Source organism: Papaver somniferum, chromosome 8 (assembly GCF_003573695.1).
Source record: "Papaver somniferum cultivar HN1 chromosome 8, ASM357369v1, whole genome shotgun sequence".
Classification (NCBI taxonomy): Eukaryota; Viridiplantae; Streptophyta; class Magnoliopsida; order Ranunculales; family Papaveraceae; genus Papaver; species Papaver somniferum.
In genome coordinates, this window is record NC_039365.1 from 151,969,794 (window position 1) to 152,041,882 (window position 72,089).

A 72,089-nucleotide genomic window follows, 5' to 3' on the forward strand; every position below is an offset into this window, starting at 1 on the left:
GCGACCTTACTTTTACAAGAAAAGAAGGATTTTTTTGGACATTAACAAATCTCACGAATTTGTTTCCATAAAACTCGAGTAAATTAACCACAAAGAGACCTTATTGATTAATTTAAACGGAAATGCTCAACATAAGAAAAATTACAGAGCCATACAGTACTTTCACGTAAAAGTGGATCAGGGAAAGATCAATACTGCGGAATTTTTCAAAAGTTCATTCTATCTTTTATCAATATTTGCATAAAAACATAATAGACTTAACTTTTGAGCGTATATGAGATAATCATAGTTCACGGACGTAAATACACATATCCCATAACATATTTTTGCAATATATATAATACTGCAAAATCATCTTCCAAATAAATTAGAATTTAAATAAAGAAATCCAAAAACATTGCAAGATGAAAATCGTTCGCAAAAGCTATGTATAATCACAATATTTTCTATTCCGAACCTAGTTATCCTTCTTAAAACATAAGAATAAATTCTCATAAGAATTTTCTTAGAAAAAATAAAATAAAATCCTAAGAACCAAAGAACAACCACAAATTAAAATCCAAGAACACTTTCGGAACCTTCACGAGTTTTAATACCTTTGAGCTTGTGATTGACAACATTTACTGCTTCTTCGGAGAAGATATCCTCATTGAAAATATCTTTAACACGTGTCTTCATGAGAACAAGGTCAGATTTAACCTTTTTCAACCCAGTTCGTAATACATCGAGACCTTTCATAGTATCAACCAGCTGTATTTTTGCTTACTCAAAGTATTTAAGAAAATCATGAACCACTTCAGCAGAAACCATATCATCATGCTCTACATCTTGATGAGTATATGCATAATAGAATTAGACATCAGAATAATCATCAGTATTTTGAGCTTCGATATTGTCAACTTCTACTAAGGTTTTTTTCTTCTTCCCTTTGGAACCGTAATCCATACCTTTATCAAGAAACCCTTTCGTAAAATCACAAGTGCGAGAAGGAGATGACATTCTTGATATGAGAAAAATAACCTATAGTGAGATAATTCAACTCAATAGGATAGGTATATAAACGGTTTCACAGGGAGTATATTTTTAGAGTTTTTCAGAGTTGGTTCGTGACATGTAACCTCGGGTACCCGTACGAACACAAACTTAACCCACAAAAAGGAAACAAAACAAAAAAAAATAAAGTTCACAAAGTAAATGGGAACATAGCAAAAATTTTCTAAGTGAAAACTTTCTTCCGCAAATCTTAGCTCAATAATTTTTTTATATTCTTCACAAGAAGAAAATTTAGAGCACAAGAGAAGCATACTAAGTATTTGTACCAACTTAAATTTGCAAACCAAAGAAAAACTTTAGAAAGATTCTCAACTGAATAAAATACTCACTCCAGAAATGTATGTACATGATAGTCGAGCTATGAAAGAGAAGAAAATAGCTCAACTAAACAGAGAACATTGTATACCTGTTTCTTAGCAGATCTTACTCAACAGGATTTTTTATGAGTAAGATTTCAAACACAAGTATGAGCTTTATGCTCATCAAATGAAAGTTGTTCATATTTAATCCTCTTTTCCTTCTAATTTTTGGAGGAAAACCTTTTTGATGTGAAAAAGGATCATAAAGCTTACTATTATCAAAGTATGAAACCAAGTTTGAATCCTTACCTGAAGAAGTTTGTCTGGAGGAATTTGACACCCTGATGATAAGATCTTTGTTCCCTTCAATTATCAGATTTAGGTTGTTCTTCACATCTCCATTGTTGTTTACACCCTCTGACACCTTTTTAACACAATGAACAACATCCCCCTTTTTGATCTGAGGAGGATCTTTTTGAAATCTGCTTGACCTATTCGTGTTAATGCTATTATTACGAGTTCGAATGTTAGAAGAGTAGGTTGAACTGACTTTTCTGGAAGGTTTCACAGGGTGAAAACTAAACTTGATTGGTTTAGAAATACGAATGTCAGTTACACCTTTGAGTATTAAATCTAAGGTGTGTTGAAGTCGACCAATATAGTTATCATCTAACCTTAATTTTCATTTCCGTCGAACATGTCCTTTCGAGTCACAAAAGAGACACACTTTCTGATTACCTGGGTGATTAGAGTGAATAGGATTAACAACATCGTTAGAAGATTTCTTCCTTCCGTGAGATGTGGTGATTCCTTGATTGGAGGAGATTACAAGTAGTCAGACTTTCTAACATCTTAGTTATGTCAGAGGCAATAGGTATAGTAGACTCTTCAGAACAACCTTTGCATTGAGTAGAGGATTCATTCAATAGTTATTTAATCTCTAAAGCATTATCTTTCAGTTTAGCCTCGAGCAAATTTATTAACAAGCTTACTTTGGATTTTTCTTCACGGAGAATCTCTAATTGAGAGTCACGGTCATTAACCATAACAATAAGCATAATGACCTTGTGTTTAAACCTAATAATTTTGGTGGATTGAATTCTAGTTATTCTCAGAATTACTGCACTTTCTTTGGTTGCTTCACTCTACTTCAGAGTCAGACTCATTAGTAAGAAAATGAGGGTAATACTTATCAATATATATATGTTTCATGGGAACAGAATGTTCATCTATATGTGAGATAGAAAACTCTTTCTCTTTAATAGATTCCAAAGAAACATACTTTTTACTCCTGGTGATGCGATTTTCAGAGATGGCATTTCTGTCCATAAATTCATATTGCTACAAACACAGACTTATGAGGTCTTAGCGTATTTGCCTGCTCTGATACCAATTGAAAAAGCGGGGGTATAACAACCACACCCAATAATTCGTTCGACAATATGTATGGACTAACTCAAATATTATAACGAGAGCACTAGCTTATAAAATTAGCTCTATCAAGAAAGATATCAAAGAGTTGTATCTCTTTTTCTCAATTCAATCAGCAAATCAAACATATAGAAAACTATGAGCCTGATGGATATGAGAAATACTTGGACGGTACCAAAGACCAATGTCCAAGTATCAATCAATAATATTCAATAAGCAAAGGTCAAATATACCAATTGATTGAACTACGCACAACCTATGATATTTTAATTATATAAAAATATAATGCGGAAAAGAAATAACACAGATACCAGAAATTTTGTTAACGAGGAAACCACAAATACAGAAAAATCCTGGGACCTAGTCCAGATTTGAACACCATATTGTATTAATCTGCTACAGACACTAGAGTACTATAAGTAACAGTGGACTGGAATGTACTTGAGACCTAACCAAGTCTCACACCGATTAAGGTACAGTCGTGTTCCTTACACCTCTAGAACCACGCCGGATTCTGTGCACTTGATTCCCTTAGATGATCTCACCCAAAACTAAGAGTTTCTACGACCCAAAGTTGAAGACTTATAAACAAATCTGTCTCCCACAGATAAGTCTATTCTGATAGATAAATTTGTCTCCCATAGAAATACCTACGAAGTTATGTTCCATCTTACGATAAATCAAGGTGAACAAGAACCAACTAATAATCTGGTCTTATACTCCTGAAGAGCAGCCTCGAAATATTAGTCACCTCACAATAACTTAACTATATGGTGGTAGAAGAAGTTACCTCAGAACCACAAATTCTGAGACGAAGAACTTTGTGATTCATTTTTATATCTTACTTATCGGAGATAAATCTCGATCAAATATTAGATAACTCAATACGATAGAACAAGTAAGATCAGGATATGCAACTACAGAGAAAATAGTTGGATCTGGATTCACGAATCCCAAATGAAGTCTTCAAGTCGTTAACCTAATATGGTTTTGGAAAATTCTAGGTTAAAGAAGAATCGACTCTAGTCGCAACTAGGACACAAGAAAGTGTCGTGATTAGGTTTTCTAGTAGGCCCGGTCCCTTTCTTTTCCTTATTTTATATTATTATTTTTCATCATTTGAGGAAATATGAAGAAACTAAGAGTTTTGGTCGGATGAGGAAGTTTGCTCAAACAAGGATTTTTCATGAGACAAGGAAAAATAATAAAATAAGTTAAAAATAAAAGAAAGAGACGTGGGATCGGCCACGGAGGCATGGCCGGCCGGACGGTGGGACCGGTCCTGCGTGCGCCTCTTTATTATTTTGTAAATATTTTCCTTTCTGATTTTGCATAGGTTTCCTCGTTCGTCCATATTTTTGGATGCTCGGGTACTCGTTCGTGCATTATTTTTAAGTACACTCGCACAATTTTCTCGGGGTTTACTCGGTGGTGGCTCAGATGCCCAAATAGTAAATGTTTATTACTTATTCGTGGAATTCAGCTGAGAATAAGCCACGAAACGGAGTAATTGATAAAATAGATTGATTATCTATTACTAATTCATGGAATTCAGCCGGAATAAGCCATGGAACGGACTAATGAGATAGATTGATTATCTATTACTAATTTATGGAATTCAGTCGGGAATATGCCATGAAGCGGAGTAATGACATAGATTTATTATGTATTACTAATTCATGGAATTCAGTCAGGAATAAGCCATGAAAAGAAGTAATGAGATATAATAGATTATTTTTCTAGGAATTCGATTGATGAATGTTGTGTTAAAATTTAATATGTGAATTGCTCTATCCTAGCATGCAATACGTCTAGGAGCATTATGTTTATTCGAGAATCGAGGTATGAGATGATAGAGGCATCATACTCGTTATGAATATTGATTCTGCATAGTCAGGGAAAAATATGGCATCCTGAAGACGTTAACGCTCTATACTAGCATGCAATATGTCTAGGAGCCGTCCATTCATTAAGAGATTCTATACATATGCATTCTACATAGTCATAGAAAAGTGTGGCATCCTGAAGACGTTAACGCTCCATAATAGCATGCAATATGTTCAGGAGCCGACCATTCATTTCGATTCTATGTAGAAGTGTCGATGAAATATGTGAAGTGTCGAAAAGCTCAGTCGGGAAGGCTTTACGAATAAAATGTTCATACAGAGCTCTGATAGGGTGTATGCTCAGTCAAAGGTTGTGAAATAAGCTTTCACCAATCATAAAATATGAGTTTCACATATATTTCTGAAGTCGTGTCAGAAACATGCGAGATCATGATTTTACGATTTTAGCCTTTGTTGAAAATCCACCATCAACAGTTGTAATCCTTTGTTCCAGAAAATACTTAAGGTTGTGATGGTCATTTTGAATGACAAATTTGCCCCATTGTAAATAATGTTTGTATTTTTGAATAGCCTTCACAATAGCTAAGAATTCCTTCTCATAAGTGGACAATGCCCTTTCCCTTGGTCCTAATGTTGAATTGAAGAAAGAAATTGGTTTGCCCTCCTGTGTTAAGACTGCACCAAAGAAGTTATCACTGGCATCACTTTCCACAATGAATTTCTTGGAAAAGTATGGTAATGCTAGTACTAGAGTGGTTTACATAACATATTTAAGCTGCTCAAATGCAATAGTGGCAGCAGAAGTCCAATGGAAGGAATTTTTTCTCAAAAGATCAGCGAGAGGCTTGCTTATTGCACCGTAATTCTTTAGAAAACTTATATAATAACCTTTTAGACATCTTAATTGAAGTGGGAAGTGGCTATCTGTGCGTAGCTGCTATCTTTATTGGGTCAACACAAACTGTTAGAGCATATCCCGGTTGAACCCACCAAGCGTTGGTATGTCAAGTTTGGTTGTCATATTTTAGTGAATCAAAACTCATGTTAAGAGTCGCTTGATTATGTACTAGAGTCAACTTAGTATAGGTTAGCTTGAAATTATTAGGATAATGAGACTTTACAAGTATTGCAAAGACTTGAAGATGTGAAGAAGCAAAGAGCTACAACGACAACATCATCCTTCCACTTGAGGTTAGTGATATTTGACTTGAACTGTTTCATTCCCTAATGTATCTTTCAAGTCGTGCATATTGAAAACAAAACTGCGAAGCATGTTTGAACTCTAGATAGACATAGTATTAAGGAATACAATACGAGGTTTATTGCTTAACCATTAAACTTTGTAGATAAGACATCGCCATAATCATTTGAATGCTATTGTGATTATGTATGGGTATGAGGTGAGGATTTCATCCTAGGGAACAATGTTTACATGTGTTCTAAGGAAGTAAATTCATGAACTTGGTTTGTGAATCGAAAAGGAAATCGCCAGGTGTTATTGATATTGTTATTCATTGCATATATTTTGGACAACCAATATGTGTGATTAGTAGAACTTCCCATGACTTGCTTGTGTTCTTGGTAAACCTATTCACAAAGGCTTGACTTATGTATTGGTATGACTTTTATTAGTGAAATCAATCTTAAGTAATCACCTGAGATGGTATGGTCGAGTTTGTGATTTTATGTCTGACCGAATCTGGGAAAAGGGGAACCGATCCTAGTAAGAGGTGCAGTACATCACAAATGGGAATTGATACTTGTATGAGGTGCAGCAGGTTTATAGCAGAAAGGGGAACCGATCCTATGGACATGTGCAAATCGTTTTTAGGCAAAGGGGAACCGATCCTATGGATATGTGAAACACATATAAGTTAGATACCATATATATGTGGGGAACTGATCCTAGTACCTGGTCAACCGAATTTTGGAAAGCTAGTGTGACTATGCACAATACTCACATGGAGGTAGAACCGAAACTTATTTTGGTAGAACCGTTACACCCATGATTTGTGATTGAATGTTATTTTATCAATCACATAGTTCTTGAAAGTAGGATGAACTATTTCTAAACTTGTTTGGAAGTGTGGAAAATTGGTTTCAAGGTTGTAAGTATGAAAGATGACTTACAAAGTAAGGATGTCGACATACTTTGAACATGTGATGTGAATATTTATTATTTAATTGTTCAAAGTTATTCCTTAATAGATAAGGAAGAGAATCCCAGGACCGAAACATAAATAAATTAAGAATCTTTTAATTAAGGTTATTAATTTCATTTTTAGGAAAATAAGAATTAGTAATGTGCATTTACTAATTAAAGATTTTCTGAGAGATTTCGATCATTATTTTTGGACAGAGCATTTCCAAGAATTATGGAAACTGAATTTGTGTTTTAATAAATATCTTGAGAATATTTTCGGTTTTGAAAATTACTTGGTGTCCAAACTTCATAGTCTATAAATACTGAAGTTTGCATTTCTAGAAAACAAACTTTCGTAACAGCAAACTACCTCTTGTTGTGATGCTACTGGTGAAGCCGCCTATTCGGAGAAAAGAGTAACCTAATTAGGCGAAATATCTTACGGCCGCTCGTTTTAAAGTCTTCTTTGGGATTGAGAAGCTCTATTAGTACCGTTGGTGGGAAACTAGACAATTGCGGTTTATCTTTTGTTTTCATTGATTTGATAGACTAATGGTGGTTGAACTTTGATTGCACCTAGTTTGTTTATGCTTGGGGATCTTCTCTTCTGATATAAGATTCACTCAAACTAGTTCAGATTTTCGACATGGATCTTTAGACTGTTTGTAGTTCTAAAGACGATCTTGTGATAATCCATTGTTAACAAACTCCGTTCTGTGCATGATTGATCATAAGAGATTCAAGTGATTGTGTGCATGTGTTTATTGAAGATCTAAGAAGATTTGAAGACGAAGAAGATATTGAGGATTTCTGATTTGTGGGTTCATAATATTTGGTGTGCACAATACTTGTTTCGATAAAAAGAGGATCCAATTAATAATCGGTTTTATCCTTGTGATAGAATTGGATTGATTAATTGAGTAGACCGGGATCAACACAATTCTTTGGGTTAAGAGTGTTGATCGCAAAATCTTAACGATTACTTTGGTAATTGAACATAAGATAGATCTAAGGACATGACGAAGGAGTTTATATTAAGATAAACAGAAGAGCCTTTGTCCGACTCATATCACTTGGTTGAATAGAGTTGATACCAAGCAGATTTTCTGTTCCTTTAATGTTTGGAATACGAACCAAAGGAATTGTTCCAAGTACGTGACTTATTTATAAGTTGGAGGCGTGGGAATACAGACTGAACTAGGTGAACTATAGGTTTAGTTGCTTGGTCTCAACTATACGAAGTTAGGTGTAATTTTGTGTAGAGGCTTAATTCTGAGAGTATGCAATTCTGGACATGGTCCCGGGGTTTTTCAGCATTTTCGGTTTCCTCGTTAACAAAATCTTGCTGTGTCATTTACTTATATTTTTCGCATTATAATTGTTTTATTATAATTAAAGTAAATCACACAAACGTTAATTCTTATTTACTTGATAAGTGAATCCTATTGTGTTTGGTTAAGTCTGAACCTTTTTATCAAGTAAACATACTTTGTTGTTGTATTGTCTCGATCTCGTATCCATAGACGATCACACGAACTGTGAACCGATTAGTTGTATTGTCTCGACTCAGTCCATAGACAATCACTTTTGGAGAAAGGACTTATAGGTAGGAAAAGTTTTATATTGAGGTATATTTGGGTACCCTCGTCTTTTAAATTGGTATCAGAGCAGGAAAACACGAAAATATCTAACAATCTGTGTTTGGTGCGATCCAACCTATAAGAATGAACTCGAGTTCTCATGAATTGACTTCAATTAACGTATCGCCAAGATTTGACGGAAGAAACTATCTATGGTGGAAATCTGCTATGAGATCTTTTCTTCAATCATGAGACTTTAATAATGGCTATTAATCGTCGATGGTTATATTCGTCCAAAGATAGAAAATTCGGAAACTGAGTTTAAACGCTTAATAGATTTTTCGAATGAAGAAAAGGCACTTGCAAAGCAGAATTCAGATGGTTTGAATGCTATAATACATGTTGTAAGCCGTGATCTACAACATCATGTATCAACATGTCAAACTTCGAAAGAAGCTTGGGATAATCTTCAGATCGTATTCGAAGGAAATTCTTCAAAGAAAGAAGCTAGCCTTCAAACTCTTACTTCCGATTGGGAAAACCTTCGAATGGATGACAACGACACTTTTGAAGAGTTTCATATTGAACTCTCTGAGATAATTAATGCTTCTTTCTCGTTAGGAAAGACTATTTCTGAAAAGGATATAGTATGCAAAATTCTCAGATCGTTGCCATCTAGATACGATTCTAAGAAGCATGCAATCATAGAAGCAAATGATCTTTGAACTCTCTCACGAAGCACACTCGTTGGTAAGTTAAAGATCTTTGATCATGAATCACAGTCTATTCAAGGTAAATGAATCGCTTTTAAAGTTGTAAGAATTCCGAAAGCTCCAATGGAAAGGAATAGATAGATGGATGATTCAGATGAACAGATTGCTGAAAATTCTGATGATGAAATTGAACATTCATTATCATTGATTACTAGACTGTTTCGAGATCTCTTAAAGAAAATAAATAAGATATTCGTTAAGGATACTCATCGATCTTCTCGTCCACATGATCGAGTTCTTGTCAAAAAGGATCATGAAGAAGATGATGATTATCAGCCGTAATGATTCAAGTGTAAAGGGTTTGGTCATATTGCTAAAGTATGTCCCAGTCTTAAGAAATACACTAGAAGCAAGGCTCTAGCTTAACTCTAGATGAGACCTATGATTCATATGATTCTGAAGAAGAGGAAACAACTAATATTGTATTAGTTGTTAATCTTATTCGTTCCTCCTTAATTAGTGATTTAACCATTTTAAGAATGGACATGTCTTCCGATGTTATTAAATCACCTAATGGTAAAGGGAAAAATAAGACAAGATGCAAAAACTGTCTCAAAAACAGAATTGCTAAAGGTTGCATATGCAATTCCAGTCAATCTCAAGATACTTCGTTAGTTCGGGGTAACAGAAGGAGATCCTTTCATACTATACTAGATCAATAACACTTTGGTTGTTCAAAATTCGATAATGAGAGAAAATCTCATACTAATGCCACCTGATCGGTATTGGAATTCTTTCCTCACCACGTGTGCCAAATCTTTGAGTGAGGAAGAAGAAAAATCAAGGCACTTTTGTGTAGATTAAGGAAATAATATCTAGTATTTGATATATTTGTATTTTTAGGAATATTATATTTTCGGTAGTATGAAAATTATAAAAAGATCGTTCTCCTAATTTGGTCATTCCTTGTCCGAACTATGGGTCTGGATCAAATGGCTTCTATTGAAAAGATGCTAGATCAGAAAGATCACTTGAAGAATAAGCCTAGATCGCCTCTTGATATTAAGAGTAAGATCAAAAAGGGAGATTGTCTTAGCAAGAAGGAAAGAGAGAACACACTAAACAAAGATCAGTATATTGAAGCATTGACACACTTTTGTGTTCAATCAAAGACACAATTACATGTTCTTGCAGAATCCTTCACGAAAATTTCTCATATGCAAGAAATTTTGGTAAAGCAACAAGGTTTTCTACTTGAAGAAATTCAAAAGCTGAAGAGTAGTAATCCACCTTCATTTAGCACTGACATGAAGGACTGAGTTGCAAAAAAATAGACATCAATTTTTGATTTCTTTCAATGATTGTATTGGTCTATTATGAATAAAACTATTATGAATAAAATTATTTGATTTATAATTTTCTTGTGATAGTTTTCGGTTTACATAGACTGTGCTTAAATGCTTTTATCTTATTGCTATGTATATTTATGGGATATTTGATTTCGGTTTTCTAACCTTGATATTCGATCTCATATGTTGTGAACCCTTGTGGTTTGGGTGAATTTTTGATTTAGCAGGATTAAGTTCTAGCCCATGTTGGTAGGCTTTATCAAAGAATCATGAAGGGTTCTGGTAGAAACAATATGTGAAAAAGTCACAATATGTTGAATCGGTTTTGGTTTAGCATAAAAGCATATGTATTTCGACGGTTTTCAACTTTTGCTTGCAATTGTTAAAACCGATTTTCAACCTTTCTCTGGTAAAGGTTAGTTGTTGTTATTCTTTTGTTTTTGCATAAGGATGAAAACATGATGATATTTCGATATCAATTATCTATGGACGAAGATGAAAACTTATTGGAGAAGTGGATGCGAAATTTGAGGTAACGAGTTTGTTAGTTAATCGTTTTCCTGTTTAAGAAAAGCCTGAGTTTATTTCATATATATTTGTTGCTTTTGCTTAACAAAATTTTGTTACAATTGATGTTTATTCCATTATGTGTGTATGGATGTATGTGTGATTCAATTGGTTCGGGTTAAGAAAAACTATTATTATCTTGCTTTATTGTGTGGTATCAATTGTTTAAGCTTACAAAATTTCGGTGCAATTGCGGTGCTTTAATGTCTATGTTGTTTCAATTGCTTCCGGTTGAGGTGAATAATTATGCAAGTTGATTTATTTGGTTTGTATGAATTATTTATGGCTTAACGAAAGAAAAGGTTTACGGGATGAGTTGTTAAGTCCAATTCGATTCTGGATAAGAGAAACTAAGTTAATTCTGATCTTAGTTAGACTTATCGAAGTGAGGTTTTGGTTATTCAAGTCTAATCGAATGCCTTAACAAGAAATGCTAGCTAACTAACCTAGTACTTGTATTGTTTAAAATTGAAAGGTCTAAGTTTATGGATAATTAGAACCTAATGAGAAAAATAGAGTCATCTTTATTTTGGTCTATCGAATAAGCGATTGTTTTTGTACAATCGGTTTAGCAAAGGAACTAAGATGCTTAGTTGATTTTTGGTTTGCTAAACTAAAATGGAAAAATTGTTTCGGACAATTGTTTCCTTGGTAACATATCAAAATAAAACTACTTGTAGTTTCGGTTTTGATATTGGTTATCAGAATATGGTGTGTGGAAGCCTCGTGCTTAACTCTACAGGTTGCAGTCTATTTTGAGATTTGTAAGATTCTTTTCGTGTTGTCCTTTATTTTTTTCGTTTCTCTATCATTTTGTGACAAAAAGGGGGAGAAATATATGGAGTAAAACAACATTGGAGCTTAAACGTTTATCTAAACGAAAGAGTGAAAGCACAGACTAAGGGGGAGTAACATATCATATTAAGTGGTATAACAAAGACGTGCGGATTGAATATCTACCTATATTCCTTAGAGGGGTATTAGCTTTGTTATTATAATGTCAACAACGACATTTTTGAGGATTGAATGTATACAGATTACTGTGTAGTTGAATTCGAAAATCAAGCGTATGTGTAATAAATTCTTGTAATTTGTTTATCCATATGATGTAAGAGTTTTGTCACTAAAATTGACAAAGGGGGGATTGTTAGAGCATAGCTCGGTTGAACCCACCAAGCGTTGGTATGTCAAGTTTGGTTGTCATATTTTAGTGAATCAAAACTCATGTTAAGAGTCGTTTGATTATGTACTAGATTCAACTTCGTGTAGGTTAGCTTGAAAGTATTAGGATAATGAGACTTTACAAGTATTGCGAAAACTTGAAGATGTGAAGAAGCAAGGAGCTAGAACGACAACATCATCCTTCCACTTGAGGTTAGTGATATTTGACTTGAACTGTTTCATTCCCTAACGTATCTTTCAAGTCTTGCATATTGAAAACAAAACTGCGAAGCATGTTTGAACTCTAGATAAACATACTATTAAGGAATACAATACGAGGTTTATTGCTTAACCATTAAACTTTGCAGATAACACATCGCCATAATCATTTGAATGCTATTGTGATTATGTATGGGTATGAGGTGAGGATTTCATTCTAGGGAACAATGTTTACATGTGTTTTAAGGGAGAAAATTCATGAACTTGGTTTGTGAATCGAAACGGAAATCACCAGGTGTTATTGGTATTTTTATTAATTGCATATCTTTTGGACAACCAATATGTGTGATTAGTAGAACCGCTCATGACTTGCTTGTGTTCTTAGTAAAACTATTCACAAAGGCCTGACTTATGTGTTGGAATGACTTTTATTAGTGAAACCGATTTTAAGTAATCACCTGAGATGGTATGATCGAGTTTGTGATTTTATGTCTGACCGAATCTGGGAAAAGGGGAACCAATCCTAGTAAGAGGTGGAGTACATCACAAAGGGGAATCGATCCTTGCATGAGGTGCAGCAGGTTTATAGCAGAAAGGGAAACCGATCCTATGGACATGTGCAACACGTTTTTAGGCAATGGGGAACCGATCCTATGGACATGTGCAACACATATAAGTTAGATACCATATATATGTGGGGAACCGATCCTAGTACCTAGTCAACCGAATTTTGTAAAGATAGTGTGACTATGCACAATACTCACATGGAGGTAGAACCGAAACTTGTTTTGGTAGAACCGTTACACCCATGATTTGTGATTGAATGTTATTTGATCAATCACATAGTTCTTGAAAGTCAGATGAACCAATTATAAACTTGTTTGGAAGTGTGGCAAATCGGTTTCAAGGTTGTAAGTATGAAAGAGGACTTACAAAGTAAGGATGTCGACATACTTTGAATACGTGTTGTGAATGTTTATTATTTAATCGTTCAAAGTTATTCCTTAATATCTAAGGGAAGAGAATCCCAGGACCGAACATAAATAAGTTAATAATCTTTTAATTAAGGTTATTAATTTCATTTTTAGGAAAATAAGAATTAGTAATGTACATTTACTAATTAAAGATTTTATGAGAGATTCGATCATTATTTTTGGACAGAGCATTTCCAGGAATTATAGAAACCGAATTTGTGCTTTAATGAATATCTTGAGAATATTTTCGGTTTTTGAAATTCCTTGGTGTCCAAACTTCCTAGTCTATAAATACCGAAGTTTGCATTTCTAGCAAACTAATCCTTCGTAACAGCAAACTACCTCTTGTTGTGCTGCTACTGGTGAAGCCGCCTATTCAGGGAGGAGAGTAACCTAATTAGGCGAAATCTCTTGCGGCCGCTCGTTTTAAAGTCTTCTTTGGGATTGAGAAGATCTATTAGTATCGTTGGTGGGAAGCTAGATAATTGCGGTTTGTCTTTTGTTTTCATTGATTTGATTGACTAACGGTGGTTGAACTTTGATTGCACCTAGTTTGTTTATCCTTGAGGATCTTCTCTTCTGATATAAAATTCATTCAAACTAGTTTAGAGTTTCGACAGGGGTTCTTTAGACTGTTTGTAGTTCTAAAGACGATCTTGTGATTATCCATTGTTAACAGACCCAGTTCTGTGCGTGATTGATCATAAGAGATTCAAGTGATTGTGTGTAGGTGCTTATTGAAGATCTAAGAAGATTTTAAGACGAAGAAGATATTGAAGATTTCTGATTTGTGGGTTCATAATCTTTGGTGTGCACAATACTTGTTTCGGTAAAAAGTGGATCCAATTAATAACCGGTTTTATCCTTGTGATAGAATTGGATTGATTAATTGAGTAGATCGACATCAACACAATTCTTTGGATTAAGAGTGTTTATCGCAAAATCTTAATGATTACTTTGGTAATTGAACATAAGATAGATCTAAGGACCTGACGAAGGAGTTTATGTTAAGATAAACAGAAGAGCCTTTGTTCGACTCATATCACTTGGTTGAAGAGAGTTGATACCAAACAGATTTGTTGTTCCTTTACTGTTTGGAATACGAACCAAAGGAATTGTTCCAAGTACGTGACTTATTTATAAGTTGGAGGCGTGGTAATGCAGACAGAACTAGGTGAATTATAGGTTTAGTTGCGTGGTCTCAACTATACGAAGTTAGGTGTAATTTTTTGTAGCAGCTTAATCCTGAGAGTATGCAATTGTGGACAAGGTACCGGGGTTTTTCTGCATTTGCGGTTTCCTCGTTAACAGAATCTTGCTGTATCATTTACTTTTATTTTCAGCATTATAATTGTTTTATTATAATTAAAGTAAATCACACAAACGTTAATTCCTATTTACTTGATAAGTGAATCCTATTGTGTTTGGTTAAGTCCGAACCTTTTTATCAAGTAAACATACTTTGTTGTTGTATTGTCTCGATCTCGTATCCATAGACGATCACACGAAGTGTTAACCGATTAGTTGTATTGTCTCGACTCAGTCCGTAGACAATCACTTTCGGAGAAAGAACTTATATGTAGGAAAAGTTTTAGATTGAGGTATATTTGGGTAGACTCGTCTTTTCACAAACCCCTTCAGCAGTGATAATGTGTCCTAAGTAATCCAGTAATGATTGTCCAAAACAACACTTCGATATCTTAGCAAAGAGACGGTGTTGCCTGAGCAGAGAAATGATGATCTTCAAGTGCTCTAGATGTTCAGACATGGAGGTATTGTAAATGAGAATGTCATCAAAGAAAACCAAAACAAACTTTCTCGAATAAAGAGAAAATATAACATTCATAAGTTCCTGAAAGGTGACAAGAGCATTATTAAGGCCAAACGGCATTACTTTGAATTCATAATGCCCATGATGGATTCCAAAAGCAGTTTTGTAAATATCCACAGGGTTTAATAATATCTGATGATATCCTTCCCTTAAATAAATCTTCGAAAGTACTGTGAACCCCTTTAACTCATCTGATAACTCAACCACAATTGGAATAAGAAACTTGTCTTTAATAATAATACTATTGAGCTTTCTGTAATCAACAAAAAATCTCCAAGTATTATCTTTATTTTTCACTAGAAGAACGGGAGATGCAAAAGGTTTGTGGTTGTGTTGAATTATACTAGATGAGAGAATTTCCTTCACAAGTTGCTCCACTACTCCTTTTTGAATGCGGGGACACCTACATGGTCTTTGATTAGGAGGTTGAGAGTCTGGTTTTAATGGAATGAAATGGTATAATGTTCTGTGAGGTGGTAAGGAATTGGGTTCAGCAAAAATATCTTGATGTTCAGCCAAAAGGGGGAGTAATGGAGGAGGTATTATATGGGGTGAAGTGGAAGAAGTACTAAAAAATAAGTGACTAATAAGGCCATGAGTAGTTTTAGTAAGAAATCTTTTGACAACTGAACAATTCATCATGAGTAAGGAAGGTGTAGTTGTAGTTCCCTGAAAGGTGATTTGTTGACCCTTGTGAAGAAAAGAAATACTGAGTTTAGAGAAGTTAAACACGATATCACCTAGCTTCTTAAGCCAATTATCTACTAATACAATATCACAACCTCCCAGTGGAAGTAATCTCAGATCTTCAGTGAATTGATAACCCTACATACTCCAAGAAAGCTATGAACAAATACCAGTACTCACTGTCTTGTCACCATTGACAATTGTAACCAACATGTGAGCAGTTTGTTCAACTTTGCATTTGAGCTTAGTAGCCAAGGCACAATCAATGAAACTAGTAGTGCTATCGTGTCAAAAAGAATGGAAATAGACCATTTCTTAAGAAGACCAGGGATTCTTATAATATCACATGTGACAGTACCAGTTAGTGCATTAAGAGAAATCTCCATGCCAGATTCAATTGATGACTCTACAGCCTTTTCAAAGATCTCCTCCTCTGGTTCCATGTCTTGATTGTCAGAATTCTCTGTTTTTATCATAAATAATTGTTGCCTACAATGAGTAAACACTTCATCACAATTATAACAAATGCATTTATCTCCGCAAATGCGCGTTTGTTCTTGTGTCAGTTTTTTTGATAATGAGATTGGTTGATAGGGGGGGATGAGTAGGAGAATAAGCCTTTCGTGTGATAGGTGCTGATTTAGAAGCATCGTATGAAGTATTGATTGGTTTTGGAGGAAAAGTGGTGTTGGAAATTGCACGAGATGAAGTGAAGGAGCCGGTAGTTGGCTTAAAAACTTTGGAAGAAGTAGAGTGACATTTATGTTCTTCCATCCTGGCTAATGAAAAGGCTTGAGTAAGTGTTCTGGGTAAAACATAACAACCAAATTTCATAACTCTTCCTTTAGGCCACTAATAAAGTTCATGATAAAATAATGTTCACTGAAAGAAGGATTTGTTAGCTAGCATGAGGGCTTTAAGAGCCTCAAAATCTTCAAAATATCTTCTACGAAATTAAGTTGTATAAGCTTATTAAAACTGCTAATAAAATTTTCCTCGACAGGGTTTTCAAATCTAGCACAGATAACTTTAGCAAAATCATACCAAGTCTTACAATATCTACCAACCTGAAAATTGAGAAACCATTTATCAGCCTTATTATCAAGGTAAATGGCTGCTATGTCCACTCGACGAGACTCATCAATGTTGCGGAGAAAAAAAATATATGTCACATTTTTGGATCCAACCACGAGGATTGTCACCCTAGAATCGTGTGAAATCAAGTTTTGGTACGCGATTGTAGTACTGATGAAACCCATTGTGTATGTAGAAGCCAAAAACTGGAGTGTTGTTGTGATGAACACCACCAGAATCATCGATGTGTAGATTGTTGGGTCGGAGAAGGTAATCTAGTGAGTAACCCGTCAAATATCTTGTTAATCGTAGCTAGATCCGGTTCGGTTTGTTGTTGTTGTTGTAGCAGCAACTTTTCTTCTATAGTAGTAAAACGTTCATCTGAGCTAAGTTGATTTCGTTGGAAGATTTCTAAAACATCCTTCACTGTTTTTGCGTCGGAAACTCCCATCAGAAAAAATAGGTTGGCTCTGATGCAAAATGTACAATACTTGGTACAATTTGGAGATCAAGAGGTTGGAATCATAACTCTGGTTCATATTGAACGCAGCCTTAAACTAAACTTATCAATAATTCTCATTAGCTGGAGGAGGAGGAAGGTTTTTACCCATTAAATAATAATGATTAAACCTAACACCAACGGTCAGATAGTGCACGCCTATCACTTACTGAGCGGTGGGAAATTACCCTATCAATCATTAGCTATCACAACACCAATTAATAAAAGACTATAGGCAAACATGGTGCCCTAAATGACTCATATGACTATGACATTTTCCGAAAATGATAGTTATCCTCCATTCATGTCCACCTAAATCTTCCACCATGATGTGTCATAAGGATAGTGGCCTACTACCACACAAAAGAGCCCCCTGGTAACTCCAATCCAGGGGATCGAGGGGTGAAGACTTGACACCTCATGGGGAAACCAACGGGGAAGGGTAGCACTTCGGGACATTTTCTGAGGATTTGACCGATATCCTGCTGACCTAGTGGGAAATGGGAATCTTAGGTTCTGGTTAGATAAATTTAGAACAACCATAAATCAGACTCAGTCACTCAAACAACGGGTAGTTCAGACAAAAAGATCAACCTTGAAACGAAGAAGCGAAAGTAAAATAACCAGTCTCAGAAAGTGAGGACGACGACGAAGACTATTGTTCTAGTTGAAGAAGATGAGAACTTAAATGAGGAGGAAGAATAAGGAGATGAAGGTGAAGAGGAATTTGTTGAAAGAGGATTTATGAGTACTGAGCTTTCTCTAATGGGTACATTAATTATATACCCTTACTTTTGACACCCTACAAATATACCCTTTCACGAAATAATTATACCCTTCCTCTTTCTAGAAGCCAAAAACCCGAAATGTTACATTATATTACTACCCCTATATATATTACCCATTATAACGTTACAGACATACTAATTTCATTTTGGCATTTTGTTCTTTCTCTCTCTTCTAGTTTCTTCTCCCCACTGCTCTGAAAGACCACGATCTGAAATCGTCGATCTAAAAAAGAGAAGCAAATTTAATAAAAATCATAATGTTAAAATCTTTTGAATCGAAGAAAATCAGAAAGCGTCACCGAAATCATCAAAATTAGGTTTCACAGAAATCAATTAAAGTTTACTGAGATTTGAATGATTTGAAGATTAAAAAGGTAAAACATGGATTTCCTCTTCCATTTACTGTTATCTTCATAATCGATTTACTAATTTTGTTTAAAAACTAGTTTGATTTTGATTTCTGATTTAGTGTAACAAATAGATCTATGATCTGAAAGTGATGCATGTTAATTATCGAACTGATTTAGTGTAACAAATACAGATGCATAATTAATTTGCTAATATCCGATAAAAGTTTTGTTTAATGACTCGATTTTGGAGGTATTTGTTTAGATTTGCTACAAGTTTTGTTTAAATGATATACGATTCTGAAAGTAGTCTCTCTGTGGTTGAATTTCAGATAATAGATGATGTTGAAAATAACATTTAGGTTGAATTTCAGATGATAGATGGTTGAACAAAAGTTAAGGCATGAGACAACTTCACATTGGTACTTACATATTTGTTGTTGTTGAATGAATCCAAATGTTATTTGATGAAAAATACATCTGACAGTGTTCTTTCCATACTTGGTATTAGTATCTAATGTATCGTATGGAACGCAATTTGTTGGTGGTTCAGTTTAACTTTTGATTTTTCTAACAATCTTAAGAATGGTTCTTTGTGAAACTCATTTGGAACAGAATGTATTTGCCTACCTTGTATGCGAGTAAACTGTTTGTTGAGGAAAACAAGCTTTACTTGTAGACATTATCCTGTGAATGCAGTTCCGAAAATGTTCAGAATCACAAATGTACAAGTTGAGTGTGTGATTTAGTCAAATCAAGTAGATAGAACTACTTCCTAGTTATGAACCTGGATATTCAGGTTAATGAATGAATGCCTTTGATTTTGATTGTAAATAAATGAATTTACGAATGAAAATTAGACATTGTATGCATGCAAATGGATGTGATCAAACAAAAATAGAAGTTGGTACCAGAAAACTGAATTCAGGGACATGTTTTCCCAGTAAATGGTGTCAACAACCAAATTTGACCCAATATATGGGGTCAACAATAGAAGTTGATCCCAAAAAACTGAGATTCAGGGACATGTTTTCCCGTAAATAATATCAGCAACCAAAGTTGACCACAATAGATGGGATCAACAATAGAAGTTGATCCAATTTATGGGATCAACAACAATAGTTGATCCCATAAAACTGAAATGTTAGACCCAAAATAAGTGGGATCAACAACCTAAGTTGATACAAAAAATTACTTGCTAATCTGAAAATATGAATGCTCACTAAAATTGTTGTTGAACTCAGGTTGAGAAAATATAATGTTGAGGAGATCACCAAGGACAACAAAGAAGCATCAAGAAGAAGATGTCCCTCAAGAGATTAAAAAAGATAAAGAATTGGGTGCATGGAAACCGGAACAACTTCTTAATTTAGTTACTTACTCTAATCAAGAAATAATCCAATTACAAGACGCAGATGAACAATTCAGTTACTAATGTAGGTCTGTAAGTGCTAGCTAACATAGTCTCTTCATGGTTTGAAAAGAGAATCTTAGTGTCGTTCGAAAAATGTCTTAGTAAGTAAATATAAGTCTGCCTATGGCCTGAACAATTTAATTTCTTTGTTAGAAATGGTTTTGTTTATGGTATGGACAATTTATTTGCTTTGTTAGTAATGATTTTTTACGATTTATTGGTTTACCAAAAAAAAAAAACTTACTTTTTATTGCTATCTATTATAAATGATTGTAATATTGGTATTGGTTTCTTATGAAGTGAATGAATATTAACATTGAAAATGTCAGGTATAGCTAAAGGAGTTAACTTATGTATACAGATACAACCATGCATTTTTTTTTGAGTATCAACAATGGAAGTTGACCAAAAAAGGTGGAACCCAGGAAAAATGTCTCAAGATTATAGTGTCAACAACCAAAGTTGATCCCTTTAAGTGGGATCAACAATTGTATTATTGATATTGGTTTCTTATGAAGTGAATGATTGTTATTGAAGATTACAGGTGTAGCTAAAGGAGTTAACTTATGTATACAAATACAACCATGCAATTTTTTTTTTTGAGCATCAACAATGGATGTTGATCCCATTAAGTGGGATCAACAATGGATGTTGATCCCATTATGTGGGATCATCAATGGAAGTTGACCAAAAAAGGTGGAATCCAGGAACAATGTCTCAAGATTATAGTATCAACAACCAAAGTTGATCCCTTTAAGTGGGATCAACAATTGAAGTTGATCCTATTATGTGGGATCAACAATGGAAGTTGATCCAAAAAAATGGAATCAATAATTGGAGTAGACACCATTTACATAAGTTTGTTTCTTGTAAAAACCAATAAACCTGGAACCTGCAAACTGACATATCCTATAGAAACACAAGAATAACATTTCTATAATATAAAGCAAAATGATTTGTTTGGTGTCCCAAACAATTTTCCTTCAACTATGAAATGTCAAGCTTACCCCGCAATGATTTTTTCCTGCACTCAAGCTGGCGTAAATGATAGAAAACTAAGGGGCAAATCTATAATATAACACAAAATGATTTGGTTGGTGTCCCAAACATTTTTGGTTCAACGATGAAAGAACGAAATGGCCCCCTACATGAATTTTTTCCTGCTTGAAAATAACGTAAATATTTACAGATATAAGGGCAACATGGACTAATGAGCTAAAACTAATGACGCGATTGTCCCTCCGTGTTTTTGAGTTTTCTTCAGTTTTTATCGTAAATTTCACCAAATCCAGGGACAAATAATTTTCTCTCCCATTCTTACTCAAAGAAAATCGAGCAGCACCAGTAATCGCCTCCTCTCTCCGTTCCTTTCTTCATCACCGAAATCAAAATCCATATTCATCCTAATCAATTTCCCCAATTTCCCTACCTTAAACTTCTAATAATCTGTACTTCATTTCGGATTTAGGTTCATAGTTTTGATTTGATTAAATCACTTCAGAAACTGTAACCCTAAATTGGAATTAGGTGATTAGATTAAATCACTTCAGAAGTATCTCCACAAATACTTCCAGATTGTTTTGGTTATTAAACTCATCTTCTTCACTTCAGGTAACGCTTGATTAACTGTTTGTATTTTTTGTAAACGCCTAATCGATGGAACCACCACCAACAACAACATCGTTCTCCGCCTTCTACACCCTAAATTAACTGTTTGTATTTTTCTATCACAGGATTTGGTGTGGATTGAATTTGTTGAAATTTGGGTGTGGATTGAATTTTTTTTTCTTCAATTTTATGCCCTAATCTAGCTCTAACAACAGTTCTTCCCAACTATCCTGCGATTTTCCTCCCATTGATTTTTACATTTTTGCTTCTATTTTCCCAAATTCGATATTATTCTTCAATTTCATGCCCTAAATTAAATACCCACCTATTATTCTTTTATTGCTCTTAATTTGAATGGGTCGATTGGGGTTAGGTCTAGACTCTATACCACTTAAACCATCTGATCTTATCCCTGCGAAGGTGAGTTAGAAATCATGTATTTCTAAGTACAAATCTGTAGATTAATTAACTTTTGCTTTATCTGCTTGTGTTTTAATGATCTCAATTATAATAATTAGATGATATATTGGGTGCACTTTAGAGTTGGAGATTTAAAGAGAACTTCCTGGTGATGCTCAGGTTATATTTGGCTCTTTTAGTTTTGTATTGTTCATGCTGGCTTGATTTGAATATCACGGGCTGAACAAATGTGCATCCATTCAATTTGTTTGTGTTGCAGGTTAAGTTAATGTGTTCATACTGTAAGAAACATAATGAGAAATAAGTAAGCTACATGAACAGCTGTTTGTGGAAATACCCAGGATTGGTAAGAAACTCATTATCCAAAATCAGTAAACAATCAAAGATCAAAATAGATACTTTTTATTTATCAAAGTTCAGTCCAGGCTTTGTTTCGTTTGAATTTTACAATTTAGAGTTTGTATATATTTATCATAGCCTATGTAAGTTTCAGTAGATACCACTGTAACAATTATGAATTGAAGAGTTGAACTTCAGTTGGGTATGAGTTTTATTTCATTTTTAGTTGTAGTATAGAAAGATTAGTTTGTGAACATTTACCTGTTTGTGTAAAGGCCACAGAGGTTTGTATATATCAGCACAGTTTTTATCCAAAGCTTATTTGGTTGTCAGTTGATGTTTAGTTTGTTCTTTTGGCAGATGCCAGGAGAGGTTGTTATTAGAAAAAAACAACCGAAAGCTCATGTTCTATGTCTAGATGTAGATGGTATAGAAGTAGATGAACATGGCAATGTAGGGTTTTTTTCACAGTTTTGCTCTATTTCCTCTTATCGTTCAAATGTTGTGGTGGTTATGTTATATTATACTTTGACTGACATCTGCTCTCGCGTTAAGAGGTTTTAATATGGGAAGATTGTTACGGGAATGATTCGTTCCATGAGAAACGCCATCCTCCTAACTTATATGCCCTCCCGAGTTGGCATATATCCTCAAGTTGATCCATATAAGTGTGATTGAGAGGTATGATATTCCTCCGATACTGTGTAATAATATATGCTTTTGTCCCATCTAATTCTTGATTTTTGGATTTGAAACTCTTAACATATCTATGACTAAATGTCACTAGGGTGGGGTGGAGTTTTAGAATATATTGTGGCTTCAAAGGCTTTAACAGTTAAGAGACTAGATGAAGTATCAGCAGCCGAAGGCGTTAGCTTACCTATTACAGGTCGCCACTTCAAGAGAGACGAGTTTTGGAATTACATGGAGGGTTTAGATTTAAATTGTTGTTTATTTGATTTCCTTCTAAAAGGTAGAGGATTTACAGTCGTCCCACTTCTAATTTTCATTTGGTTGTATTTCCTTTTGGATTTCACTATTTGTTTTTTTTTTCTTTTTCTATTGGTCTGAAATATTTGCTTACTCGAACAATGTTCAAAATGGTGAAGTGGGGTCGACATTTTTATCTGATTGTAATAGTAATATATTTAACCGACAAATTGTTTTTAAGCACAATTTGATTAAATATCGACCTAATACACCAACGAATGCTAAGCCATAGGCCATAGCACCAGCCCCCTTTCCGCCCCGTGCCATTATGGCACGGGCAATCCACTAGTCTATAATATAATATAAAACAAAATAATTTGTTTGGTGTCCCAAATTTTTTTGGTTCAACGATGAAAGGACTAAGTTGCCCCTCAATGATATTTTTCTACCCTAATACTGACGTAAATGTCTACAAACGCAGAGGCAAAAACGAGTAAGGAGGTAAAACATGACCAAATTGCCCCTCCGTGTTTTTGAGTTTCCTTCCTGGGTAATTGTAATAATACAAAAACATGAGGCTAAATTTGTAAAAAGGTCGGATAATAGATCTGAGAAAGAAAATCCAGTTTCATTCTCATTCTGAATCTCGATTCGACACCTCCTTCAACCTTCCACACCACCACTACCAACATTCGACACCACCCACCACCACAGAAACCAACAGGTCAATTAACACTATCTTCACTTCACTTTCTATCTTCACCATCACTACCAATTTCTTCTTCTTCCTTCTACCCCGGTTCTCCATCGATTGAACCACTACCATCGCCACTACTACCAACTTCAAAATCACTCTTGATCCTCATCAATTTCTCAGTGTAAACTTCGAATAATTTTTACTTAGTTTAGATTTTACGGTTCAGAGTTTTGATTTGATTGACTCACTTCAGAAACTGTAACCCTAAATTGGAAATTGTGTGAAAAGATTAAATCACTTCAGAATTGGGTGAAGTATCCTCAACAAATACTTCCAGATTGGTTTGGTTATTACTCTCATCTTCTTCACTTCCGGTAACGTTTGTCAACATTAGGATTATATGGTCGGATTGACTTATATTGTGAATAGATTTAGCGAGTTCTCATCCATCTCCAAGTTCGAGGCTTATTGATGTATCTCAAGTTCTAGAGTTTAATTAATCCATGTTTTAACTTGCTCATGATAAAGATGAAAATTTGAATTTGTGTTTTTATAATGTTTGAAATGAATATCTGCCAAGCCCATAATAACTGAATATCTTCTGTATCCAATATCTAACTGAAACGCATCTACTAGCAATGTTTTTGAGTATCCAAGTTTCTGAATTATGTTTCTCGACTATGAGCATTAATGTTGTATTTCTATAATATAATTTACTTTCAGGGACTGATCTGTAGATTAATCGTTCCAGAATCTAGAATTAATTAGATGTATAACTTTGGCGGTACATCTCTTAATTGTAGTATGGATTTATGTAATTAGGGATTAACTATATATGGAAGTGTTGGAATGTTAAAGATGTAGACAAGTACAAGAGTTCCATCATCTCTTAGCACAATAATAATAGTTCATGTAAAGTTGAAAGGGTTTTGCTTTTGTGCTGAAGCTGAAATGAGCTGTTTTCTACATCACAGAAGAATTCTGCTGTATTCTTTAATGTATTTGGTGTTGCGACGTCTCTATATATAAGTAGGTTATTCATATCTCAACTGTAACATGACACGATATTTCGACACTTTTATATGTTTTTTTAGTTTTATATTTTACTTCTTATCCTATGAATTTAGTTAAATTTGTCAGTTTAACTTTGTGAACTTTACCCGTTGGTTTTGGTGATCTTAATTGTAATAATTAGATGATATATTGGGTGCACTTGGGAGGTGGGGATTTAAGGAAACCTTCCTGATGGTGCTCAGGTTATATTTGAAACTCTTTTAGTTTTGTACTTGAATTTTTTGTAGTTGGCTTGATTTGAATATCATGGACTGAAGAATATTTATCCATTCAATTTGTCGGTGTTGCAGTTTAAGTTAATGTTCTCATGTTGTAAGGAACATAATGAGAAAGAAGTATGCTACATGAACAGTTGTTTGTGGAAATACCCAGGGTCGGGAATAAAATCATTTTTCAAAATCAGTAAACAACTCAATTTTTTGGAATCTATTTGGAAATACCCAAAATCAAAATAAATACCGAATAGTTAAATTTCAGTTGGGTATGCATTGAATTTCATTCTTAGTTGTAACATAGAAAGATTAAGTTTGTGATCATTACATGTTTGTGTAAATGCCACAGAGGTTGGAGTATCAACGCAGTGTCTATTCAAGGCTCATTTGGATGTCAATTGATGTTCAGTCTGTTCCACAGGCAGATGCCATGAAAGGTTGTTATTCGACAGAAACTGCCAAAAGCTCATGTTCTACGTCTAGATTCACATGATAATGAACAGGACAACGAAGGTTTGTGTTAGCACTTTCATTCTATGTCCTCTTATCGTTTGTTATATTATACTTTGACTGACCTCAGCACTCGCGTTAAGAGGATTTAGTATGGGAATGATTCGTTCATCGAGGAACACTATCCTTTTAACTTGACACATATAGGTGTGATCAAGAATGTTATCGACGAAGCATAAGTAAGGACCTGAGAACAGAAGCTTATACATAGATTTTTTTTTACATATGCAGCAAGTAGACAAGTTTCAGTATCAGCTGGGGAGCATAACGCAGAACCAAGTTTCATTCTTCGGCGAAGTTCGGGAATTCAGCTGCTACAGAGAGCACTTTAGTTAGACAAACGCCGTATTGCAATGAAAGAAAGACGAAGCGTAATGAGTGAAAGTGACAAACAGCGGATCCTTGAACAACGGCGTAGAGCTTAAATGCGAAGAACAATAAAGGGTGATGCAACTAATAATGAGCACAGAGAGGGACCAAGTAGTGGTAAGTCTTTTGATATAAAAGTATAATTACAATAATGGATTAGTTGAGACATGAGACAGTACTGCTTTATGATAATGGAATTAGTTGAGATATATATCATACAATTCTGCTTGAACCATGGATTCTGTTTTCATGTTTCTCTGTAGGTGTGTCAGATATGTGGCATTAGTGACTAAAATATTGCAACCTGTTAGACATTGCACTCAACAGGTTGTAATATGTTATCATTTGGTTAGAATATAACTTAAACTAACTTACCGATATCTGTTGTAATCATGTGTCGTTCATTCATTATCCTTGAGTACTCTAGCTATAACAGTGCTAGAGCGGAATGATGTTCCTGTTATCAACCTCCATGTTAGTTTGTTGTTCCTCGCATCCATGATATAAAAGTAATTGCAATAATGTTACAATTGATAGAGCATTTACTATGGCTTCCTATACATTTGGATTTTTCTTTTTTATTTATTTGCATTATGCTCTATTTCCTGGGTTCGGAGAGAAGACTAAAATTACTACTTTGTATAATCAGATTTTTCTTTTGCTTCTTTCAGCCGGCATCCTGTAGTTTCCTTTGATAGATGAAGTGCAGGAGCTTAAGTCAAAGGTCAGTTCTTTTTATATAGCAAATTGTGATTTTCGTTGATAGAATCCTTGACTTCCATGCATTTTCTGCACCTAGCAAGTATATTCTTCAAAAGAAGAGAAATTTTATCGTATGGATACTTCTTTATAGTGTTTTATCAGTGCCCTTATATCACTGCTGACTAAAATTTGCTTTAATGAGACCTTGGGTACTGAGGCTGAAGTACGAGTGGGTACACGAACAACTTCTGAGCTGAAATGTTGGCAGCTGACAGCTGAGACAGTCTTTAACGCTGAAGTTCAAGTTCAATTGCCGTCACCACTCAATTTCTATTAACCTGTCGTGCGAAATTGTTGGACTTGGTTACCTGAGTGAGTATTTTTTCTTCTAGACCCTTCCATGTGCAAAAGTCCTTTTCAATTTTCAAGCCTGATTATGGCTACTATACTAAATGTTGGAAAACAAAACTAATGTAATATAAATTAATAAAATACATCATTTACCAGTTTACATCAAGATTTGAGCACCATTCATTAGTTTTTCCTATTTACAAAGTTCCTACCATTATGCAAGCAAGAGTTACAGGACAGAACGGCCATGTACATATATGTCCAAACAGAAATGATGATTGATACTCCATAATGATAAACACAAATAAAGAGGGAGGATAGAAAATAGAGGATGAATGTCATAAATATTTTATCTCCCAACTAAATACCAAATATGAAAATACAATGGCATCTCCCTTCTATTGACACAACAAATTTCTGTCGCTGTCACCATAATCCCCGTGCCATTATGACACGGGCAATCCACTATCTATAATATAAAGCAAAACGGTTTTTTTTTTTGGTGTCCTTAAGAATTTTCGTTACTTTTTCATTGGACGGGATTGCCCCTCCGTGTTTTTGAAGTGAATTCCACCAAAACGAGGGGTAGGTACATATTCCTGAACCACCATTTCTAAAATCAAATCAAATCAAATCAAATCAAACCCAGTTTTCATCTTCTACTGTCACCACCACCGCCACCTCATTTCATCTTCCGACTGTCACCAACACCACCACCACTCTCCTCCACCTCCTTTCAATTTCATCTTCCGACTGTCACCACCACCACCACTTCCACCAGCAACACCAATAAAGAAAATTGTAACATTCCAACGATGATTCCAATTCGCATACACAGATATCAACTAATAATTCCAATCGGATAAAAAATTGGATCTGATGCTTAAATGAAATAACAAATTACATGATAAATTCACCCACCATTAACCTAAACGTTCAAATAATCAATCACATCTAGCATCTAGGCAAAACTACAAACCCATAACTCAGAAACTAATTATTCTCTAATATATCTCAATAAAAGATCCACAAAGCTGAGCTGATCTTCATCGACATGAACACCGGTTTTGATGATATGAAGTAGTTGTTGTCAGATCTTCACTTCAGTTGCTGCTGTAAAGATGTTGTTAGTAGAAGACATGCATAAGAAGAGGAAGAGAGATCCAGAGAAAGAGGCGTAGAAGGGCTGAAAAGTGCTGTTAGTGATGGAGGACCGATGAGGAGAGAGTTGGGGGAAGACGGCGGAGAAAATTATTTTATGGTTCTTTTTCTATAAATAGATTGGATACATACATCTCGTAATGTTGCTCGTAATTCCCCCCTTCATCATCAGTGTCATAATCCACTGGATCATTGTTGTTTTTCTCTCCATCCGTTGAACCAATAACTATGCCTTTCGGTGAGTTTCTGCCAGGAACGTAGCTGTTTGCTCGGCGCCGTTCCTATTTACCAAAAAGAATGAGTTCTGAGTTTTATTGTCCAGAATTTTGGCAAGCATGAAGAAAAAAAAAACAAATGCACAATGAGAAGGCAAATATTCAGGAGCAAATCATACTAATAAAAATTCCAAGTGTGTATTTTGACAAAACAAAATCATATTGACTAATGAGATTGTCGTATTTATAAAAGTTTGTGTGAGAGTTATGAATTTCATTTCATTCTATGCCTGTTCAGATGAGGGGTCTTGGATTTTAAAGACCGAACTTAGTAAAAGTAATACCTGGTAAGGCGCAACTGCCTTGCCCTTCCTATTTCGGGAAGCCTCTGCTGAAAGATTATCTTGGAGCTGAACTTGATCGAGAAGTGTGGGGCTTCGGCAGGTATTGACTTGCTCAGCAACGTCGCACCTTGTAACTATGCTTTCCAAAGTGTTTCTGCCTGAAATGCAACTATTTGGGCGGCTCTGTTTCGGTTATCCAATAAGAAAATTCAGTTTCATTTTTTATTTCGTGCATTCTGATGCTTATAAAGGGATAATATATAGTTACTCGATTCATATTTTTGAGAAGCAAGCTATATACTTATTTAAATTCAGAGGGAGTAGCAAGATGACATAACTTAATGTACCCCATTCGAATAAGAATATACATACCTGGTTATCATGTGCAACTGACTTTCCCTTCCTCTTTCGGGATGCTTCCACGGCGTGCTCCTCTAGACACTGAAGTTGCTCGACAATCCTAGGACTCCGGCGGGAAAGAGATAAGTCTGCAACAGAGATTTGCTCATCTCGGCGAACAACAGACGTTAAAGTGGACATCACTTTCTGATATTTTATTACACTTGTGACAGGACCATGTTCCTGATTTGGGGGCTTCTACGGGGTCTTGACGTTGGAACCTTATCGCACTTCATTGCTACAGAAGTTGGAGATGCAACAATTAGTTCCTTTTACAATGATAACTAATGGATCAAGCCTCAACTAATCCATTATTGCAAGGAAACAGTAAATTTTAAGTAAGCAGTTAGCATTGTGGAGCAGTTAGGATCCCCTATGTCAGGTAAAGTGAAATACCAATGTGGTAAATGGATACAATAGGAAACAATTCATAGTTTTTCTTCCCTGTGTTCTATGTAAGTGAAATACCAATTTGGTCTACTAATTTCGCGCACTCTGAAATCTGAATGCAACTTATCTGGAATTGCTAGAAGAGAACCCAATATCCCTTCTCAAGAAGCTGACAATACGCGTGACATTAATGAGGTGAATTGCACCTTAGGTATTAACTATGTTTGGGAGGTCAAGGACATGTGGTTATCTTCATGCCATGATGTATCCTAATTTTATTTTGCAACCTCTATAGACTACCATTAGTAAAAACAAATTCAGGAATTCAGAGGAAACATAAACAACACATTTTATTTTGCAACCTCAGTTCCTAAGATTATTTTCAGTTAAGAATCATAACGTAACAGCACCTCGGTGAGTCAAGGTTTCTATGGTCAGTTACATAGTGTCTCAAGTAATCCATCATTTCTATTAGTTTTATCTTATGGATGAAAGGAAATAGTAAACTAACACAGAAATACCAACATCTACAAAGAAATATTAAAACTTACCACTACTTGGTCCAGCTCTGTGCTCATTGTTAGTTTACTCACAAACTCTTGCTCTTAGTATTTCATAGGCTTTACGAAGTTTTTCAAGGATCTCTTCTTTTTGATTTTCAGTCAGTGAATTTCGCCTATCCCTTTTTGCAATACGAAGCTTCTCTAATTGGAGCTCTTTTTGTTGCAGCTCTATTCTTGGGATTCGACGGGGAATGAAACTTGATTCTGCTTTATCCCCCCCAGCTGAATTAGCAACTTGGACACTTGCTGCACATGTAAAAAAATATATATTATAAGCTTATATACTCTTTGAGTCTTACTTATGGGATGAATTTTTACTAAGGATATATCATTGAATTCAGTAAGCTTACAACTGGCTTCATGGTCATCTGGTCGGCGATTTGCTGCACTAATTCTTGCACGATAAGCAGCACGACATCATTCATTTCGCTCCTGTCTTTCGCCTTCCGTAGTTGTATCTTGTTTTTCCCTATACTGAGCACGACGCAGCTTCCTTTCTTTTTCAGCATCAGTCTCCATTAGCTCTTGAACTCGAGCTAGATCAGTAAGTCTCGGACTTCGACGTGGATGACAACTCGATGAATCCATCCACAATGGTAATAGAAGAAGTTAATGCAGTCCAACAATGGTATTCACCTGGACATTATAGAAACATGAGATGTTCACAAACTTAGATTTCAACCACTCACAATGGTAATAGAATAAGTTAATGCAGTCCAACAATGGTATTCACTTGGACATATTTATACAAACAGGAGATGTTCACAAACTTAAATCAACCTACTATCAATTCAATCCAACTAATTCAATCAATTCAATCCTATCATTTCAACCAATTCATTCAATCAAACAAATTCAGTAAGTTCAATCATATCATTCAACCAATTCAATCTAACCATCAATCCGACCATTCAATCCTAATGTTGACAAACGTTACCTGAAGTGAAGAAGATGAGAGTGATAACCAAACCAATCTTGAAGTATTTGTTGAGGATACTTCACCCAAAACCAAGGACACATGCGTTGCACGTCGGCGAACAACAACTCTTTTTTTGCAAGTATTCTGTATTTTCGATTTCCAAACACTCAAATCAACCAAGTACAACTAAAAAGAATAATTATTGGATCACTATTTTACGATACATAGCAACTTGAGCACGATACTTATACACTCCCTCGCCGATGTGAAAGAAAAGCCATGGTTATATAACCGGAAATTTTTTCCCAAAATGAACTCATTTTTCTGATTGTGTTGTACATAGTTCAATTAGCTCTGGAGGTACAGACAATTCTGGCAACTAAACTCTTCCATTCAAACAACAGAACATTTTAGTTGCGTGAGGAAACAATTTGGCACAACAATAGTCACATGAGCTAATGTTAGTCAATTGCAGGCGTTGAAGCGAATGCAAGTCCACAAAACTCCTTGCAAAATTACAAAAAACCCTGTTAGGCAACTGAGTTCTCGTTCTTCTATTGTTATTTCTATGACCTACACAATCAGATAGCAATAAACATAAGAGTTCAGTAACATATATAGATATTTGGGTTTCTCATGGGGCAATAACAAAGTAATGAGTAATAATCGTCCTACGTGGGAGAAGCTTATGGACTTTAGAAATCACAATCAGCAGCAGCAATGTCATGTGGCAGCATCAATATCACCATAGTAATGATACAAACCATAGGTGTTTGGCTTTATCATGCGAATTGGGCAGATTAAGCAGAGGATATATCTATCTATATACATAACAAAGCTGGATAAAACGACAAACTCAAGCCTCATATATGAATTGGCGGTTCTGCTGTCCATGGAACACATGATCAAACTAATAGACAGTTAGGCACTTCTTAATTTTATTGGACTGTATAGTGTAATAGTAAACGTCTTTATGAACAGAAAGAAAAATTCAAGAGTACATCCAATCATAAGTAGTGGACGCTACTTGAAACTGGACTTACCTCCCTGTATAGTTGTGTCCTCTTGGGGATTCTCATCAGGCACGTCCGCTTGTCCGTTATTTTCAAGCTCATTCTCATCTTCAAAAGTTGTCTACGTAGGAGCTGCAGTTTTGAAGATATAATGTATTATCTGGGGAGTCTCTGAATTATATGTTCCATGCACCAAAAAAATAGTTAACTTCGTACATACAATTTACCTCAGTGTTGAGGGCACAATTTCCATATAGCCTGCAGTGGTATTCATTTCCATATGTCAAAAAGCGACCAATAATTCGCCCAACTTCTCCCTGCACATAGGAAACTAAGATGTATATTGTATATAAGCATCGAGGATAATGTGAGCGCAAGCATCTTTACATTCTTAAAATGTAGATAAACTGTTCACCTAATGAACAATGATATTTGATCTGAGAAATGAAGGCCACCAATAGATCCTAACTACATCGCTCATAGACCTCCACACCGCCTTCTAAATCCCACCCCCTAATTAATCCTTGATCTCTTTAAATGGTCTCATATAACAGATCCAAATAACATCTGTCTGGTCTGTAAACTCTGTACTCATAACTAATCACGTATAGCATCCTTCAATTCAGAGACACAAAATTAGATCCCGGGTACGTTTGATGATGAACTGAAAATGAGTTTACCCAATAATGTTCATAGTTATTAATTTGGGAAATAATTTATCCAAGAATCAATCACACTGAATATAAATCGAAGTATACTCTTTAAATTTCGATCATTATCGAAATTAATTCATGTTGTTAATAAATCAGAGAGAATCATTTCTTCTCTTTGTATGAAATTATAAAAATACCAAATTTTAAAAATCCAAACACAGATTTTACCTTAAATTGATAAAGAACGAATCACATTCGTATTATTTGACAATGGAGATGATTGGAACCCTTTTTTGTGTGCGGGACATAATCTTAGTTTGATCCATCCAAATAAATTTTGTATACTGATTTGATTCACTGGAGGAAATTTTGATTATGATAATATTCATCTCACATAATTTATTCAAATACATGACCCAAAATCATCAAATGATCATAATTTATCCTGGTGTTGCTGGTGGTGGAGGGGGTGATGGATGCTGGTGATGAATAGCGGTGGAGGTGATGGTGTTGGTGGTGGTGATAAAACAGAAGAGATGCGTTTTAGGAAGACAGAAAAGATGGAGGGGCATTTTCGGGAAGTAACGAAAAAAATCCACACGGAATTTGTGACATGAATCTTTTATGGATATTCCATTATCTAACGGTCCTGGTTTTATTGTTAGGAGATCAAACGGCTAATATTAGTTATCTCTTTCACTTTTGATTAGTCTAAGAGTTAATCGAGGTCAGCCGTTGGATCTCCCTTCTTTTAAAACAGGGTCATTGGATGATAGAAATATTCTATAAAAGATTCCTGTTACAGAAATGAATTCTGTGTGATATTTTTCATCACTTGACGAAAATGCCCCTCCGTCTTTTTTAAAACCCACCTCTTTCTTTTCACTATTGCCTCTTCAATTCCATCACCACCCATCGTTACCATCACCACCAGCATCACCATCATCCCCACCACTATCATCATCAGAAGCACCGCCGATATGATTACTTCACCTTGCGCTCAGGATTTGGGTTATGTATTTACATAAATTACATGAGAGGAATTGAAAAATACTAACATAAACAAAATTTCAAACAAAATTTCATCCACTGAATCAAATCAAATCACAGAAGATGAATTGAAAACTTCATTAACGGGTTCTAATATTCTATGACCAAATATTCATATGTGTTCAGCCGAATTTGGTTTGAACTCTGAACGTGGGTGTAGAAGACGAATAATTGGATCCGGGTGCTTTCCAGATCCGTGAACCCAGCTAAATTCTCGACTCCATAGCTCTCCCCCACGACACCCACCCAACTTTTGTAGCAGTTTTGTTAAGATCAACATTTCTTAGTTTTCTTTTCCTCCTGTAAAATCAATCAAACAACCTAAAACTTCAGATTTTAGTGGGTTTCATATGTAAACAAAGAACCATTGAGAAATAATAAAAACTGGAAATTAGAAATTCAATAAATGAGAGGAAAATTAAAAAAAAAACGTTTAAAGAAAAACCTAACTGTTTTCTTGAGATAACATGAAAAAAAAGAGAGATTAAACCAACCTTCAAGTAAAATAACCCGTTTAATCTTTGTTTATCTTCATAAACCATGCCATCAAATCAAAGTTGACATTAGTTTTTAAATCAGAGTTTTCAATATCCAAGTTACCTTGGTAACAAAGCATTCAATATTCACCCTTAGATGAAAAACCTGATTCAACCAAGCTAATATCTTTAAACCTTTAGATCGAACTTAGCTTGTTACACTCAAATGAAATGTGCCCTCATTTGGGTTTATGTAACCGTATACCCAAACATGTACACCATGTTGGTTCACAAATAGATAACCGAGGTTAGCCATATGATTACTCTCATATCAACCTTGTTCATCTTAACCATAAATAGTTCAAATGACTCAAATGAAACTAGTTAAAGAGTTATTCAATTGTTATATTCTCATAGAATTATACAAGAACACAATTGAAGCAAAATCAGTTTGATTCACTTGAATCAATCATGAACATTATAGCCACGGTTTGCAAAGATTGCGTTCCTTATTATATAAATGTTTATGTTCATGTTTAAAACCGATTTTAGAACTTTAACCTTTAAGTATGCAAACATGTACACATACTTGAAATACCCGGACTAAGATTGGGTTACGCCAGTACGCAAACGAGTACGCAAACTTCAAATCCTAGCAGAAATTCTCGGACATGAATCTGTACGCCAGTACGCAAACGGGTACGCATACTTAGGTTCCCGGATTTCTCAAACCAACAAGTACGCGAATGGGTGCGCATACTATGGTTCCTGGACATGGATTACATATATGCAAGAGTGCACTACATGACATATCCAATAATGCTTAAGTGTTCTGAAATCTTATTTCAATCATTGAAACTTTCTTAGAGGATGACAATAGCCGTTTTCACATACTATTAACATCAAAGCAATTTTCAAATTACTGAAATAATCATTACGAAACATTCCAAGATAATACCAAATGATTGTGTCACACAAACCATGTAAGATGTTACTCGGCAATTTTCACATGATATAAGATGAACTTGGTCGAAGCGAAAGATTTCCAACACATATTTCGAGAAATATGTAAGCGAGATAAACTCAGCTCGAAATCTCAAATATGTATATAGAAAACTATATCGTAATACGACTTATGTCTTAATATAGGAGATAGAGTAGAAATAGACTTTCCAAGTGATTCTATTATATAAAGGAAACACCCTTACTGTAGCAAGTGAAGTTGCAAATTTTAAAGTTCCGAATTTGCCCCCAGTTTCATTTTTCATCCAACGGGGGTATAAACGTAATTTTCGAGAATATCAAAATCACTACCATCGAAATTTAGATTTGGTTTGGATTTAAACGTTCTCCATAATCAAATCAAAGAAATAAAGAAATCTGATCTGCATCACTGAAACATTAAAATCTATATATATAAGCTAATAGATTGTATGTAAGCTTTAGAACAATAAGCCAATCAAAAAATCACTTTTTATCCTCCATAGAACACAAAAAAAATTTAAGCTAATTCCAAAAGTTGGATTGATCAATTAACGTATTACTCAAATAAAATACATAAATATGGTGGTGGTCTTCATGAAGCCAAAGAAAGAACAAACAAAGTGATAGTTGAGATGGAAGCAAGTGAAAAATGGTGGTTCTGTTCGTTTTAGAAAGTGTGGAATAAAGGTAAAGAGTAAGAATGTGATAAGTGCAAACTTATCAATTAAGCATCAATGGTGAAGTTAGACGAATAAATAGATAAAAGAAGGGAAGAAATTAGAATAGGAGGCTAGAAGAATCATTTAGGTCGCGTTTGGTAGCTTGGATATCCCCATCCTAGGATGGGTTATCCAGATTAAACGGTTTTATTGTGTTTGTCTCTCCTAAATTCTAATTTGGGATAAGAATAACAAAACCCACCGTGATTTTCGTAGCCTCAAAAAGTACGATTAAGGTATTCTCTCGAATACCTGTTTTTCCCATTTCCTCACCAAGAATAGAATGGCACAATCCCACTCTGAAACCCACGAATTCCAGTATAACCACTAAACCCACGATTGAGATTTTCATACTTCTTTTCCTCTATATATACTGATGCATATCTTCATCGTTTACATCGATACAAGGTACTCTTCTTTACATCTGATTCAATTTCTATGATTCAATTCATCCTAGTAATTTCTATGATTCAATTTCTTATCATGCAAATCTGATTTTCAAGTTGCTATAAAATCTGATTCAATTTGTTTTTTTTACAGAGGGTTTTCATATCATATCTGCTAGGAATCAATTGCAAGTTACTGGTACCATATTCATCCTCTTTCTTTTTCTTATCATCTTTGTTGATGCATGAATATTTATCCATCTTCTTATTATTGTGTATGTTGTCTTTTGTTTTTTTCAATTGCATGTTGCTGATATCATCTTCATAGATTAATGATTTGGTTTTTCTGTTGATAGTGGTTTTTCTTCTCATTACTACATATGTTTTCTTTTGTTTTTATCAATTGCATGTTGCTGATATCATCGCAATTATAATGATTTAGGTTGTTTGTTTATAGTAGGTTGGTATGACTTAAATTTGGGAAATATTTTTTAGTAGATTTGATTGAATCAGTAAGTAATTCATTTTTTTTATGACAAGCTTTGTTTGATTAATTACTAGCTTCCCATGTTCACAGGGTTAAGCTTTGTTGTGTGGCCAAGTTTCCTGAAAAGTTTGTTTAGCAATAGCTTACATATTCAGTTGATTATAGAATATGGAGAGTGATCAATCATCCAAACCCCAAACTGGAAGGACAACTTGGACTCCTCCCATGGATAGACTGTTCATAGGTCTAATGGAAGACCAAGTACAGAAAGGACAACTACTCGATGGTCAATTCAGCAAATATGCTTGGACACACTTTGTTGATAATTTCAAGCAGAGTTTTGGTTCTTATTTTACCAAGGATGTGTTGAAAAATTGTATGAAAACTTTGAAGAAGAACTATGTTGCTGTGAGTACTCTTAGAGGTCAAAGTGGATTTGGATGGGATCAGTCGCGAGAAATTGTGATTGCTAATGATGTTGTATGGGATGATTATATAAAGGTTTGTAATTTATGTTATTCTTTAAAAATTGAATGAATTTTGATTTTCGTTTTGTATTTAGAAGATATGCTAATAGGAAAATTTTATAATTCCACTTGCAGAAGCATCCTGATGTCAAATGCTGGAGGAAAAAGACCCTTGATCACTTTGATGAGTTAGCTATTATATTTGGGGATAATAGGGCCAATGGAAGGTACGGCCGTTGTAGGAATGACTATACTGTGCAAGATGATGATGACCATGATAATGAAAATTTAGATAACACGCAATCTCCAGATACCCCTCAAGAACAGAATGAGAATGGATATAAATATAAGGATGAGGACTTGCGTACATCTGACACTCAAAAAAGGGCTCGAGCTTCAACAGGTCTGAATTCACGTCCTTTTAGAAAGACCAAAAAGAGTACATGAGAAGGAATGGTAGATGCAATTCAGGTAATGGCAGCGGTTGTAAACAATGTTGCGACTAAGAAAGAAGAAAACAAAATTTCATCATCTTTAGAGGCAAGTTTAGTGTCCGCACTCGAGGATGTACCAAATTTGGATGATGATACTTTTGTGCAGGCGCTAGATTTATTGGAAGATGAAAAGAAAGCTAAGATTTTCATTGCATTGACTGGGAACAGGAAACGACAGTGGTTGTTATCGAAGCTCAATATTCCCGCATATTATCCTTCCAATTTAAGTGACTAGGCGTCTGATAGGGTGAAGTTTGGCCACATAGTATTCTCAGGGATTTCGAATTACTAGGTTATGTTTAAGTTTCTTTTCATTTAGTAGTTTGTGTCAGAGATTTAATTTGGTTAATGTTTAAGTTTAATGTTGTTATGGTACTGTAATAGTAGTTTTCCTTTCATTTTTTATGAACTATGTTCCTGCTCTATGAATTAAATTGAAATGTTTTTATTTTTAAAGTTTCCATGTTGATTTTTAATTTTCTGTGTGTTTTCTATTGATATAATGATTTTTAATCTTCTATATTCTTTTTGTTGGTAGGTACATATAAGATATCGTAATATGGCGAGTTCTGACGATGAAGAAGATTTGGTAGTAGTTGTAACAGCAGCCACAACAACACTAATTGTTGTTTATTACCAATATTTTTTGGAGAAAACAATATGCCATGATTCAATTCTTAGTGGTGCAGCTCATGTAGATGAAGTCTTAAATGGTCATGATGCACGATGTCAGGATAGTTTCGTATGGAAAAACATGTTTTCGATATGTTGAAAGAAAAGGAGTTACTTCGTCATAGTAATGGAGTTCGTGTTGAAGAAAAAGTAGCAATTTTTATGCTTGCTGTTGGACATAATGAACGTAACAGGATACTTCAAGAGCGTTTTCAGCATTCAGGTGAGACAATTAGTAGACATTTTAATGCAGTCTTGGATGTTATTGTTGCATTGGCAGATGATTTTCTTGTACCAGCAGGGCCTGATACCCCCACTGAAATCTTAGAAAACCCAAGATTTTATCCATACTTCAAGGTATTGCATATCTTCAACCAAGATTTATCACATAAACTCAATTAGTTTTTGTTGTATATATAAATATGTTTGTATCCACAACCAACTACTTTTTACTCGTATTCTTTTCATTATAGGATTGTATAGGAGCCATTGATGGAACACAAATACCAGCAATGGTTGGTCTCGACGAACAAGTCCCTTTTTGGTGCAGAAAAGGGTTCATTTCGCAAAATGTTTTAGTAGCTTGTTCCTTTGACTTACAGTTTCAGTATGTTCTAGCTGGTTGGGAAGGCTCGGCTGCTGATTCACGCATACTAGATTCAGCTCTAACAAGATGCGATAGATTAATTGTGCTCGAAGGTATAACGTGCTATCATATATTTTTCATTCTACTTCCAAATACTATTGCCAACCCATGTTTCTAGCTTTGACATCTTTTTAACGGAAGCTCAGGTAGACAACTACTTTTTAATTAGATAGATAGGCATGCTGGTCATGCTGTATTTTTCATCATTTGTTCAATTCATCATTTACTATCAAAGAAACCCTCCAGTTGAATTATGTGTTTGGAATTCCTAGAGCATGACATTTAATCTCATCTGTGAACTATTTGTCTGTTTTTTTTAATGATTATTCCTAGAGCATGATATTTAATCTCATCTGTGAGCATGACATTTTAATGATTATTGGGAACTATTTGTCTGTTTTTTTACACTTCCCATGTCTCAGTTCAGTGGTCTTCCGAGACCCACTTAATCTCATCTGTGAATCCATTTCATTGATACTCACGGGTGGCTCTCAAAAAAGAGCTAATAACTCATGGGTGGCTCTCAGTTCAGTGGTCTTCCAAATGGTAAACGAGTAAAATACGGGCAGTAACAAGGGTTTTGGTTTTGGTAGTTACTGTTGGTTTTAGCACTGCATTGTAATAGCGGCCATTCCTATTCCTACTGTTGCCGGGAAAATTGTACAATGTTTGTACTTCATTTTAGAATGGGGAAGAAGATCCTATATGCAGTAGAGTCTATAATCACATTTATGTTATATCCACGGAGAGCTTGATTGATAACTTAGCCTTTTTTGTTTGTACAGGTAAATTTTATCTCGCTGATGCAGGATTCGCCAAGATGCCGCAGTTTATTACTCCATATCGTGGTGTCCCTTATCACTTGAAGGAATTTGGTGGAAATCGTCCAAAATATGCAAAGGAATTATTCAATCTCCGACATGCATCGTTACGGAATGCAATTGAACGTGCTATCGGTATACTTAAAAGACGCTTCACTATTTTGCAACTGCAGCCTCAATATCCATTCGAATCACAAGTGAAAATTGTACTTGCATGTTGCATCCTTCATAACCACATCCGCAGAGAGTGCATTAATGACTTGATTTTCGATGATGAGAACTTACAAAACCTACTAGAAACCGATCCAAGAATTCAACAAGACAGTGAATGCCCTACACTTGGGAGAAATAGACAACGAGAAGTAGCTTCAGAACTTCGAACTTCAATCGCAGATGCAATGTGGAATGATTATCAGCGTCGCCGCCGCGGCTAATGTTTGCATACTGTTGAGTTAGACTTCGATACTGTTATTTGCATATTGTTGTTTAAATTGGATGAGTTAGACTTGGATACTGTTATTTGCATATTGTTGTTTAAATTGGATGAGTTAGACTTGGATACTGTTATTTGCATGTTGTTGTTTAAATTCGAGAGCGAAACAAACATGATTCAAGTTATACTTATGATTTCTGTTGGGTGATTGAGATGTTAACCAAACAACTTCTATGTTAATATGGGATAAGATAAAATTTGAGACAAACATAATTCAAGTTAACCAATTCCTAGTTAGATAACTGATATCTCTACTTAGGATATGTTGTTGGGTTTCCAAGCTGCCAAACAGACCCTATATAAAGGAGAACTCTAGCAACTGGGAAACCTAAGCCCCATACCTCCTGTGTGATACTATTTGTATAAGCTAGAGTCGATTCTTTTTTAACCTTAGGTTTTTCACGAAATCCTGTAGGTTAATGACTTAAAGACTTCATTGGGATTGTGAAGCTAGACCCAACTATTTTCTCCGTAGCTGCGTGTTCTGATCTTGGTGTTTCTATCATATTTAGTATTATCTTCTCTAAGATTTGCTCGAGATTTATTCTCCGATAGGCAAGATTAAAAGTAGTCACAAACATCTTCGTCTCATCGTTCGTGATTCCACAATATCTTGTTTCTCTAGTCGATTAAGATTATTATGAGGTGATTGATAATACTAGGCTATTCTTCGGGAATATAAGTCTGGTTTATCAATTGGTTCCTGATCACCTTGATTTATCAAAAGACGGAACAAAACTCTTGGGTATTTCTATGGGAGACATATTTATTCAATCTATAGACTTTTTTGTGTGAGACAGATTTGTTTATCAAGTCTTCGACTTTGGGTCATAGCAACTCTTGGTTATGGGTGAGATCAACTAAGGGAATCAAGTGCGTAGTATCCTGATGGGATCAGAGATGTAAGGAACGCAACTGTACCTTGAATCAGTGTGAGATTGATTAAGGTTCAACTACAGTCCAGTCCGAAGTTAATTGGTAATAGGCTAGAGTCTGTAGCGGCTTAATACAATGTGGTGTTCAATTTGGACTAGGTCCCGGGGTTTTTCTGCATTTTCGGTTTCCTCGTTAACAAAATTCTGGTGTCGGTGTTATTTCTTTTCCTCATTATATTTTGTTATATAATTGAAATATCACAGGTTGTGCGTTAAGATCAATCAATTAGAATATCCAACCTTTGGTTGTTGATTTACATTGATTGACACTTGAACATTGGTATTTGGTACCGTTCAAGTAACTCCTTTTATATTCAATCAGGCTCGCAGGTTTCTATTTGTTGATTGCGGATTGAATTAAGAGCTAGAAATATTAAACTCTTTGATATACTTTACTCTAGATTGAGTCTGACTGTCTAGTTCATTCTCTAGAAAGTGTATTGGAGTAAGTCCTCTCATATTGGAAAACGAATTGTTGGGTGTGGTTGTTAGACCCCCGCATTCTCAATTGGTATCAGAGCAGGAAAACACGTTAAAGACTTCATAAGTCTGTGTTTTTAGCGATCTGATATGGACAGTAATGCTATCTCTATAAATGCACCACCAGATCCAGGGATTCCAGAATTCTCTTTCATGATTGATTTAATAAAATCTGTAGAATAAATTCTATCTAAACCTCCACCAGGTTTAAAATCCATTGAAGTGTTTTCAGAGCTTGAAAAGAAGCTTGAGAGCTTATCTCTTGATGTTGAGTTATACCTCCAGAAAGAGCAAGAATCTCTTGATAAGGTAAATCAAGTTATGATGAATAATATTCATGTTGAGGTTGACATTGATTTACTATCAGTGAGATCAATGCTCTTCCTCTGTGTAATCCAACTAGTTGTAGCAAACTAAACGGTTTACAAAAAGAGCTTAAGTCTAAGTCTTCCGACCATACCACCTCTAAGCATGAATTAATTCATTGGTCAATTCCTGATACATCTTACCAAGATAATAGTATTATCCTTTCTTATGAAGAAATTAAAATGTCTCTTTTTATCAAAAGAGTTTCCCTATGCGATACTGAAAATTATATACAGAACTTGTTTCTTATAAGGTGTAAAATAAGAAATCAGAAACACATTTTTTCTTGTGCTCTCTGGAAGTTCTTTGAAAAACTTATAAAAATAGTTCTTTGGGTTTCTCTCAATACTGTAAGATGTGAGAGTTGTTGTAAAAGACTCTTTCTCGGTGCCATGGTGGGCAAGATATTGTTCACCTCAACACAACTTGATTGTGTTGGAAGTGCATCCTCACCAAGAAATGCCCTGCTATGTATACGGTGAGGAAAGCACAAGAATTGGGGTGCACATATTATGTTCGGTAAGGCTGTACAATTCAATTGGATTCTTCTAAAAAGGTATGTCTATAAACTTTGGCAAGATTTTTGATTTTAATTGCTTAGAGTACTTATAATTATCCATGTACCTTGCTTATCGTTCATTTCTACCTAACTTGATCTGTGTTTAAGGTTCTTAAATGTTTAGGTTTGAATATAGTAGTTCGGATGTTTGGACTTCATGGTACATATACAAGGTATGCATACCATCATTTAAAATCAAAATCCAGGGATTTTAGTATGCATACCCGTTTGCATACTTCTCCAAGTCATGAAAATTCGTTTGAAAACCCGTATGCATACTTGATCGTAGACGTCGATGTTCGGTAAACTTGTTTTGGACGTATCTTCTTCGTCCGAACTCGGAATGACCTCATTATTTTTGCATTCTCTTTCTCTTTGAATTCTATTCAAAATGGAAATGAGAATTCTTGAATTTGAATGAGTTAATATTGGTATTTGTCCCGTCTCTTTTTTTTGAGTGGTTTGCTCCGTTTCGTCGCACTTGTTCCTCTTCTCTTGGACTTGGGCACTTGGATTCTTGGAGTACTACTCTTCTAATCTCATTTGCATCTTTTAAAAGAAAGTTGTTGGCGAATCACAAAGAAGGAAGTTCAAGAATGGGCAGTAGTACGCATTGCTATGAGATTCTTGAATGTTCACAATCATCTTATGTGAACTATGGTGCATGGTCGTTATTGACTTTATATGTCCTTCTTTGTTCAGAAAATCTTTTTATACGCCTTTGGTAACTATTATTGGTGTAAATCCGTGCGAAAAAGATTGATTCTACCCTGTAAGGACAAATCATCTTGTATGTGCATTAGAGTTTGTCTTGATTTTGTCTAGGAAACTTATTATGAGAATTTATTTCTTGTGTTTTTAGAGGAATAACTAGGGTTTGGAATAGCCGTTATTGTGAGTACACATATCTATATCCAACGTTTTCATCTTCATGTTTTTAGATTTATTTATTTAAATTCTAAGTTTTTTGGAAGATGATGTTTGCAATTTTAATCTTTATGATTTTATATATTGCAAATTTTTATGGGATATGTTGTTTACGTCCGTGAACCTGTGACTGTCCCATACTTGTTCAAAAGTTATCTCTATTATGTCGGTATGAAAGTATTGATAAAAGATAGAATGAACTTTTGACTTACAAAAGTTAAAGCATTTTATGTCATTATTTGATGGAAGAGATGATAAAACTTTTGTTTACACGGATTATGTCTATCATATGTCATTGTGCAAATAGTGATAGAAAATAGAATGAATCCTTGTGTATTCCGCAGTATTGCTCGATCTCCGATCCATATTTTGGTGCACATACTGTGTTGCTCCGTAAGTTCTCTTATGTCGAGCATGACCAATTGAGTTGATCATTTTTTTTGTGGTTGTTTCAACTGAGATTTTTGGATACAAATTCATGTTTTCATGTGATTTGGTTATGTCCAAAGAAATCCTTCTTTTCTTGTAAAAGCAAGGTCGCCTTTGTTGTTCTTTGGGGAATGAAATTTTATGGGGGAGAGTTCTTAATTGAACTTGTGCTTAATTGCCAAATATTTGTGGGGAGTGCGATGGTGGAATATTATAGGGGTTATCTTATATCTTTATAAACTCCTTGACGAATGCACTTAGTTCGGCTTTATGATTGCATCTAAATAAGTTGGTATGCTATTCTCTTTTGGTCATGAAGTATCTCTATGAAAATTTCATGAGGATCCACTAGTTTTCGTACCTTTGCCAATTTATATTGATAAAAGGGGGGGGGGGAATTAATGTGTAGTTTCATACTACAAGTACATATGGTTTACGGATCATTATGTAAGGGGGAGTAGTTTTCATGTTGAGATGAAGTATTGTCTAAGGGGGAGTGATACATATCACCATAGTATTGTTGTCAAAATTGTGATACAATTGAATATTGATGTTGTGTGATAATACTATGAAACTATATAACAATGATTGAGAGCATTTGTTTTCTCATTCTTCTCGCTACGTATCTTCAACAACTATGATGTTGAGTTGAACACGTTTAAAATCATGGAGTACTTGGAAGTGAAGAAGTTTTTGAGTCGTGTTGAAGATGCCAAGGAGATCAAACATTTGGATGAGAAGCTATAAATTTTCATTTATTTTGTAATCCATATGTATTGATAGTTTTGTCACTAAAATTGACAAAGGAGGAGATTGTTAGAGCACTGCTCGGTAGAACTCGCATGTGTTGCTATCTCAAGAATGTTTGTCAACGTTAGTGATCAAAACTATAAGTATTGATTTCTATCCTATTTATAGATGTCTCGGACTAGGACATAGATTGTGTAGTTCAGCTTAGTTTTCATGGCGTTCATCATTTGAAGACGAATAACTACTAAGGGGAGCTTGTGGAACTTCATCGATAAAAGGTATGTGGAGACTTAAGCTCATCTATCACTTGGTAAGTCTATTTCTACTCTATCACCTATATTGAGACATAAGTCGTATTACGATATAGTTTTCTAAATACACTTTTGAGATTTTGAGTTGAGTTTATCTCGTTTACATATTTCTCGAAATATGTGTTGGCAAGCTTTCGCTTCGACCAAGTTCATTTTATATCATGTGAAAATTTCCGAGTAACATCTTACATGGTTTGTGTGATAAAATCATTTGGTGTTGTCTTGGAATGTTTCGTAATGATTATTTCAATAACTTGAAAATTGCTTTGATGCTAATAGTATGTGAAAACGGCTATTGTCATCCTCTAAGAAAGTTTCAATGATTGAAATAAGAGTTTAGAACACTTAACTATTATTTGATATGTCATGTTGTGCACACTTGTACATATGTAATCCATGTACAGGAACAATATTATGCGCACCTGTTCGCATACCTGTTTGTTTGAGAAATCCGGGAACCTAAGTATACGTACCCGTTTGCGTACTGGCGTACATGTTCATGTCCGAGAATTTCTGCTGGGATTTGAAGTTCGCGTACCCGTTTTACCCGTTTGCATACTTGAAGGTTAAAGTTATAAAATCGGTTTTAAACATGATAAACATTTATATAATAAGGAATGCAATCTTTGCAAACCGTGGCTATAATGTTCATGATTGATTCGACTTTAGGTCGTAGCAACTCTTGGTTGTGGGTGAAATCAACTAAGGGAATCAAGCGCGTAGTATCCTGGTGTAAGGAACGCAACTGTACCTTGAATCAGTGTGATATTGATTAGGGTTCAATTACAGTCCAGTCCGAGGTTAATTGGTAGTAGGCTAGAGTCTGTGGTGTCTTAATACAGTGTGGTGTTCAATATGGACTAGGTCCCGGGATTTTTCTGCATTTGCGGTTCCTCGTTAACAAAATTCTGGTGTCTGTGTTATTTTTTTTCCGCATTATATTTTGTTATATAATTGAAATATCACAAGTTGTGTGTTAAGATCAATTAATTAGAATATCCAACCTTTGGTTTTTGATTGACACTTGAACATCGGTCTTTGGTACCGTTCAAGTAACTCCGTTTATATTCAATCAGGCTCGCAGATTCCTATTTGCTGATTGCGGATTGAATTAAGAGTTAGAGATATTAAACTCTTTGATATAATTTACTCTATATTGAGTCTGACTGTCTAGTTGATTCTCTAGAAAGTGTATTGGAGTAAGTCCTCTCATATTGAATTGTTGGGTGTGGTTGTTAGACCCCCGCATTTTCAAGCATATCTCCATCTGCAGTAGTTTTGATATATAGAGTGTGCTCATGTGGGCATTTCTTATAACCATGCTCAAGAAAATAAGAATCAATACGAGTATACCAGGCTCGCGGTGCTTGTTTAATCCTGTAGAGAGCTTTCTTCAAACTGAATACTTTGTCTTCTTCGCCTTTCTTAGCATAACCAACTAGTTGATCTACGTACACTTCCTCTTCAAGTACCCCATTAAGAAATGCCGATTTGACATCCATTTGATGAATTTTACATTTCTTCTGAGCAGCCAAAGAAATAACAAGACGAATGGTATCCATTCTAGATACTGGTGCGAACACTTCATAGTAGTCAATACCAGGATTTTGCTTGTAACCTTTTACAACAAGTCGCGCCTTAAGTATGTCCACACTTACGTCATGATTGTACTTCTTCTTGTAACCCATTTAACTCAAATTGATTTCTTTGCTGGAGGAAGAGTAGTCAGCTCCCAAGTGTCATTCTTCTCGATGGAATGAATTTCATCGTTCATTGCACGAACCCAACCATCATCTTTCACTGCCTCTATATAAGTCATAGGATCACAATCTGCAAACAATGCAAAACTAAGAAGTTCTTCATCAGACTCGTCATTATCATTTGTTATAACATAATCTTGAAGACGTGTAGGCATGGTATGTGTTTGTGTTGGGACACGAGTTACTGGAACTTGATGAGGCGAGGAGTCAGATTCAGAGGCATTATTTGGTATAGTATGACTGTCTGGTACCAAGGAAGATACACTTCTCACCTTTGACATCAAGCTTTTGTCGTTTTTCAGCTGGTACATGAACATATGCCACACTTCTGAACACACGAAGAGCAGCGACATCAGGTTTAAAACCACTCCATGCTTCTTCTGGGGTTATGTTGCGAACACTACTTGTGGGACTCCTGTTAATAATGTAACCATCACAAGCAACGACTTTCGCCCAGAAAATTTTAGGCAAATTTTTATAATTCAGCATACTACGAGGCATTTCAACAATAGTCCAGTTTTTCCTTTCAGGAACTCCATTTTGTTGCGGAGTATAACTATATGTAAGTTGATGCCTAATGCCATGCATTCTACAATTATCACCAAAAGCATTCGAGTTGTATTCTCCACCTCTATAAGTGCGAAGTACTTTCAAACTCTTTCCGCTTTGTTTCTCGACAAAAGCTTTAAACACCTTAAATGTTTCAAAAGCATCATATTTATTCTTCAAGAAAAATATCCAAGTCTTTCTACTGTAATCATCGATGAAAGTCAGAAAGTAACGACTACCTCCATGTGATACAGTCTCCATTGGGCCATAAATATCAGAATGCACTATCTCCAACTGTTGTGTTGCTCTTCGAGATTTTCCAACTGGAAACGGAAGTCTGTGTTGCTTTCCCACAATACAACCTTCACATAACTGGTTAAAGTCTTCCAATAAAGATAAACCTGTAACCATTTTTTTCTTTGCCAATGAGCGTAACCCATTAAATTTAAGATGACCGATACGAAAATTCCATAACCAATTATCATCTAGAACAATACCACTGAAAGCACACACAATCTCTGATTTTATAGGCAAAGTAAATAAACGACTCTTAGTCATTCTCACCTTAGCAATCAACTCCTTCTTACGGTTCTCGATAGTGCAAACACCACCATCAATGACAAAACAAAGCCCATTCACAGATAATTGACCCATACTGAACAGGTTCCCAATGGAGACTTGGTACATAAAGTGTTAGAGCATAGCTCGGTTGAACCCACCAAGCGTTGGTATGTCAAGTTTGGTTGTCATATTTTAGTGAATCAAAACTCATGTTAAGAGTCGCTTGATTATGTACTAGAGTCAACTTCGTATAGGTTAGCTTGAAAGTATTAGGATATGAGACATTACAAGTATTGCGAAGACTTGAATAAGTGAAGAAGTAAGAAGCTACAACGAAAACATCATCCTTCCACTTGAGGTTAATGATATTTGACTTGAACTGTTTCATTTCCTAACGTATCTTTCAAGTCATGCATATTGAAAACAAAACTTCAAAGCATGAACACTCTAGATAGACATAGTATTAAGGAATACAATACGAGGTTTATTGTTTAACTATTAAACTTTGTAGATAAGACATCAACATAATCGTTTGAATGCTATTGTGATTATACATGGGTATGAGGTGAGAATTTCATTCTAGGATACAATGTTTTTACATGTGTTTTAAGGAAGTAAGTTCATAAACTTGTTTAATGAATCAAAAAGGAAATCGCCAGGCGTTATTGGTATTGTTATTCATTGCATATCTTGCGAACAACCAATATGTGTGATTAGTATAACCGCTCATGACTAGTTTGTGTTCTTGGTAAAACTATTCACAAAGGCATGACTTATGTATTGGTATGACTTTTATTAGTGAAACCGATCTTAAGTAATCACCTGAGATGGTATGATCGAGTTTGTGATTTTGTGTATGACCGACTCTGGTTAAGGGGAACCGATCCTAGTAAGAGGTGCAACACATCACAAAAGGGAATCGATCCTTGTATGAGGTGCATCAAGTTTTTAGCAGAAAGGGGAACCGATCCTATGGGCATGTGCAACACGTTTTTAAGCAAAGGAGAACCGATCCTATGGACATGTGCAACACATACAACTTGGATACCATATATATGTGGGGAACCGATCCTAGTACCTAGTCAACCGAATTTTGGAAATCTAGTGTGACTATGCACAATACTCACATGGAGGTAGAACTGAAACTTGTTTTGGTAGAACCGTTAAACCTATGATTTTTGATTGAGTGTTTTGATCAATCACATAGTTCTTGAAAGTCAGATGAACCAATTCTAAACTTGTTTGAAAGTGTGGCAAATCGGTTTCAAGGTTGTAAGTATGAAAGAGTACTTACAAAGTAAGGATGTCGACAGACTTTGAACACGTACAATAATGTTTATCTTTTATTTTTCAAAGTTATTCCTTAATAGCTAAAGGAAGAAAATCCTGGATCGAAAGATAAATAAGTTAAGAATCTTTTATTTAAGGTTTTTAATTTTATTTTAGGAAAATGAGAATTAGTAATGTGCATTTACTATTTGAAGATTTTCCAAAGATATTTTCGGTCAATATTTTGGACAGAGCATTTCCAAGAATTATGGAAACCGAATTTGGAATATATTGCATATCTTGAGAATATTTTCGGTTTTGGAAATTACTTGGTGTCCAAACTTCCTTGTCTATAAATACTTGAAGTTTTCATTTCTGGCAAACTAATCCTTCGTAACAACAGACTTCCTCTTTTGTTGTTGTTACTGGTGTAGCCGCCTATTCGGAGAGGAGAGTAACCTAATTTGGCGAAATCTCTTACGGCCGCTCAGTTTAAAGTCTTCTTTGGGATTGAGAATCTCTAGCGTGTACCGTTGGTGGGAAACTAGATAATTGCAGTTTATATTTTCCTAATTAGGCGAAACTAGAACCTCTAAAAAGGCGAGGGTACCCAAATATACCTCAAGCTAAAAAATTTCCTACCTATAAGTCCTTTCTCCGAAAATGATTGTCTATGGACTGAGTCGGGACAATACAACTAATCGGTTCACACTTCGTGTGATCGTCTATGGATACGAGATCGAGACAATACAACAACGAAGTATGTTACTTGATAAAAAGGCTCGGACTTAATCAAACACTATAGGATTCACTTATCAAGTAAATATGAATTAACGTTTGTGTAATTTATTTTAATTATAATAACACAATTATAATGCATAAATATAAAGTAAATGACACAGCAAAATTTTGTTAACGAGGAAACCGCAAATGCATAAAAACACCGGGACCTTGTCCCGAATTGAATACTCTCGGGATTAAGCCGCTACACAAAATTACACCAACTTCGTATAGTTGAGACCAAACAACTAAACATATCGTTCACCTAGTTCCTTCTGTATTCCCACGCCTCCAACTTTTGAATAAGTCACGTACTTGGATCAATTTCTTTTGTTCGTATTCCAAACAGTAAAGGAAAAACAAATATGTTTGGTATCAACTCTCTTCAACCAAGTGATATGAGTCGGACAAAGGCTCTTCTGTTTATCTTAACATAAACTCATTTGCCAGGTCCTTAGATCTATCTTATGTTCAATTACCGAAGTAATCGTTTAAGATTAAGCCAACAACACTCTTAATCTAAAGAATTGTGTTGATGCTGATCTACTCAATTAATCAATCCAATCTACCACAAGGATAAACCGATTATTAATTGGATCCTCTATTACCGAAACAAGTACTGTGCACACCAAAGATTATAAACTCACAAATCATAAATCTTCAATATCTTCTTCGTCTTCAAATCTTCTTAGATCTTCAATATAAACCTGCACACAATCACTTGAATCTCTTGTGATCAATCACGCACAGAACGGAGTCTGTTAATAATGGATTATCACAAGATCGTCTTTAGAACTAACAACAGTCTAAAGATCCCTGTCGAAAATCTGAACTAGTTTGAGTGAATCTTATATCAGAAGAGAAGATTCTCAAGCATAAACAAACTAGGTGCAATCAGATTTCAACCACCGTTAGTCAATCAAATAAATGAAAACAAAAGATAAACCGCAATTATCTAGTTTCCCACCAACGGTACACGCTAGAGCTTCTCAATCCCAAAGAAGACTTTAAACTGAGCAGCCGTAAGATATTTCGCCTAATTAGGTTACTCTCCTCTCCGAATAGGCGGCTACACCAGTAACAACGACAAAAGAAGAAGTACGTTGTTACGAAGGATTAGTTTTCTAGAAATGCAAACTTCAAGTATTTATAGACAAGGAAGTTTGGACACCAAGGAATTTCCAAAACCGAAAATATTCGCAAGATATTCATTAAAGTACAAATTCGGTTTTCATAATTCCTGGAAATGCTCTGTCCAAAAATAATGATCGAAATATCTCGGAAAATATAATTAGTAAATGCACATTACTAATTCATGTATTTCCCTACAAAATGAAATTAATAACCTTAATTAAAATATTTTTAACTTACTTATGTTTCGATCCTGGGATTTTCTTTCTTTAGCTATTAAGGAATAACTTTGAACAATTAAAGAAATAAACATTCACAACACGTGTTCAAAGTATGTCGACATCCTTACTTTGTAAGTTCTCTTTCACACTTACAACCTTGAAACCGATTTGCCACACTTCCAAACAAGTTTATAATTGGTTCATCTCCATGTGAGTATTGTGCATAGTCACACTAGCTTTCCAAAATTCTGTTGACTAGGTACTAGGATCGTTCCCCACATGTATATGGTATCCAACTTATATGTGTTTCACATGTCCATAGGATTGGTTCCCCTTTGCCTAAAAACGTGTTGCACATATCCATAGGATCGGTTCCCCTTTCTGCTATAAAACTTGCTGCACCTCATACAAGGGTTGGTTCCCCTTTTTGATGTATTGCACCTCTTACTAGGATCAGTTCCCCTTTCCCAAATTTGGTCAGAAAAAACACAAACCCGATCATACCATCTCAGGTGATTACTTAAGATCGGTTTCACTAATAAAAGTCATACCAATACATAAGTCAGGCCTTTGTGAATAGTTCTACCAAGAACACAAACAAGTTGTGAGCGGTTATACTCAATCACACATATTGGTTGTTCATAAGATAAGCAATGAATAACAAAACCAATAACACCTGGAAATTTCCTTTTCGGTTCACAAACAAGTTTATGAACTTACTTCCTTAGAACACATGTAGAACATCGTTCCCTAGGATGAAATCCTCACCTCATACCTGAAAAAGCGGGGGTATAACAACACCACCCAATATTTCGCTTAGCAATTTGTATGGACTAACTCCGAAATACTTTCTAGAGAATCAACTAGACAGTCAGACTCAATCTAGGTAAAAGTATCTCAAGGAGTTAATATCTCTCTCTTGTTTTGATTTAATTAAGCTAATAGAAATCAGCGAGTCTTTAATCAAACACAAGGAATAACTTGGATGGTACCAAAGACCAATATCCAAGGATCAATCAATGACAATCAACAACCAAAGGTTGTATTATTCTAATTGATGATCTAAACGTATAACCTGTATTATTTCAATTATAATTATAAAACAATATAATGCGGAAATAGAAATAACACAGACACCAGAAATTTTGTTAACGAGGAAACCGCAAATGCAAAAATACGCCAGGACCTAGTGCAGATTGAACACACATTGTATTAAGCCGCTACAGACACTATCCTACTCCAAACTAACTTCGGACTGCACTGTAGTTGAACCCCAATCAGTCTCCTCACTGATCCAAGGTACAGTTGTACTCCCTACGCCTCTGATCCCAGCTGGATATTGCGCACTTGATTCCCTTAGTTGATCTCACCCACAACTAAGAGTTTCTACGACCCAAAGTCGAAGACTTGACAATAAACAAATTTGTCTCACACAGACAAGTCTATCAAATGATCAATCTGTATCCCACATATAAACCCTAAAAGGTTTTGTTTCGTATTTTGATAATAATCAGGGTGAACAAGAACCAATTGATAATTCAGTCTTATATTCCCGAAGAACAGCCTAGATTTATCAATCACCTCACAACAATCTTAATCGTATCGTAGCGAAACAAGATGTTGCGGATCACAAATAATGAGACGAAGATGTTTGTGATTACTTTTTATATCTTTCCTATCAGAGATATCAATCTCAAGCCGATCAATCTGATTGTACTCGTACGATAGAAGATGCAAGATCAGATCACACAACTACGATAAAAGTAGTATCGGCCTGGATTCACAATCCCAATGAGGTCTTTAAGTCGTTAACTGATGTGATTTTTAATCGTTGTTGTAAATAAGGATTCGAACTCTAAGACTTGTAAAGATTAAATTTAAAGATTTAAGGAAAATAATAAACAAAGGCGAGAGTTACTGGGACTAGGATTCCACCAAATTCATATCATAAGGCTCAATTATTTATTCGCAACAATTATCGCTTAATAAATAAAATAACATGGACTCTTGTTTTTGCCAAAGTAGATTCTCAAAATATTAGTTATAAATTGTAAGCATGGGACATCAAACATCTAAGCAAGCATGACCCATCGAATAAAATGATAACTAATTAATTCAAATCATAATTCTATTTTAATTAGTGCAAAAGTCAAATATAAAAATAAAATAAATTTACCCATGCATGAAATTCGGATTCCTCCGTCGACCCAGTGTAGGGGTCTAGCTCATCATGTTGTAGACGCTCTTAAAAGATTATTTGATTGCTCGAAAAGTGTTTACAATGGTGAAAATGAAGAAAAATTAAACGCAACTATTTTGCTCTTCCAAAAATCCCCCCTCTCTGGATGCCTGTTTGGTCCTATTTAGCACCCTATTTATGCACAACAACCCATTACTCAAACATCTTTTCAAAATGTTCTTCCATAACTCCATCAGATCTTCTCTTTAATGAAAGATATCTCAGGAATAATTTCTTTCTCCATTTATCACACATCTTCCTCTATTTGCTAGAATAAAATCCTGGGGATATTATCTTTTTTATTTATAAATAAAACCACATATTTTCTTTCTCCTTTTCAATAAAAACAAACTCATCAATATATTATCTCTTTTAACTTCAAGATATGAAAACTTCCTGTATAGTGGGAAAGAAGATATCTTTTCCTTAAATCTTTGAGATCTCCCATAAATTATGTGAATCTGTTTCAAATGAAGAAGAAGAGGGTGCCTCTATCCATTTGTTGGGTGCCCGTATCTGAAACGATGGGTGCCTTTATCAGTTCCTCTGGTTGCCTTTAACACTTTTTCGAGCTATTTTTCCCAAAGAGCTTATTTCCTTGAAAAGACTTAAAACAAGATTATTAGTGATTAAATTAGTCATAACGAATGTACTTATGGGTGAAAATGCGTCATACTTGCGTGCTCATCAAATTTCCCCACACTTACATTTTGCTAGTCCTCGAGCAAAACAGAAAATTGACCCGCTACACAGCTGGTCATATAATAAGATAGAGAGAAAGAGACCCGCTACACAGCTGGTCATATCAAATTTTTTTTAGACCCGCTAAATAGCTGGTCATAACATGCAAGAAAAAAGAAAAAGACCCGCTACAGCTGGTCATAACCCTAGCAATCATAATATTTTATTTAGACCCGCTAGACAGCTGATCATAATTTTTTTTTTTTGTTTTTTTTTTTTTTGCTTCTTTTGTTTTTTTAGACCCGCTAAACAACTGATCATAATTTATTTTTATTTTTTTAGACCCGCTACATAGATGGTCATATAATAAGATAAAGAGAAAGAGACCCGCTACACAGCTGGTCATGATTTGCAAGAAATTTCCTGAAAAAATAAAGTAAAAAGTTAACATCTCCCCCATACTTAAACATTATATTGTCCTCAATGTAATTGAGTCATCCAACGCAAATATTAAGATGGGAAATGCAAAAAGTAAAAAAAAAAATGAATAAAATAAAATAAAATAAAAATACCTACTGGAATGTACAGAAATGGATCCCCAAAAATTAACAGCCTGAAAATTTGGCGATCAACCCAAAATACAGTATTTACAAACGACAGCTTCACAATTAACTTATGAAAATGCGGTGACACTGAAACTGTCTGAAATAGAGGATTACCCCCAAACCTAATTTTTACTTCATATGGAAGTGAGTATAGCACATAATATGGGGATACTATTGGGACAGGGAAATTGTCAATAGGCTCATGCACGGTGTCAGAAACATGCAATTCTTCTGGGTACTTAGATGCAAAGTAATCAACCAACTTTAGAAGCACGCAATTCTAACCCTAAATTAGGCAACTTTTGGAAGTCTAAGGGACTAGAAACAACCTCCACATACCTTTTAGTCGATGAAGATCCACTGGTTCCTTGAGTAGTCCTTCGTCTTATATGATGATCGCCATGGAGTTCTTGATCTCAACTACACTTTTTATCCTAGTCCGAGACCTTAGCTATAGTAGACTAGAAATCAAGACTTATAGTTTTGATCACTAACATTGACAAACATGCTTGAGATAGCAACGCATGCGAGTTCGACCGAGTAATGCTCTAACAATACCCATACATAATCACAATATCATTTAAATGATTATGGCGATGTCTTATCTACAAAGTTTATTGGTTAAGCAATAAACCTCGTATTGTATTCCTTAATACTATGTCTATCTAGAGTTCAAGTATTCTTCGCAGTTTTGTTTTCAATATGCACGGCTTGAAAGATACGTTAGGGAATGAAACAGTTCAAGTCAAATATCACTAACCTCAAGTGGAAGGATGATTGTTGTCGTTGTAGCTCCTTGCTTCTTCACATCTTCAAGTCTTCGCAATACTTGTAATGTCTCATAATCCTAATACTTTCAAGCTAACCTATACGAAGTTGACTCTAGTACATAATCAAGCGACTCTTAACATGAGTTTTGATTCACTAAAATATGACAACCAAACTTGAGATACCAACGCTTGGTGGGTTCAACCGATCTATGCTCTAAAAATCTCCCCATTTGTCAATTTTAGTGACAAAACTCTTACATCATATGGATTAATAAATTATAAGAATTCATTACACATACGCTTGATTCCCGAATTCAACGTAAACAACTTACATTTAATCCTTGAAAATGCCGTTGTTGACATTATAATAACAAAGAAAATACTTCCCCTAAGGAAGATAGGAAGATATTCAATCCGCACGTCTTTGTTATACCAGTTCATATGACATGTTACTCCCCCTTAGTCTGTGGTTTCACTCTTTCGTTTAGATAAAACGTTTAAGCACCAATGGCCTTAGCGATACCAATCAATATAAAATCAATGCCAATATCACTTGTTTATTTCATATATTTCCCCCCCTTTTTGTCACAAAATGACAAAGAAACGAAAAAAATAAAGGACAACACGAAAAGAATCTTATAAATCTCAAAATAGACTTGCAATCTGTGGAGTTAGGCACGAGGGTTCCACACATCATGTTCTGATAACCAATATCAAAACCGAAACTACAAGTAGTTTTATTTTGATATGTTACCAAGGAAACAATTATTCGAAACAATTTTTCCAATTTAGTTTTGCAAAACAAAAATCAACTAAGCTCTTTAGTCCCTTTGCTAAACCGATTGTTCAAAAACAACCGCTTAATTCGATAAGACCAAAATAAATATAACTTTAATTTTCTCATCAGGTTCTAATTATCCATAAACTTAGACCTTTCAATTTTAAACAATACAAGTACTAGGTTAGTTAACTAGCATTTCTTGTTAAGGCATTCGATTAGACTTGAATAACCGAAACCTCACTTCGATAAGTCTAACTAATATCAGAATTAACTTAGTTTCTCTTATCCGAAATCGAATTGGACTAAACAACTCATCCCGTAATCCATTTATTTCGTTAATCCATAAATAATTCATACAAACCAATATAAATCAACTTACATAATTATTCACCTCAACCGGAAGCAATTGAAACAACATAGACATTAAAAGCACCGTAATTGCACCGAAATTTTGTAAGCCTAAACAATTGATACCACACAATAAAGCAAGATAACCATAGTTTTTCTTAACCGGAACCAATTGAATCACACACATCATGAAATAAACATCAATTGTACCGAAATTTTGTTAAGCAAAAGCAGTAAATATATATAATATAAACTCAGGCTTTTCTTAAACAGAAAAACAATTAACTAACAAGATTGTTACCTCAAATTTCGCATCCATTTCTCCAATATGATTGGATCTTCATCCAGGGAGAATTGATATCGAAATATCATCATGTTGTCATCCTTATGTAAAAACAAAAGAATAACAACAACCAACCTTTACCAGAGAAAGGTTGGAAATCGGTTTTAAAAATTGCAAGCAAAAGTTGAAAACCGTCGAAACACATATGCTTTTATGCTAAACCAAAATCGATTCAACATATTGTGACTTTTTCACATATTGTTTCTACCAGGATCCCTCATGATTCTTTGATAAAGCCTACCAACATGGGCTAGAACTTAATCCTGCTATACCAAAAAGTCACCCAAACCACAAGGGTTCACAATATATGAGATCGAAGTGGTAAAACCGAAATCAAACATCCCATAAACATACATAGCAATAAGATAAAAGCATTCAAGCACAAGCTATGTAAATCGAAACTATCACAAGAAAAATCAAATAATTTTATTCATAATAGACTAATACAATCAATGAAAGAAATCAAAAATTGATGTCTATTTTTCTCTCTCTCAGTTTTTGTGAAGATTGCTTTCAAAAACTGGATTCAAATTCCTCTGAGCAATTCCCTTTTTAGTAGATTTGTTCATCTCCAGCAGTTGAGAATGAAGATTAGCTAATACTTCTTTTGAATCGTTTATCATCAACTCATGATATCTAATACAACCTTTAACAGAGTGAACCTGTTTTCTTAGAGAGTCTTGAGAGTTATCATGAAGAGGAATATCATGAGTTTCAGTCATAACAGATGCACACAGTGCTAAATCATCAAGGGATGGCTCTTCTTTTACCGATTTCTCCATTGAAATGTGATAGTCTTCTTACAGACAGGAAGAAGGTATATAAGATGAGAGAAAATCAAGGAATAAAAAAATATTTGGTTTATGGAAATCGAAACTATTTTCCCCAAAAATAAGAAATATTCATTATTTTTCACTAAAGAAACAATCATGAATAACTTGCCCAGATTTATGCTTCCTCATAATCAGAATTTTGGGCAACAAGTGAGGATGCAAGACTCAACACCATCAGTGTGTGTTGAGGTGAGAATTATTCTCACCATATTTAGCAAATACATCCTTAGGATGATTTATAAACACAATGGACTGTGTTTTCTTCTGTTCTTTCTTTCTCTTGTAATTGCAAGAGTTTGCAATCTTCTTTTGAAAACCAAGAAATTTACCAGTCTTCTTTATCCCTTTTCGAAGAGCTTGGATAAGTTTGATTTCGCAAAGGATTGCAGCGAGATTATTTTATTCACATGAAGAACTTGTTGTGACATCAGAAAAACTAGTTTCCGATTCACTTGCTATTTCACCCAATTTTTCTTGTTCAGATTCTACCATATAGGTTTTATCTGAGAGGAAATTCAAAAGATTTTCAAGTACCAGGCTTAACCTTTTATATTCCTTAATCTCCAACTCAAGTTTTTCTAGAAGTTGATCAGACTCACCGGAATCATCACAATTAGAGTTGGCAGGAAGTGCATTGCAATTAGGTATTTCTTCATTGGATTCTTCCTCTGGAATATCAACAAGAGTGGAGACATACGCCTTATTGCACTTCTTAGTTCTTCTGATGGGACAACGTTTTGCCGTATGTCCGATTCTTCAGCACTTGAAGCATTGTACTTCATCATTACCCTTTTTATGGGAAACTGATAGTGTATCAGGAACACCTTTATCAATAGATAAAATGTCCTTAATTCGTTGCGCTAAAAACACAATAGTTGAGTCAAGCTCTTTTTCAACGGGTGCCCTAACCTCTTGGAAACGTTTCTCAGTTTGATTCTTCAGCAGAATTTCTCTATCAAAGATATTTAGCTTTCCTACAAGAGAGCTTCGAGAAAGTGTAGAAATATCATTTCCTTCTATTATGGCATGTTTCTTAGACTCGTATCTGGATGGTAACGATATGAGAATTTTGCATACTATTTCCTTTTCAGGTATGGCCTTTCCAAGGAAAAAATGTATTAACAATCTCAGAAAGTTTAGAGTTCAACTCCTCGAAAGTGTCGTTATCATCCATATTTAGATGTTCCCATTCAAATGAAAGGGTGAGAAGTCTAGCTTCTTTTTCAGATTCATCTCCTTCGAATACAGTCTCAAGAATATCCCATGCTTCTTTAGAAGTTCTACAAGTCAGCACATGATGTAGAAGATCATTACTAACTGCATGTATGATTTCATTCAAACCATCAGAATTATGCTTTGAAAAAACTCTTTCTTCAAGAGTATAAGAGGCTAAGCATTTAAACTCAGACTCCGAATAATCCATCGGACGTTGGTATCCCTCTTCGATTAATAACCATGTTTTAAAATATCGGGATTGAAGAAAAGATTTCATAGCCGATTTCTATAATGGGTAATTTTTCCCATTAAATTTTGATGGTACGTTAACTGAATCACTCATTAGATTCATTTCTTATAGATTGGATCGCACCAAACAAAGATTGTTAGATCTTTTCGTGTTTTCCTGCTCTGATACCAATTGAAAAGGAGAGGGTACCCAAATACACCTCAAGATAAAACTTTTCCTACATATAAGTCCTTTCTCCGAAAGTGATTTTCTATGGACTGAGTCGAGACAATACAACTAATCTGTTCACACTTCATGTGATCGTCTATGGATACGAGATCGAGACAATACAACAACGAAGTATGTTACTTGATAAAAAGGTTCGGACTTAACCAAACACTATAGGATTTACTTATCAAGTAAATATGAATTAACTTTTGTGTAATTTATTTTAATTATAATAAAACAATTATAACGCGGAAATATAAAGTAAATGACACAACAAGATTTTGTTAACGAGGAAATTGCAAATGCAGAAAAACCCCGGGACCTTTTCCAGAATTGGATACTCTCAGGATTAAGCCGCTACACAAAATTACACCAACTTCATATAGTTTATACCAAGCAACTAAACCTATAGTTCACCTATTTCCATCTGGTTACCACGCCTCCAACTTATGAATAAGTCACGTACTTGGATCAATTCCTTTGGTTCGTATTCCAAACAGTAAAGGAACAACAAATATGTTTGGTATCAACTCTCTTCAACCAAGTGGTATGATTCGGACAAAGTCTCTTCTGTTTATCTTAACTCCTTCGTCCGTCCTTAGATTTATCTTATGTTCATTTACCGAAGTAATCGTTTAAGATTAAGCCAACAACACTCTTAATCCAAAGAATTGTGTTGATGCCGATATACTCAATTAATCAATCCAATCTACCACAAGGATAAACCGATTATTAATTGGATCCTCTTTTACCGAAACAAGTATTGTGCACACCAAAGATTATGAACTAACAAATCAGAAATCTTCAATATCTTCTTCGTCTTCAAGTCTTCTTATACCTTCAATATAAACCTGCACACAATCACTTGAATCTCTTGTGATCAATTACGCACAGAACAGAGTCTGTTAACAATGGATTATCACAAGATCGTCTTTAGAACTAACAACAGTCTAAAGATCCCTGTCGAAACTCTAAACTAGTTTGAGTGAATCTTATATCAGGAGAGAAGATTCTCAAGCATAAACAAACTAGGTGCAATCATATTTCAACCATCGTTAGTCAATCAAATCAATGAAAACAAAAGATAAACCGCAATTATCTAGTTTCTCACAAACGGTACACGCTAGAGCTTCTCAATACCAAAGAATACTTTAAACTGAGCGGCCGTAAGATATTTCGCCTAATTAGGTTACTCTCCTCTCTGAATAGGCGGCTACACCAGTAACAACAACAAAAGAGGAAGTATGTTGTTACGAAGGATTAGTTTGCTAGAAAGGCAAACTTCAAGTATTTATAGACAAGGAAGTTTGGACACCAAGGAATTTCCAAAACCAAAAATATTCTCAATATATTCATTAAAGCACAAATTCGGTTTTCATAATTCCTGGAAATGCTCTATCCAAAAATAATGATCGAAATCTCTCGGAAAATCTAATTAGTAAATGCACATTACTAATTCTGGTATTTCCCTACAAAATGAAATTAATAACCTTAATTAAAAGATTCTTAACTTACTTATGTTTCCATCCTGGGATTTTCTTCCTTTAGCTATTAAGGAATAACTTTGAACAATTAAAGAAATAAACATTCACAGCACGTGTTCAAAGTATGTCGATATCCTTACTTTGTAAGTTCTCTTTCACACTTACAACCTTGAAACCGATTTGCCATACTTCCAAACAAGTTTAGAATTGGTTCATCTGACTTTCAAGAACTATGCGATTGATCAAACAAACATTCAATCACAATCATGAGTTTAACGATTCTACCAAAAAAAGTTTCGGTTCTATCTCCAGTGAGTACTGTGCATAGTCACACTAGCTTTCCAAAATTCGGTTGACTAGGTACTAGGATCGGTTCCCCACATATATTTGGTATCTAACTTATATGTGTTGCACATGTCCATAGGATCGGTTCCCTTTTGCCTAAAAACGTGTTGCACATGTCCATAGGATCGGTTCCTCTTTCTGCTATAAACCTTGTTGCACCTCATACAAGGATCGGTTCCCCTTTGTGATGTACTGCACCTCTTACTAGGATCGGTTCCCCTTTCCCAAATTTGGTCATACAAAACACAAACCCGACTATACCATCTCAGGTGATTACTTAAGATTGGTTTCACTAATAAAAGCCATACCAATACATAAGTCAGGCCTTTGTGAATAGTTCTACCAAGAACACAAACAAGTTGTAACCGGTTATACTCAATCACACATATTGGTTTTTCATAAGATTAGCAATGAATAACAAAACCAATAACACCTGTAAATTTCCTTTTCGGTTCACAAACAAGTTTATGGACTTACTCCCTTAAAACACATGTAGAACATTGTTCCCTAGGATGAAATCCTCACCTCATACCCATACATAATCACAATAGCATTCAAATGATTATGGCGATGTCTTATCTACGAAGTTTAATGGTTAAGCAATAAACCTCGTTTGCATTCCTTAACACTATGTCTATCTAGAGTTCAAATATGCTTCGCAGTTTTGTTTTCAATATGCACGACTTATGGATAGAGAATTTCCAGGAATTATGGAAACCGAATTTGGAATATATTGCATATCTTGAGAATATTTTCAGTTTTGGAAATTTCTTGGTGTCCAAACTTCCTTGTATATAAATACTTGAAGTTTGCATTTCTGGCAAACTAATCCTTCGTGACAGCAAACTTCCTCGGTTGTGTTGTTACTGGTATAGCCTCCTATTCGAAGATAAGAGTAACCTAATTAGGCGAAATCTCTTACGGCCGCTCAGTTTAAAGTCTTCTTTGGGATTGAGAAGCTCTATTAGTACCGTTGGTGGGAATCTAGATAATTGTGGTTTATCTTTTGTTTTTCGATTGATTTGATTGACTAACGGTGGTTGAACTTTGATTGCACCTAGTTTGTTTATGCTTGAGAATCTTCTCTTCTGATATAAGATTCACTCAAACTAGATCGAAGTTTCGACATGGATCTTTAGACTGTTTGTAGATCTAAAGACGACTTGTGATAATCCATTATTAGCAGACTTCGTTCTGTGCATGATTGATCACAAGAGATTCAAGTTGTTGTGTGCAGGTGTTTATTGAAGAACAAAGAAGATTTGAAGACAAAGAAGATATTAAAGATTTCTGATTTTGGGTTGATAATCTTTGGTGTGCACAATACTTGTTTCGGTATAGAGGATCCAACTATAATCAGTTTATCCTTATGGTAGATTAGATTGATTAGTTGTGTAGATCGTCTTCAATACTATTCTTTGTGATTAAAATTATTGATTTCAAAATCTTAACAATTACTTCAGTAGTTGAGAATAAGATAGATCTAAGAACCTGACGAGGAGTTTATTGAGATAAACAGAAGAGCCTTTGTCGAACTCATATCACTTGGTTGAAGAGAGTTGCTACCAAACAGATTTGTTGTTCCTTTACTGTTTGGAATACAAACTAAAGTAATTGTTCCAAGTATGTGACTTATTCATAAGTTGGAGGCGTGGGAATACAGATGGAACTAGGTGAACTATAGGTTTAGTTGTTTGGTCTCAACTATACGAAGTTGGTTTAATTTTGTGTAGCGGCTTAATCCTAAGAGTATGCAATTCTGGACAAGGTCCCGAGGTTTTTCCGCATTTGCGGTTTCCTCGTTAACAAAATCTTGCTGTGTCATTTACTTTTATTTTTCGCAATTATAATTGTTGTTATTATAATTTAAAGTAAATTACACAAACGTTAATTCCTATTTACTTGATAGCAATCCTATTGTGTTTAGTTAAGTTCGAACCTTTTATCAAGTAAACATACTTCGTTGTTGTATTGTCTCGATCTCGTATCCATAGACGATCACACGAAGTGTGAACCGATTAGTTGCATTGTCTCGACTCAGTCCATAGATGATTAATATTTTTGATGGGGTTGTAGTAAATAGGATTCGTTTCAGACTTGTGAAGGAAATGGAATTTTTAGATTTAATAAAAATATATATACGGAAATATTAACAATGGGCGAGAGGTACTGGGACTAAGGATTTGGCCGAATTCACTACACAGGGTTCATTCATATATTCTTTGACAATTTAAAACTCAATAAAGTTAACATGGACTCTGATTTTGCCAAGATAGATTCTCAAAACATCGATTGTAAGTTTTAAGCATGATGTATCAAAAAAACTAAGCTAAGCATACATCATTAAATTAAATAACAACTAATTAATTCAAATCATATTTCAATTTTTGATTAATGCAAAAGTCATAAAAAAGGATAAAATAAATTACCCCAAGGATGAAATCCAGCCTCCTCCGTCGTCCCAGTGTTGGGTTTTAGCTCCTCATGATGAAAACACGCTCAAAATATATTTTTATAGCTCAAATGGTGTTTACAATGGAGAGAAAAGGAGAAAATGGTGTAAAACTGTAATCTGCGACGCACAAAAAGCGTCACAGAATGAACGATAAAACACAAGTGTTGCTGATGTTTAGACTGCACTGCGACCCTCGGCTGTGCGTCTTAGACACTGTTGATAAACCACTGTTCTTGCAAGTCTGTTCTTCGTGTTCTTGGTGTTTTTCATCATCAGCAGCAGCAGAAACAGAGTTTCATCAACTCTTGATTTCTGCTTCTCTGGACCTTCTCTCGACCCCAAACTCTCGACACCCCTTCTATGAGACCCTAGGATGCTATTTATACACAACAGGAGCAACGAATCACTCACAATAACTCCATATAATTCTCATTTACTCGGAAAATATTTTTTTCATTTTCTTTACTGTCAGCCGAGATACGATCTTTTCCACCTCTTCTGCCTGCGCAAATGAGTTGTAATACTTCCATAAGTCACATACAAACTTTATAAGAGAAGATATCTTCCCCTGTTTGTCCACAAACTTTCCAAAATCGGCTCATAGTGCACCCGATAATATCTTCCCCTGTTTAACTTTGATTTCCTCCCACGGCTTATCTGGCCCATTTTGATCGATCAAATTGCTTACAATAGCCCTGTTTAGCTCTATCAAGTTAAGCCCAACTGATTCTTGGTATTGAATCTCTTTAGAAATCTTCCAAAATCAAAATGGCGCCGCTGACTCGGACTTGTTTATAGATTTGTTTTTAGGTTTATTTTTTTTTTACTATTATTTGTTCCTTTTTACGTTTCTTTTTGTGTCTTTGATTTACAGGTTCGAAGTGGAATACTAAGGACTTGGGAACAAAAAGCTTAAAGCTAAAAGCTAAAAGCTAAAAGAGAAGAAAAAAAGACATAATTTTTTTTAGGATTTAATTTTTATTATTATTATTTTTTGTATATAGCTTTTATTTATTTTTTTTAGAATTTGTAAATAGGCTTTATTTTTCATAATTTTTGTAATTTTTGGACTTTATTCTGGACTTTTGGACATTTTTTTTAATTTTTTTAACCCTACGGAAAGGTCTTATTATTAATAAAAATAAAATAAATATAAACTGTTTGCAGGGAAGGACGACGATTACAATATCGTCTCGGCCCCTCGGGTTCGTACATGACATAAGAGTCGTGGCCCGAGTCGACTTCAACGGTTCATCCCCCGTCTGGTACGGGAGGTAAGCTTTCGAAACACCCGCGAATCCCCTGTTAGCGGGTTTACTGTATTCCTTAAGGTGATTCATTGATCGAGGACGAATTTGGACTGTTTTTAAATTCCTAGTAAAGGGCAAGGACTGGCCAATACAAGATAAGGGTTCGGATTTCATCACCGCTCCCTTCTTGCCCGCCTTAGGAAAACGAAACCTAACGCGAACCCAAGCTTAAAACTTGACTAGAACGAGACCGATAGGGTATCGCGCTTATCAGGAAAATTTTTCGAAGGATATTGGTTACTTTCTTAAGCACACCTCGAAGTTCATGATGGTTTCTGTGAGTTGAATGCGTGACTGCGCCGCTTTGTGATAGCGGTGAGGCCTTGGGTATCAAAGCTCCACTGAGCTTCCCTCGCCTCAATTCAACTTACTTTGACTTGGATTGATTCCAGAGGGGTTTGCTTAAATTGTAACGAATTCCCCTTCGATAGATAGAAGCAAGTCTAGAAACAATCTAAGTGAAGCCATCATGCTTTTTGTTTGCTAGAAATCTTTAGGTTTGTTTTGGTGGAGTCGAGTCGGCCTTGTTTGTGGTTGTGTAGAATTCCCTTGCAATTAAGAATGTCGAACTGGTATGATAGAAGCCAATACAATGAGTATCGACCTGAATTTGAATATGAACATCATCAGTTTTATGACCATGGTCGGAATAGTAGTTGGGAATGCCAACCTTTTCAAGGTTATGGTTCATACCATGGTGAGACCAATTACTATCCACACGCGAATTGGTCTTACAAGCAAGAAAATCAGGAACACTGTAGTACAAGTTACTCGTTTTTGGAAACTAGTCCTGATTATGATATTTCTGAACCTGTTCCATCTCTAGAAGAGACCCAACAACGGATTGAAAGGACGTATAAACGTTTAGTTGCAATGAATAGTTCAAAAGAAGAGTGTACACGATATTCTGAGATGATAAACGAGAGTGGTGAACGTATAAGTGTTATGCTCAGTGAAATTCAGGCAAGTCTAGAGGCAGAAAATGAACAGTTGGCTAATGCTGCTCGAAATAATCTAAATTTCCAAAATAGGGTTTCTAATTCTACCCTTGATATCAATAGTGAATATTTGCCTAATTTAGAGGACGAGGCTAGAATAAAAGACACTACTTATTTAGATAAGGTTCAATCATCTTTATGTTATTATAGTGATGATTATGATGAGGATAGTATTGATGAAGAACATGAAATATTTAGGCATAGTGATCAGGAATTTGTTACTCCGATTGAGCTTTATAATGATAGTGTTGTTTCTTATACAAATCCAAATAATTTTAATAATTATTCACCTATTCAAAAGGATGTCGATTTGACTAGAGATACCACCGTTTTAGACGATGTAGTTCATGATCCTTTAGCCTGCAGTATGTTGGATAATCCATTATTTGATGTGCCTATCAGTGAATCGGAGGAGGTAACTATGATTAAAACCTTAGTTGATGAGCCTTTATATGAAACTTTCTCTGATAATCCTTTATATGATTGTGATAATGGTTTAGAGGAAAGAGTTTACCCTGAGAATACTGTTTTAGAATCTAGCGATTTAGAAACACTAGTCTTAGAAGATGATAAACTCGTAGAAATGAGTGAGGATGAACCCAACTTAGAAGAATCTATTGACCATTTTCAAGAATCTAATGATCCAGAAATCAGGGAGATTGTAACTAGTCTATCTAGAGACACTGAAAACTTTAAGTTTGGGGGTGATTATCACCTTCCTAGTGCCTTACCTTTAACTTTCAGAAAGTCCCTTCACTTAGGACTTGATATCTCTGCCTCGACAATTTTACAAGATTACCTTCATACTCGTTTTCCCGAACCTAATGATGTCCAAGAAGAAGTTGAATCGTTAGAAACCCATCCTCTGGTTGACGTGGTTTGCCCAGGCTATGATCCCCAGATTGACTTTGTTTTCCCACCAAATAGTTTTCTTCCAACTGTGGGAACGTTTATATTTCAAATGTGTCGAATATTAAGTTGTGAGACTAAACCTAAATGCTTTAGGAAATTAGAATCGACACATTTGCTTAAGAGTGACCACTACTCTCATTGTGGTCAATTATGTAAGTCAAATATTATTGACTTAGAGGATCCTCAGTTATTTAGGTTATTATTGTGCGCTTCTAAGATCATATTTGAGTTTTTCCAGACTCTAGGACCTAATGATTCAGATCCCACCTATGAAGAAACGCAGCCAATGAAAATTTTCTATTTAGACCCTTTCATAGAACCCGAACCTGAACCACAATTAGATATAAATTTCTTAATCAGGAAACTAAGTAAGGGCATGCTAGTCTTGTTCACTTTCTTGGTTCATTGCAGTTTCCTTTGGTCAGCTCTATTTAGTTTTGAAGACCCACAGTTATTTTGACTGTTACTTTATGGTTCAAGTTGACTAAATCCTTTCCTAAGTCTGGCTGAAGACTTTAAACTTAGCACTTCTTGGGAGGTATCCCATGCTCAAGCGACACGGTAATATCTTTCCTTATCTCTTTTGCTTCATTGGTAACAGTTTCTCCTTATTCATGCTTTTAATTTCATCTTTAGAACATTGAAGACAATGTTAGATTTAAGTTTGGGGGTATGAGAGAAACTTTTTAGTTGCATAATAAATAAACTCCAGAGCTTAGAAATTTATGCCTATTTAGGATTGCACTAACTAATCTAAGTGGATGGAATCATTTTGATCGTAGGAGTTGATGAACCAATCTGAATAGATGGAAACATCTAAAGAGTCTATTCATAAAAGCACAGAGCTCAGGTGTTAGAAATAACATGATAGTTTCACCATATTTCGTTGAGTCCTTTTCACTTCTATTTTTATTTTTATTTTTTTTTTCATTTTAAACTATGTTTCTCTAAGTGATTAGGTGGGGCACACGATTCAAGTTGTTACCACTGCTAGGGTGAATTAGAGTGATTGAGTTACTATATAAAAAAAAAAGAAAAAGTTGAGACCGGACCAATTAGACCAATCGGAATAAATATTAACACTTGGATAAAAATATGTGTGTGTTCTCCCTGTCTCCGTCGCCTAAACAAGCGTGGAATGCAGGACCCGTGGGAACTATCGTGTAATATGCTGACAAGAAGCATGCGCTTGGATCCAAAAGATCTATTCATGCCGTTAAAAAAAAAAAAAATTCGAGAAAAAAGGTTATTATTCTATGTAGTCAACCACTGGTTCCCTTGTATATGCCAGTTTGTTGATCTAGATTTAGGTTATCGGCCGCTGGTTCCCTTGTATATGCCAGCAGTGTTGATATTAGTCAGACCGGTATCTCAGTCCATTAGGATAGGTTCATTTTAGCAGTAGCCTTCAGACAGATATGTGAAACATCGATCATTTGGTCAACACCAACACCATCTATGTTTTTTCTATATCCATCTCTTAATCTTTCCATGTGATTAGTTTGACTCCGAATATGATGTCCATAGTGCAACTATCTGAGTAGAGCTCTGTCACTTATATATGAATTTTAGTATGCTTGAGTGCAAACTCGTGTACATCAATTGGAATTTCGCATCAGGGTACTTCCTCTTGTAGTCAATAAGTATGCCAACCAAGGAGATTCTTTAGTGCCTTCCAAGGTTCGTTGTAGATAGCTAGGGTCTGGAGTATTAAGGTTTTGTGGGTATATCTCTAATAAGCCCTCCCGAGACTATAACTCGGCCACTAGGGACACCTAGGGGTTTAAAGGCTTATTGCATATGCTAAATGCAATCGACGATGCCTGCGAAAGTGAGTTAGGATTTTATTTTGTAGTTTTGATTTGCTCGGGACTAGCAAATAATAAGTTTGGGGGTATTTGATAGACGCATTTATATGTCTAATATATCTCATTTGTATATACTGTTAGTGCCCGTTTTTGTACTTATTATGGTGTTTTATTTATTTATAGGTGTTTTTGGAAAAATAAGGTTTTGCGGCGAAATTGGTTAAAAATGCGGCGTTTGGAGCTCCGCTGACGGTATACCGGAAGCGCCCCAGAAGTGTGCCGGAAGTACCCCGAAAATGTCCCGGAGGAACCCCGAAAAAGTGCGGAAAATATCCCAGAAGAATTGCTAAAGGCACCCCTTGGTTGGATAAGGGCACCCCATGGATATTTACACCCCAAAAAGGATGTTTCCACCCCAGTTGCTAAGTGGACACCCAACAGTGGTTAAGGGGACACCCTTCTTCACGATTTGAAAATTCAAAATGGCGGGAAACATGCATGCAGACGCTGTTGAATTTTCAAATCGTGAAGAAGGGTGTCCCCCTAACCACTGTTGGGTGTCCCCTTAGCAACTGGGGTGGAAACATCCTTTTTGAGGTGTAAATATCCATGGGGTGCCCTTATCCAACCAAGGGGTGCCTTTAGCAATTCTTCTGGGATATTTTCCGCACTTTTTCGGGGTACTTCTGGGGCGCTTCCGGTATACCGTCAGCGGAGCGCTAAACGCCGCATTTTTAACCAATTTCGCCGCAAAACCTTATTTTTCCAAAAACACCTATAAATAAATAAAACACCATAATAAGTACAAAAACGGGCACTAACAGTATATACAAATGAGATATATTAGACACATAAATGCGTCTATCAATAGACAATCACTTTCGGAGAAAGGACTTATAAGAAGAAAAAGTTTTAGCTTGAGGTATATTTTGGTACCCTCTCCTTTTCATAAAGAACATCATGGATACAGTGATGAGAGTTATCGGCTAAAACAATGAGAACTTTACCTCTACCCAGAATAGGTACCTTGGCTTTGTTCCCGAAGTTCAATATTCCACGAACCGATTCATCAAGGTGAGAAAATAGTTTGTTACTGCCACACATATGGTTACTGCAACTGGAGTCCAAAAACCAAGCATTTTTGCTGTCACTGTCTTCTTGCGAAATACTGCAAGCAAAGAACAAATTTTCTGGTTCCTCAATCTCTACAAAGTTTGTCTGCTTCGTCTTCTTATTCGGATTAAACCAACAATTATTGTTGTAATGTCCAAATTTTCCACAATGGTAGCATTCAACTTTAGACTTATCTTTCTTTCATGGGAAGTCACTTTTGCCTGGACTTGATGATGTTCCTTTGCTAGAGCTTCCCTTGTCGGTGATAACAACCTTGCTTTTCAAAGCATGTTCCAAAGAACTTGTCTTTCTTTGCTTCATCCTGTACTCATAAGCACATAATGAACCCTCTAATGGTTAAAGTATACATATCTTTACCTTCTTCTATTGCAACAACAACATAATTAAAGTTTTCTGTTAGTGATCTCATAATCTTTTCAACAACACGAGAGTTAGCTAACTGTTCACCATTAACCCTTAATTGATTCACAACAACTTGAATTCGAGAAAAATATTCAAAAATGGATTCAGATTCATTCATGGATAAAGATTCGAATTCACCTCGTAAGGTTTGAACCTTACACTTTTCACATTGTCATCGCCTTTGTAAGCTTTCTGCAACATGTCCTATACTTACTTAGATGTTTTTGCAGCTGAAATCTTTTCAAAAACTGCATCGTCTAAGTCTTGGTGTATGAAGTACAATGCTTTCTTGTCCTTCTTTCTGTTCTCTCTCAAATCATCCCTTTGGGGTTGAGGAAGAGCCGCACCAAATACCGGATCATCTACATCGAAGAAACCAGACTCAACAACCTCTGTAAGCTCCTAAAAACCAAACAAAACTTTCATCTGGATGCTCCATCCATAGTAATTATTCCCAATGAACTGTGGAACTTGAGGCTGTAGTGATTCTTTCATTGTAGCTTTTTATCAAACACCTTATCCGCAAAACTATTAACAACAGAAACTTAAGGATCAAGCACTAGCTCTTGATGTCAGATGTAGGATCTAACTCTTGTTAGTATCCACCTGCAATTGCACACACTCACAATATAAATAAGAATAAGAAGATGTGAGAATCAAGAGATTTTATTAATACTCAAAGCACTCAGTTCTGTGTATTGAAGAGAACTGATTACACCACTTTATATAGGTGTTAACAAAACAAACTAATCTAGCAAGTAGAAGCTAAACTGACTGCAACCAATTCTCATAGTCTATTGCAACGACTAATGACTAAGTAAGAGGAATTATTCAAATTAGAACAGAAACAATAAAAAGTAAAAGATATCCGTTGGGTTTGGCTTAAACTCCAACAGTAAGAACCTAAATGTTAGAATCACATAACGAAGTCTTCAAATTTCGGCGAGTGAGGTTATCGTTTTTTCTTGTCTGTGAGAGAAGTGTGTCGAGAGTCTCGAGACTGCTAGGTTAGGAAGAGAATATATAAAAGGGAAAGAACAACACAAATGTCGTAAAGGCCGTCAGTTCTTCTCGTTAGGTATAAGATAATTACGGAGGTATTCGCATAATTTCAGGATCCATGCTAAAAAAATCTCCGGTCGGTAACTCCCTCTTTTCTTTATTATAGTATAAGATAAGATAAGATAAGATAATAGTCAATTTTGGTATTTTAAATAAAACTATTATTTTAAATTTTAGATTTAATAATTTATCAACAATACTAATATTTTTAAATAATAAAAAAATATCTTTTTTTCCATTTTTGAATACGTGAAAAACAAAATATTATTAAAGTATTAAATATTACTAATTAAAAAACATTATAAATTCTAAAATAAAATATAATATAATTACATTTGA

The 72,089-nt window shown here is 35.1% G+C and overlaps 2 protein-coding genes and 3 long non-coding RNA genes across 24 annotated transcripts; 4 read left to right on the forward strand and 1 right to left on the reverse strand.

The window, feature by feature from the left end:
- The first annotated feature begins 21,315 nt into the window (after nucleotides 1-21,315).
- On the forward strand, nucleotides 21,316-23,513 carry LOC113303529. Of its 5 annotated transcripts, XR_003337552.1 has the most exons (5): nucleotides 21,316-22,004; nucleotides 22,103-22,163; nucleotides 22,264-22,350; nucleotides 22,899-23,024; nucleotides 23,131-23,513. It is a non-coding gene; the product is annotated as an uncharacterized LOC113303529 (long non-coding RNA). The 5 variants fall into 5 exon arrangements; XR_003337550.1 differs by having other exon boundaries at nucleotides 22,264-23,024; XR_003337551.1 differs by having other exon boundaries at nucleotides 21,316-21,587; nucleotides 21,710-22,163; nucleotides 22,264-23,024.
- A 396-nt stretch (nucleotides 23,514-23,909) lies between these two features.
- On the forward strand, nucleotides 23,910-27,354 carry LOC113303532. Of its 5 annotated transcripts, none has more exons than XR_003337567.1 (4): nucleotides 23,910-25,769; nucleotides 25,998-26,252; nucleotides 26,807-26,859; nucleotides 27,040-27,354. It is a non-coding gene; the product is annotated as an uncharacterized LOC113303532 (long non-coding RNA). The 5 variants fall into 5 exon arrangements; XR_003337569.1 differs by having other exon boundaries at nucleotides 23,910-25,525; nucleotides 25,606-25,769; nucleotides 26,807-27,354; XR_003337568.1 differs by having other exon boundaries at nucleotides 23,910-25,226; nucleotides 25,335-25,769; nucleotides 26,807-27,354.
- Nucleotides 27,355-28,029: 675 nt separating this feature from the next.
- On the reverse strand, nucleotides 28,030-33,358 carry LOC113303530. 12 transcript variants are annotated; one of them, XR_003337563.1, is made up of 10 exons: nucleotides 33,074-33,358; nucleotides 32,608-32,856; nucleotides 32,420-32,523; nucleotides 32,223-32,324; nucleotides 31,198-31,323; nucleotides 30,611-30,896; nucleotides 30,249-30,506; nucleotides 29,281-29,545; nucleotides 28,909-29,091; nucleotides 28,030-28,630 (listed from the first exon to the last, which is right to left on the reverse strand). It is a non-coding gene; the product is annotated as an uncharacterized LOC113303530 (long non-coding RNA). The 12 variants fall into 12 exon arrangements; XR_003337559.1 differs by having other exon boundaries at nucleotides 31,198-31,685; XR_003337557.1 differs by having other exon boundaries at nucleotides 31,198-31,752.
- A 3,757-nt stretch (nucleotides 33,359-37,115) lies between these two features.
- Nucleotides 37,116-37,861, forward strand: LOC113306213 (L10-interacting MYB domain-containing protein-like). Its single transcript, XM_026555175.1, has 2 exons — nucleotides 37,116-37,448; nucleotides 37,550-37,861. The coding sequence occupies exons 1-2, from the start codon at nucleotides 37,116-37,118 to the stop codon at nucleotides 37,859-37,861; spliced, it is 645 nt and encodes a 214-aa protein (XP_026410960.1).
- Nucleotides 37,862-38,673: 812 nt separating this feature from the next.
- On the forward strand, nucleotides 38,674-40,481 carry LOC113306214 (protein ALP1-like). Its single transcript, XM_026555176.1, has 3 exons — nucleotides 38,674-38,937; nucleotides 39,054-39,279; nucleotides 40,012-40,481. The coding sequence occupies exons 1-3, from the start codon at nucleotides 38,674-38,676 to the stop codon at nucleotides 40,479-40,481; spliced, it is 960 nt and encodes a 319-aa protein (XP_026410961.1).
- Nucleotides 40,482-72,089: the final 31,608 nt, after the last annotated feature.

What these genes read in the sequence shown, in the direction of transcription:
- LOC113306213 (XM_026555175.1), top strand. Translation starts at nt 37,116, where the DNA reads ATGGAGAGTGATCAATCATCCAAACCCCAAACTGGAAGGACAACTTGG. An exon ending in TATGGGATGATTATATAAAG is followed by an intron (nt 37,449 to 37,549) that starts GTTTGTAATTTA and finishes TTCCACTTGCAG; the next exon opens with AAGCATCCTGATGTCAAATG.
- LOC113306214 (XM_026555176.1), top strand. Translation starts at nt 38,674, where the DNA reads ATGTTGAAAGAAAAGGAGTTACTTCGTCATAGTAATGGAGTTCGTGTT. An exon ending in GATTTTATCCATACTTCAAG is followed by an intron (nt 38,938 to 39,053) that starts GTATTGCATATC and finishes TTTTCATTATAG; the next exon opens with GATTGTATAGGAGCCATTGA. An exon ending in TAGATTAATTGTGCTCGAAG is followed by an intron (nt 39,280 to 40,011) that starts GTATAACGTGCT and finishes TTGTTTGTACAG; the next exon opens with GTAAATTTTATCTCGCTGAT.